We start from the raw sequence: 72089 nt of genomic DNA on the forward strand, positions 1-72089 counted from the left end.
CTGTTGGTCCAACGACTGTTCCGTGTGACCTCAGTTGGTGTGTCTGAACGAAACACATGTGATGCTTAAGCTGTAAAAGTAAAGTAACAAGAGTCGGCACTGTTAGGTAAAGTACGAGAGCCTGCTTATTGTAACCGACCCCTGTTTGGATAGGTGAGTCAGTGCAGCCAGAGTGGGCTATAGCCATGGTATTTGTGTAACCCTTTTATTTTCTGAAGCTGCTAGGCATTTGGCAAGCCGCATTTTTCTTACTTTAAAGGTGCAGGTCAAGATTATTTTTGATTGTTTTTTTTTATTCGCTCCGTATTATTTTGACTATACAAAGAGACTGTTCCAGATGTTTGAAATCCCTAAAATTCTGTAATTTGTACAGAGTTTAAAAAGAGCCAATAAAAGACCTCTAATAAAGCAACTCTTCACTCACCAACCGTATTGCATTCTTGTCCACCCCTAAGACCACCTTGGAATGTAATATAAGGGTATAATGTGTTATGATTAAGGTTATGATTATTTATGAGTGCTTATAAATATAATTATACATAGTTCTGAAAAGATTATGTCTTATGAGTGTGTTCATAATGCGTTATAAACATGGGATGCATCGCAAGTGTTACCGAAGGCTCTTGTCTTATAGGAATGCAACAAAAAGAAAAACAAATATCCCTGACTTCAATGGGGTGGGTAATCGATAGGGGGAAAAAAAAAACATTTTGGGGATGAACTATTCCTTTTAATGCTGTCTAAAAGCCTGTTGAGAAAACTGTAGCCCCGGGCCCATAATATAACTCTGTGTTGCTGTTTGAATGAGGCAGGTAGACATGAATAGAATTGCAAATGCCTTCTTTGAAAAAGGAGGGGGTCGAGGGCCAGCCCTCTAACAAATTACACATAAACAAATTGCCACAGGCCATTGGTTGACCCACTGCCAGTGTCTTTGAGAAGCGAGTGTGTGTGTGTGTGTGTGTGTGTGTGTGTGTGTGTGCAGTGTGCACGCACGTGAGAGCGCGAGATGGGGAAATAAGACTAGGAGGGGTGCATTCCTTTCTACATAATTCGTTTTCATTTGGGTCCCTTAGCAAGCAAGGATCACTTATGCAGACCCCCTCACTCCCGTTCTCTTCCTATTTCCTTCGTCATTCCTTCTCCCTCCTTTCTTCCTTGTTCCTTCTGATGCACAGCAGCCACTAGCGCATCAAATGTCAATTCTTTATGAGTCCATCACATAACCTATAGGAAAGACTGAATATATGCATGGTCCCAGGGGAGAAGATCACGAAGTTGCCAATAGAAAAAGAAGAAAAAGCTCTCTGCATGGATATACCAATGAACGTGGGAAGATGGAGAGAGAACACAACAACATAACATAAGCTCGGGGGCAAAAGTAAAACGAGAAAAGCCACTGACATTTCGCTGTAATTTTAGGAGGATTTAGCTTGGACCGTTGGCGTGATGATAAACCTGAGGGAAATGGATTAGCCAGCTCGTGTTGTGGCAGAAACACATAGATCTAGAAATGTTATTATTGTGTGAAATGGAATGACTTACTAGTTACTACTATTTGTAACGGCCTATTCATATAGTCCAGTTGTCGGTGAAGACGTGACCACCAAAACGGTGGTTAGTAAAAACAGAGATGTGTTGTGTGAGCGCTGAGCGGTGAGCACCGTGGTGTGACGTCATGTTGTAGTTTTCGGTGGTCACCTCTTCACCGAAAACTGCACTATGAATAGGCCTTTATAGTGGCTTGTTGTCACCTACTGCAGTGGTTCTCAAACTGTGGGTCCCCAGGTGACAGTGAAGTGACTATTTTAAACCTAAATAAAATCACACCCGAGTGAAGTGAGGGGTGCTCTTCATCATCATGACGTAACACGTCGATTTGCTCAGACACACATATGACGTGAATTCTCCATTCATTGTCAATGGGAAGTTAATCTTTGTGTATAGGCCAAAAATACCAATCTGCCTGTCCACATCAATTATCAATTAATTGTCAATGGGAATTGTGTAAGACGAAAATCTACACTATAGCCTGTAGAGAACTCTACTATTAACTTTGGGGCGATATATGGTGGCGTGACGTGTCACATGGCGTGACCATATATGGAGGTGAGACATGACATAACGTGTGACACGACTGACTGACGGGATATGCAGGTTTTCATAGTAAACCGCGAACTACTGCCGCAATAAAACCTGTCAAACATTGGCTAAATTGTCAAATAATAATTAGAAACATGCAAACATTGTGAAAATAGCAGATCTACAAGCCTCGCGCCTTGTGAGCTTGTAGATCTGCTATTTTCACAATGTTTATCTGTGGAACTGAAAATAATGCCTCAACTCAGACAAGTGCTTGTCAGGGTGGGGGTGGGGGGGGGTCCACAGGTTCAAATATGATTATTTTGGGAGGGTCACTGAGAACCATTGACCTACTGTACCTAAAGTTGGCTAGGATGACTGTGGTAGACGCACAAGGAGGGGCAGCTAAAGAATGACAGAATGGAGAAACATATAGAGGGAAACATACATGGAAAGCAAGGAAACTTCTATTCAGTCTTTATTTCCAAACGGCCTCATGGCAATTGATTGTGCTGGCAGCAGTAGCTGCGTGCAGTGTTTCTATAGGGAGTCAAATCCTATAGTATAGAGTTTAGTAGGTCAGCAGCAATATAAATCTATCTGTGGGGAAAGCCGATAGTGACAGCATATCCAAGCCATTGATAAAAACCACTCGGAGCACATGCAGGAAAATTACTATTTCCATTTAGAAGCTGCCTTCAATCACACCCCCCTAGAGAAGGTATATGGTTGAGATTAGACTGCCCTTTAAATGTCGATAGTTGAATTGACTTAGTTTCTACTTCAAGAATTTGGTGGCAACTTGCAAGACATAAAACACAGTACATACACATGCTATACAGTTAGATAACCTAATGGTGCATTTATATTATATATTATATATATTTATAGCGGCGCTTTACATAGATCATGCATTCACCCTTCACACACACACACACACACACACACACACACACACACACACACACACACACACACACACACACACACACACACACACACTCATACACTGGCTGAGGAAACCATGAAGGCACCAACCTGCTCATCGGGAGCAATTAGGGGTTCAGCATCTTGCGCAAGGACACTTCGACACGACACTAACTCTAGAGGAGCCCAGGATTGAACTGGGAACCAGAAGGTTCCCCAAGCGGCCGCTCTTACCACATGAGCCACTGCCACCTACTGTAGTAGAAGGTGGCAGAAGCTCTCCAGGATTTGTTGCGAACAAGGTCATAGGTCTGGACAACACTAACCAATTAAGGTGTTCAAGGCTGGACTGCTAGCAGCTAGAAGCACCCCTTCAACCTCTCCCTGAGGCCGAGGAAAGTGTGCCAACTCAGGAAGACATTGCATTGTTACCCAAGAAAGGTCACCCCATAGTGCATGCTTTCAGTGACAGTGATATTCTGACATCGCACTGCACGAACATTGAGAGACTGAATCCCTTGGTTATTGTGACTCCCTTGACTCCCTGCATGTTTGCGTATCAGCCAAAAATGATACGTATCATCCACCTGCTCCACAGAGTGAACACTCACCTGGAGAGGCCACACAACACTGTGAGAGTCTTGTTCTTTGAATTTCTCAGCGCCTTCATCAGCATCCAACAACGCCGGCTAGCTGAGAAGCTCTCAGTCGATGCAGGCTATATACTCTTGTGCAGCCCTCAGTAGGCTACGTCATCTGACAGGGCTACCTGTCAGATGTGCTGGTGAGCAATACTCTTCCTGTTCACCCTGCCTCTATACCTCTAACTTATATGCTTTAACTCTGGAATGTGGTAGCGGTAAGTAAGAAGTTCTCTATAGTGTTTTTTTTTAGCTCAAGAGTAGACCCAAAACAGACATTTTGCCCGGGACCTAAACTAGTGAAAATAGCAGATCTAAAGCTTCCAACGCATCACTTAATTTGCGCCACATTGTTGCGTAAAATTTTGTCACTCAACCTGGGATGTTTCTGGTCATTTATACATGGCCCCATTTGCCATTTGAACTGCCATGCTTTGCATGTCGCCATTACACAGAAAGTATATATCTCTGTTGACTGAATTTGACTGAAATGTCCTAATAACATCTGACCCAGGGCGCCTCGAGACGTCTCCAATGTGATAAGATGACCTTGCAGTCCAGTGGGACAATCGGACATGTGTGTGATAATAAATTGTTAGTATAATAATTCTGTCTTTGTTTATGATTCATGGCGTCTGTACAATATCATCTAACTACAGTATATGATAAACATTTCCCAATTTTCCCCATAAAACAGCCTGCTCAGAGAACACTTCATAGTACTCAAGAGAGTATCTTGTTGGAATAAACCATCCTTAACCTGAAAGACCAATCCTGGTCAGCGTCGTCTCCATTTTTGGCTGTGCGGTAACTTCAGTTCTTATTCGTAATATTTAAAATGTGATCTTGTATTATTTCACACCTTACATAGATTCTGTGGCCTATATTGTTCATTATATTCACTGCACGTTGACTGCACATCTGTCCATATTCTCACTGTGGAGACGGCTGACATTGTACACAGCAGTACATCCAGTGTTAATAGTACCAGATATGTACATATCCATTTATGGATGATAGATGTACAGTTTGACCAGGTTAAATACAAAAAACCCTATACCTATTCCATTTCTCCCCCTCTATTTCGAATTCCAAGTGCATTTTTGTCTTATATGTAACGCCAACTCCGCTATTCTAAAGCCCCCTCAGGTATTATAAACTATTTTCAGCAATGGTATGATACTTTTTTCGGTGGGTAGATTTTGTTGAGCTGGTGATTTTGAAAGTAGCTCTCAACTTCTCAAGTCTAAAAAGTGTGGGCACCCCTGCTATACACTGTAAGGAAATACCGGTAGTTCGTTATGCTAAACTGTTACCTGGTCAATGCAAATGCTACTTATTAGGTCTTATATTTATATTACTTTTTATTCTCTTTTTAGCCTGTCTATCCTATCTCCTGCCGACAGACAGACAGAGGCGGGTAGGCAGGGCCTTCAACATGCAAATGTGGCCTGAGTGGGCGGCGGCCAAGGGGAAGAGTCTGCAGCTCCCAAAACCCGCCCCCTGAAGCCAGTTGCTAAGCAACCACCCCGAGAGGGAGGAGGGAAGGGGGGAGAAGGAGGGGCGATGAATTCAACAACTGTTGCCTCTGTGATCACTCAGTGCATGCATAGACCGTAGTGTGCGAGCACTGTGTGTGAATGTGAGTCAACCGGCGAACCAGGGAGAGAGAGACACTGCAGTCACACCATAGCCTAAAGAAATCGTAGGCGCAGACGTCTCCGCTCTACTCTACGGAAAGTGGGCGGTCCCGAGAGGGGACGCACCCGGAAGCCTATTCAATGGCATGTAGTCTTCTATTTCTTGGTTGGCGAAGTGGGCGTGAGAGTGACAAGTGAGTGAGTGACAAGATGTTGACACAAAGGCGCATTCTAGTGTAGGCTATATGCTGCTGCGTTACAACATGGCTGTCAAGTTATGACTCTCTAGTCGAGTGGTTAATGTATATGCCTTTGGAATTGGCAACCCGGGTTCGCCTCCCTGCCGAGGCTACAATAGTTTTGTTTTCCGACGACTTGCGCGACGGCCAGTTTACATCTGATGCTCTCCTCCGCGTCAGATGTAAGCTGCCGACAAGCATAAAAATGAAGTGTGTCACCCGGCGGTGAGAAGGAGAAGGATATTTTTGATTTATTGATTTAAATATTTATTAACAGTTTGCAGAATTACAATACATTTCAAGCACAAACTCAATACAAATACTGTTAACTGTGAGTGAACGACCCAATTAAGCATTACACTTGTTTACAACAGGGTCCACATGGTTCAATTCATCAAAACATTTAGAGACGTATAAATAGACACTTCTATATAGTTAAAGAACAGAACAGGAATTCATCATAAAACAGTGTTCCCTGACCGGGGATCGAACCCGGGCCGCCGCGGTGAGAGCGCAGAATCCTAACCACTACACCACGGAGAATGAGGTTATTGATGATGAGAAGGGCTGTGGAGGGTGAAGTGAACGCGCTATTTTATAAATATAAAGTTATTTTCAATGTCATCATGGATCAGGGTTACAGTAAATGACAATGTAATTCAGCCAGGGGTGCCATGGATGAAAAGATTACAGGGGTGATCTGAAGCAAACATGAGAACCACTGCTTTACATTTCTTCAGACGATTTTTCAATGTTTTGTTAACAATTTGGAGTGGACAGAATGTTACTTCGATGTGCCCACTGCCCAGGGGGCGTTTGACTCCGTGAAAGAAGAAAACTACAAGTGAATACCCGCCCAGTGGATGGGCTGCGGCTGCATCTGTTCCATTGGCTAGTGCCTATCTCACTGCCGGGTGACACGCGCTTGTCGGCAGCTGTCTCTGCCGCAGAGGAGAGCGTCAGCTGTCGGCTGGCCGTTGAGCGGACGTCGTCGGCGGACGTGGAGCTTTTTCTCCATCCACCAGCTGTCTAAAAACCGCCGAGACGTCTGCGCCTACGATTTCTTTAGGCTCATGTCTGGCTGCAGCCAGAGAGAGAGAGAGAGAGGGAGGGAGTGAGTGTGTGTGAGTGAGTAAGCAAGCGTGTGTGCGTGCGTGCCAGAGCCTGTTCTAGTGTACGTGTGTGTGAGTGAGTGTGTGTGTATGTGCGCCCAGGCGGCTGCAGTCTCTGCCCGGTTGCAGTTGGGAAAACCCATCCCAGCCAGTGCAGCTGGTTACAGCGATACAAGCGGCTCTCCTCCGGCTAGACATTCTGTGTTGTGTTTGTGTTTCGGGACTACAATACCAAGCCTCGGGAGTCAGGACTTTACCCTTTGGACTATATCTATCCCTGGCTGACAGACACCTCCTCCTCCAGTGAACTGAACACCTGTATGTGGTGTTGTGCGAGCAGCGTGTGTTGTTCGCAGTGGACTTAGCCCTGGCGGACGGGGCAAGTGGATGACTTCAGCGAATGAGGGCTTGTCTGGCGGAGAGTGGAGGCAGGGGCACCATGGACCCCCCTCACTAGCACACAGGGTAAGAGAGACCACTGGCCGCCTGCTGCAGCCCGGGCCGGCTAAAAGGGGTCGGGGGAAGGGGGTGTCAGTGTCACATTGGGGGATTATAACGTGGAAAGAGATGGAGAAGTGAAAGAAGTAAGGAGAGAGAGAGAGGGGTCGAGGGATTGTGTGTGTGTGTGTGTGTGTGTGTGTGTGTTTAACCATTATATGACCCCAGCAAACCACACCACCAGGCTGGTGGGTGGTGTGTTAGCCCTGGTCCAGTGCTTCAGAGAGAGACTCGCTGTAAGCACTGGACCAGGGCTATAGTTGTGTGTCTGTGTGTGTGTGTGTGTGTGTGTGTGTGTGTGTGTGTGTGTGTGTGTGTGTGGTGAGACCACCAGAAACACCACACCGTGCCTTTTCTACTTTTTAGTGTTTCTGATGCTGTAATGTTGTCCCTTTTTCAATGTCTGTCTGTTGTCTCCTCTTCCTCGTCTCCTTGTCTAGCTGCGATTCTATCTTATGTATATAGTTGTGTGTTTCTCTGTGTGGCTGTGCTGCTGCTGCTGGTGCTGGTGGTGGCTACAGAGGGTTTCCATCTGACTTCGGCTCTCCATCTCTATTAGTGGGATTAATTGAGAGCTACCCCCTTGCATGAGGCCCGGAGCGGATGGGATAGACTAGACTAGAGTATAGTACAGTGGGGAGAGAACAGGAGACCGAAGGAGAAACAGATGGAGGAGGTATATTGGGATAAAACCCCAGGAAAGTGAGAAAGACAGACATGTAAGCCACGGCAACTCTCTGCTTCTTGGACCATGTGATGTCTGTAACTTCTTTGGTTCTGTGTCCAATGGCATTCTGCCTGGATGTTATGATCACAGCTAAACACTGGTAGGTTTCACATGCAAAGGAATACTGTTGGCGTGTTTGTAAAAGCACTGTGATAAAACCCTGAGAATAAACATGTTTCAGGAAGACCTTAACCCCCAAAACAGTGTGACCATTATATACCCAGTAAGATGCCCTAAGTAAGGGCGAGAAGACCTAAAGGGTGAGGTCGCGTGCAACACATCCGCCTGGGTGACGGGCAGACTGCTGGGCGAGCGCTGGCACTTTGGCATGGGGGGCTCAGAATGATCAACATAATGGTCAGGTCAGCTCCATATATGGAGATGATCCAGTCTTCTTCATGGTGTCCAGAGTTTGATGAGGTCAGTGTCGTGATGGAGACGGCCATATACGGTGGCGTGACGTGTCCAACTGACCAAATATGGACTGGCGTGACGTCACGAGGCGTGACCATATTACGGAGATGATGGGAGATGCAGGTTTTTCATAGTAAAAAATGATATTGGCATTTTAAATGTTTTTAGCATATAGCAATGCATTAATGCCATTGGCATAAATATTGAAGGAGTGATGTTTTTACTAGTTTATTGACAGTATTCTTCACCATATTTTAAAGAACGACAATAATGCACTTAAAATGATCTGGTTATTTCACGTCTGCTGTGCTGTCTAAAGAAGTGACGTTTTGAGTCGTGTCCACCAGTATCACAGTCCAGACTCTTGAGTTAACCGAGGACAGTGGCCTCTGACCAGATCATGTTACTTAATCCATTTTACTCATTGGCTTTGTTATTGGGTCATTAATACTACTTTAGTTTAAGCCCTCTGGGTTATTTACTTACTGTATAGTACAGATTTCGATGTATCCAATTCCAAAAACAGGATTCCGTTCATCTAAAACAGTGAAAACTGTGTGCTGAAATGCTGCCCCTTTTGTCTACCAGACAGCATACTGTATTTGTACCAGGACTAGAATAACTAGATTATCAGCGCTGAGCCCTGGATAAATGGCAGCTAATCTGCATCAGTCAGAGATGGGAACCTCTCCTGTACAGTCAGTGTGTGGGTTGGTTCTTTGACAGAGCGAGAAACCGGAAGACGGAGGGAGTGATAATAAGAAATCTAACATAAAATAACATACATTATGCCTATCCTCCTTGCATAATGTGTTCTCTTTGAATTACTTGACCGTTGCTGTGTACTCACTATAGACACAGCCAGGTTAAGTAAGAGAACAGAACAGTTTGTTTGTTTGTTTCTGTGTGTGCGCGTGCACGCACAGAATTACAGAAAAGAGTTACCACCTTCAAGTTTGTCATTGAAATTAAGAGATGTAGTATTTTGAAGGACCCTAAACAATAAACGTTGTTCATGTTTTACACAGTCAAACATCATGTAGGCTTTAATTTAGAGTATAAAAAGGTGACGAGGCGTTGGAGCTTTTGTCCAAGCCTTTCACGATAACGTCTGAAACACACAGCTGACGACCACCTGCGGAGGGTCTGCCCCTCTAATCCCCATTCAGTGGATGGCAGCTAGATAGAGGCCTGACAAAGTTAAGAAAAAGACAATGGACTTTCTGTAAAGAAAAGACAGGCGGATTCTTTTCAGTGGACAATTGTTTTCATTTTTCCTCACTGGCGTCATGGAGGACGGAACAGAACACACTGCAGCTCAGAGTGTGAGACGATGGCCTTTTTTATTCAGCCATATTACCGGCTATAGCGTCTGCTCATCTTATTTTCTCCTTGTTCTATTGTAATTTACCTAATGACAAGGGCAACAGTCACAGCAATGTGTGTTCAAATGTAACGTGTCTTCTAATTTTTAATTCTTACAAAACATTCCATATCACGGTGGTTCCTTCCCAGACCCAAAACTAGTGAAAATATGATTAAAAACAAAACTAAATGTAGGAAACCAATGTATTTACGATTTACCCATAATAATTGGTCTGTGACCCACACTGGGAAACAGTGCTTTATCAAATACAAGACTGCCGATTTGCGTGGCCAACACGGCACACACACATGTATGTTTTAATGATGAAAACGGAACTGTACAATTTGACCCAGCTGACGACTTTGGTTTGACTCTGTCATGCTAACATTGACTTTGTTCCTTGAATTGTTTTCATATGAGGGAGGAGTCTGTTGGCTGTTGTTTGAACAGGACTAGTTGTTGCTCAGCACTTGTTGCTCTGTGTGGGAACAGGGGCTTGACACCTCGAGGACAAACGGATGGATAATAAACACAAACACACACCAGGGTGTGTGTGCCATTGGTGTTGGGTGTGACATGTTCCCCACAATATCACACTTAGTTGATTCTGTATAGCTTAAGCTTGGGATTTAGTGAAATGTGAATGCATGCATAGGCTCGAGATGTACAGCACTTGAGTGAAGAAGTAGCTCCCACAAACATCCTTGTCTGTGTTTTACAAAGCAAATTCTAGTCTCACACGTGGGGCGGTGTTTACGGAAACTAGAATAACACACCGCGCCAGATGGATGGATGGATGGATAGATCGATCTGGTTGTCATCGCGGCATGATTCTATTCCGTGTATGATGGAAAAACAGAATAGCTGCAAATCCAGCAAGTTAAAGAAAGTTAACTTTTATTAAGCAATGAACAGTCGGATCTGCGTTTGCATTTATCACGGCCCCTGTAACAATGAACAATTGAACGTGCAGCATCGTAGCACTGTTTTTGTTGTTCAATCTGAGAAAAGGATTTAACATTTGTCTAAAAAGAATCAAACATAATATCATGACACTGGTATTGATGTTTTCTCGCACACAACATTCGCGCACACACGCAGTCGCGCACACACGCACACACACACACCCTTACACACACGACTGTATTGACGGATTGTTCTTGGACACCATACACTGTTGCCACTGTCCTCGAGTTTCCCTGTGTATGCACCCTTGTACACCATTATTAATTATGCTCCATTCATCTGTCACGTTGTGAGAGACCATGTCTGGGTGAATAAACATTTACTCTCAAACACACCCTGCGCGCGCGCACACACACACACACACACACACACACACACACACATATCTGCAATATGACCTTTTTAAACAAGGCGTGCATTTCAAGCTACACACACACACACACACACACACACACACACACACACACACACACACACACACACACACACACACACACACACACACACACACACGCGCACACAGTTCAGTTATTATTTCACCCTAGGGAGAGGCTATGCTACATGTGCTTCCACTCTCTACAGGTTTCATAGAGAATCCCTGTAGTTGGTCCCCAGGGTTCCTCTGCTGTCCTACATTGTCCATTGTTCAGGACAACATTCCTGGTAATCCAAGCAGTATAACTACCTGTTCCCCACAGGACTCAGGTGGAAATGTCCATTAACCACTTCAACCCTCTGTACTTGAGTTAGTAAACTGGACATGGGTTGCCTCTGTTCTTGGCCTTACAGTAATTGCGTATTTGTGTGACAAATAGCGAAAATAGACTACATATACAATCTCAGCAATTTTAGCTATTTTGTCCCCCCCCAAAATACTTTGGAAGATTTCCCAAAAATAGAGCTCAAATCAGCAAGCACCGATAGTGAATTCATGTTGTCATCAGCTGACTGAGATATTACATGCAAATGTAGTTTTATATGAATGTAGGAGGTCTAACTGAACATTTGTACTGTAACTGTACCCCAACGATACCCCAGGGTATGGAGCAGATGCAAGATTTGATACCTGGTGTGATTGAATCACACCTTGACGTGCAGCTGTCTATTCTTGTAAATATTGACTTTAACTGTCCAAGATCGTTGATTGAAATGGCACAATGAAAATTCTGTTTCAAGGAATCCCTTCAAGGAAGTATAGGAAAACATCAAAACAGTATTGATCGGTATCAACTATCAAGCTGAAGCACCCAACAGTTAACCTGACGCTGCCAGATGAGGGCGGTATTGCGGAAACATATTCCCCAACACAACACTCATCTGGGATCTCTGACGGAGTTGAGCCCTGAGTCAGATCTGCTTCGTACCGAACCAATCAGCGTGAGCTAAAGGCGGGATGCGGATGTGACGGTATATAGACACGTCGATATGATTGGTTGTGTTTGCACGCCCACACGGTGATAGACAGACGCTCCCATCCAATCATCTACCATGTATCTTGAAAAAAAGGAACAGCCCCGTCATCGAATTTGCTTCCGCGATCCCAGATCCAAATAAGCTGTGAAACAAATTTGTGTAGCAAGCTTTTTGGATCTGGCAGCGTCAGGTTACCCAACAGTGGCCATGTGCCAAAAGAAAACAAAAATGACATTCAATCTTTGTGACATTCGGCCAACATCTAATGAAGACACAGAGCTTGTGTGAAAATGTAACTTCTGTACAGTAAGAGAGAGTGGAAGTATCTATCTGCCAGTGGAGTGGCGAGGGTGTACCGTACGCGTATCAGCTCAGCTGTCAAAAACCAATGTGCTGACAGTATTTATACTGTGTGAAATTGTGGCCGGATTATGAGTCATTAGTTCCTCCTATGTGTGTCTGTCTGTGTGATTGTGTCGGGGTCAACTATTGCCACAGGAGGTGAATCATACACAAATACACGTACAAGCAGACAAGAGTGTATATATACTAAGAACCGTACATAAAATATAAATGCATGCACTTGAAAAGCGAGCGATTCGAGAAGAAAAATACAGTGCTGTGAAGCTAATGTTTTTTTGTTCAGCGGCTAAAGTATTTATGTATTTATTTTAGAGTGAAACACCACAGTGACCACACCTCTTGTCTGTACAGTAATTCGGTAAAACTAGGGGAAGCCCTATAGTGCCCAATATTACCATTCACTGACCAGCTCAGTGGCCTTGTGGTTTGAGTGTCCGCCCTGAAACTGGGAGGTCGGGGTTCGATCCCCGGCCGGGGTCCTGCAGTGCCTCCCTGCTTGACACTCAGCATTGAAGGGTTGGATTGGGGGGTCAAATCAACTAATCAAATGATTCCCGAGCGCGGCACGGCTGCAGCTCACCGCTCCTTGGCTGCGGCTCACCGCTCCTTGGCTGCGGCTCACCGCTCCTTGGCTGCAGCTCACCGCTCCTTGGCTGTGGCTCACCGCTCCAAGAGATGGGTCAAATGCGGAGAACAAATTTCACTGCGGTAACGTGTGTGACAAATCGTACGACTTTGACTTTGACTTTGATGTTGATGTATTGACAAACCCACTTATTGAACACATGTGTTGTATTTACTGATATCTCTCTTTTCATTTTTGTAAATCCTCTGATGGCCCCACGAGATCTTCTGAGGAACCAACTATGGCCCAAGCCGCACCAATGCAACTCCTTGCAAATCATTGGTATGGTTTGGGCCTAAGGCCCTAACGTACAGTAACTACACCAATAATTTGAGACGCAACGAAACCGATTTAGCGTTCGTCGCAGCGGTCTGATAGGTCCCATAGCACGTCGGCGCATGTAGTTACATTGCGTCGCAAGTGATTCAATTCAAAGGAGCTTTATTGGCATTTCCGTCCAAGGTGTGTGTGTGTGTGTGTGTGTGTTGTCTGCGCCTTCACGTCAAGTCGCAAAAACACTTGCCACGGAAACCCAGCGGTTTACGATTATGTCGCAAAAATCATTGCTGTGGAAACGGATGTTTGTTGCAGCTCGGCGCACGTCAGCACTTGTGTGTGATACTGATATGTCCAGTTATAGCATTCTGTCGCACGCAGAGTTGCATGTTGCAAGGAGTTGCATGTTGCAAGGAGTTGCATGGCGAATCATTGGTGCCGTTTGGGCCTTAGTGTGTTGACTACTCAATATAAAGAGATAACCCCACCACGGAGAGCACAGAGCAAAGCTCTATAGAATATAGATGGTGCATTAAAGCTGACTGGTCATTTTATAGTTGAACTTACAGTAGTTGTGGAGAGAGCACTTAAGCTCTCGAAGAAGAAATGAGACAGTGTGGGAGAGATCGAGAGAGCCGTTTTGACAAATGGTTGGAGGATGCTACCGCAGAGAAGCATTTCTTATCTGTGGAGTCCAGGCTGACATAAAATTATCTCACCCTTTTCTCTCTTTATCTCACATTCAATTCATTTCAAAGGAGCCCTCTCGCTCTCTCTCTCTGTCTCACTTTTCTCCATCATTCTCTTTAAGTAAACATTGTTTGTCTGTCTGTCTAGGTCTCTTTCTCCCTCTGTCTATGTGTCTCACTCACTCACTCACTCACTCGCTATCCCAACCCAGAGTTTTTGTATTTTCTGCTGAAATGCTATAAATCAAAGCTTCGTCCATTGAATCAGATTGTTTATTCCCTTGGCTATACGTACATATCTAGCAGCCCACCCATTGCATAGCTCTGTCTGCCTGTCTCTATTTACATCTCTGTCTGTCTCCAGCACTTTTGTGTAGCTGGGATGTTGAGGCTATAGGCAGTCCATTTGAGTATAAAAGCTCTGCTAGCAGCCCCTACACCGAGGCTGGACATTTTGGCAGAAGAACGGTACTATAAGGAATTTAACCCATTTAGTCTTCTAAGTCTTCTAAATCCTGACAGTTTTCTGAAATAGGCCTATATCACTCAATATTTCATGTCAAGGACCCCAAAGATGATCTGTAATTGGCCTCCGACCCCCATCTGAAAATATGTTGTTCCAGGGACCCCCCCCCCCCCAGAAGCAAAGATTTGAGTTAAAAACGTTCGTTCTGAAAAAATATATTCCAAATTTGAGGCACATTTTCACGATTCTTCAAAAATAGCAGACCTACAAGCTCGTAGTATAAGATCTACAAGCTCGCAATGAGCTTGTAGATCTGCTATTTTTCAATAGCTAAATTATAACGCCAAAAAATGGGTTAAGGAAAAGCTGTGGGCTCTCCAAAATCACTAGCTCATCTTATAATCCAGCCAATCGTTTTTGGAGAAATCTTGTTTGAGAGTAAAATGTGATCCGGTGGAAATTCTGTCCTAAGGGCGATGTTAGAGGAAAGGGGCATTGGGTCACCAACATCAGTAGCAGTCATCCTCTGGGGGCTATGAACTTGAAGCTGCATAGTCATTAAAACTGTCTCAGTGCGGCCTGGGCCGTGGCTCAGCGGTCCAGGCACCTTGGCTGGTAATCCAGTCTGGCAGTGTGCCGCGGGTTCGACTCCCGATCTCGACGGCCTTTACTGCATGTCTCCCCCCCCCCCCCCCCCCCCCCCATCTCTCTCCCCATTTCCTGTCAGCCTACTGTCTGTCCCTCCATAAAATATATAAAATAAAGGCGAAAGCCAAAAAAAAACAAAAAACAATGGCGCCTTAATTCTTTTTTAAAGGTAGAGTAAGTGATTTCACTCAAAAAACCATAGGTTTCGTTTTTGGCTGTGGGACCTAAGCCTTCGTCCAATCAGGATAGAGAGTCAAAAACGAAACCTAATGTTTTTTGACCCCCAGGGGTTAACTGGGGACAGGGAGGAACTCCTTATATGGTCAGCACACTCTATAGTAGAGAGGATTATCACAACAAAACAAAAAAATAAGTGATATTTGAATTAAGTGAAATCACTTACTCTACCTTTTAATAATAATTTAAAAATATATATATTCGGTTTTTTGGGTTTTTTCTTATTTTATTTTTTTTACTTCATCCATATTTAGAAAATTCCTCTAATCTGGTGTGCAGGTGCACATGCACATGCACATGCACATGCACATACACATGCACATGCACATGCACATGCACATGCACATTACATGCACAATATAATTACAATTTCTTTATTTTATTTATAATGGGCTTCGGAGGCAACAAGGGCCAAAACCGGTGGCGCTGAGTGAATTTTAACATCCAGCTAACGATTTGTGCGATATGAGGCGATACAAGTGTTTTCACAAACCCAAATTATGCAGCAAATTGTTACACCACACATACAGTACATAGCGTAACATTATAAATTGTAGGACATGCCACATTGTTTCACTTGAGGTGGTTTTCTCTCTTTGTTTTCTGTGCTTTTGCCATGGCTGCAGGGCAAGTTCAAAAAGCCTCTTCTCTTCTCCACTAACATGGATTGATGATGATGGCTTGAAATGCGTGGTCATCCACACATCATTCTCCACGCCGGGGCCAAAGGGGGCAAATTTAATGATTCGTTCAGCACAAAAAATGTATTGACCCACAGCACTCAGTCTGCACTGAGATGAAGAGAGAGAGAGGTGAAGTTCATCGTTTTAATGTTGGCCGTAAGAATATAGCTCAACTGGATGAAAGGAGTTTAACACTTGAAAAAGTGTGTGTGTGTGTGTGTGTGTGTGTGTGTGCGTGTGTGTGTGTGCGTGTGCAGGGTCACGGTAAGAAAGAAAGGTGAACAAACTACTGAGAATAGTTTGTTTGCCCTTCCAGACTGCGTGAATCTAGTTTGCGTCCGAGCATTGGGTGTGTACTTTTTCTTTTTTTTATCCCACACTTTTGCAACCCATTTTTTCACCCAGTGTCAATTATCTAACGTAATCCTCGGCGCTACACTTCCTCTGCCAACCTGGAGAGGGCAGCGGACTGACCTCATGCTTCCTTCTATGCATGAGGCGTCCAAGCTGCTTGTTTTCACCTGACAGGGGAGAGTTTCCCCAGCCGGACGTAGCGCGTGGAAGGAAGGAAGGAACACATACAAATAAATTACACAATCAACACAAAACACTTTATTTAGAAGTAGAACACACCCAAATTAAATCATATTACGACATACATGTTAAATCAATTATTCCATCAAAGCAAGACGGGCAGTGTCCGTAGGCCAATCAGAGGCAGGGGGGGGGGCAGACCATGCCTATGCTCTGACGCAAACTAGATTCACATTTTCAGACTGCCGGAGTCTTCAACACAACCTCTTATCTGCCATGGGTCTCAATATACTCTGAGCAGATGGCCGTTTAAAATTGAAATGGCTCCATCGTTGCTAGCTTCAGGCTGTTAGAATTGTCCAGCATCATTAAGAGGTTTCCCTGATAGAATGTTTATTATCGATATCTCCCTTTTGACTGATACCTGTCCATTTAAACTCTACACTGGGCCTGCCCCAAAGTTATTTGTTTAGCCGCGCCCGGCAGCCGGTGAAAGCTTGGAGTTCTCAACAGGCCTGAAAATGAAGGCCCGGCCCTACCTGTGCCCTCATCAAACCCCTGTACACGGGAACCCCTTTTGGTGTTTCAAGCATTCTGTTATACTTTAGCTTTGAAAAATAGCAGATCTACAAGCCCATAGCGCGCCACCGAGTGGCGCGCTATGAACTTGTAGGTCTGCTATTTTTGAAAAATCGTAAAAATGCGGCACAAATCTTTGAATAGTTCTATATTCTTTCAGAGCGAACATTTTTTTTCTGTGTCAGTTAAGACACTGCCACCGCTGACTGAAGACATGAAGACTCTTCTTCATAGTTATGATTTGCTTTGGCAATTGGTCAAGTTAGTGATATCATAATGTCATCTGAGTGTACGTGTACAACAACGTACAGACGGTATTGATTGAGTAATTGAGTTTCACCAGGTACATTTCTGCAACTTCCTTCTGCATTACTCACTATATTTGCGTTTCGGTTGGTTACACAACGTCCATCATTAACATAATAATCATGGTTTCATCCCTCACAGAACTTGTCTGTCACACTGTTGAAAGACAACAGACAGTACCATAGCGGCCAGTTGAAGGTGAGATTAGTGTTTCATTACCGTACGAAATATATTATTTTTAAAGATGCACTGCGAGGTTGTCGCTGCTGTCGCTTTGTGTGTGTGTGCGTGCGTGCGTGCGTGCACGTGCATGCCAAGCGTTTGTGTATTTTAGATTATTTGATGCATTTTAATCTAAAGGTTTCCTCCACCTTTCATGCAATCCATTTGTTTTATATTTTCCTAGAGTGAAGGTCCCCCGTGCTCGCGCACGCACAGTCGCACACCATTTCCCTCTTCTCCTGTTTTGTCTCCCCTCCTCTGTTCCTCTCTAGGCTGCAGTGGCTGAATTATAGATGTTTCACTCATCCTTCCACCCCGTTTGTTTGGCTCAATTTCTTTTTTGCCGTCTTCCCGTTCTGTTCCGTCTCTCTACCACACCTGATACACACACACACACACACACACACACGCACACGCACGTGTTTTGTTTGACATGTATATATCCAGAGACAGAATTTGCTGAGCACACATGCTCTCTTTCAGCGGCTAATGAGCTGTAAAGAAGAAAGACGGGCTTCTCTTCAAAACAATAAGGTTAATATAAAGCGGGGTCGGATGCAGAGGCTGCAGTCGATCGAAATTATTGTGTAGTAATTGCGAAGCCACTGCGACACTTATCTTGGTATTCTCCACTGACCGCTAATTTATAATGATAAACTTTTTAGATTTTTATTTTAAACGAGCACTTTGCAGTCTTGTTTTTATAATAATAATACTAATTGTTATTAATCAATGAACAGCTAACCTGTGTTCAACAGTCGTCTGGCTTGTCTCTAAGCAACATTGGAGCATTTGGAGAGTAGTCATTTCATTTACACACACACACACACACACACACACACACACACACACTGCCCTAGTTTGGGGCGAGGCATCGTATTAAAATCTTGGAGTGTTCATTTAACTCCCAAGTGTCAAACTGCGTTAAACTAACACTAAAGAGAGTTTGGAAAGACACGGAATGGTTTTCCCTGACTATATACTCATCCATTCCGTCTCTCCTCCTCTCCTCTCCACTCCATGCCCTGCCCTTGGTATCACCTGGGAGGGAGCGTATAAGGGAGGCAGAGAGGAGAGCAAGAAAAGGAGGTTAGAATCGGGGTCTTTTAACTAGGCCAGACCCTGTGGGCCGGGGACCTCTGTTGGGGCTTCATATATAAACCGCTGATGGGTTTTAAATTCTATTTAATCTATTAAAGATATGAATAAGGGATGTGTTTTCATTTTCACACCCTTAATAATGCTGTTGAGGCAGAAGAAACGGCGTTATAAAGGTTTTCAGATAAGGCAGGTTCAGTACAATTCATTATCATCAGAGCATAATGGATGGATCTTTTCATCATCACATCTTATGGGTGTAAGACTTGAAGTGGATTTGGTTGCCCACTAAACGTGTGCTCTAAAGACGGCTATGTCTGTCTCTCTTCAACAAACTGTGACTGTGACTGTGTGTGTGTGTGTGTGTGTGTGTGTGTGTGTGTGTGTGTGTGTGTGCGTGCGCACGCCTGCTTGTGCGTCGGGGGCTTAGAGTATATATACTCTAAGGTCGGGGGCTGCGGGTGGGCGAGAACGGGAACTTCCTGTATCTGTATCTGTTCGTTGATCACTTTACTCCCTAACAAGATATCTTGAAATCTAGATTTCCTTGGAAGTTACTGCCGCTCACTTAATGTGCTCCCTGGAGGATGATCCCCGTTAAACCATAATATTATTTGTTTTATTGTATAGCCTTTCCTCGTCTAGCACTAGCTCTGGTTCATAGGGTTAAGGATGAGATGTAGGCCTGGCGTCAAAAAAAAAAAAAAAAAAGTTCACTCTGAAAGAATATGTATTCAGAGATTTGTGCCGCATTTTTACGATTTTTCAAAAATAGCAGACCTACAAGCTCGTAGCGCGCCACTCTGTGGCTTGCTATGAGCTTGTAGATCTGCTATTTTTCAATAGCTAAAGTATAACATAATGCTTAGTTAAAACACCAAAAGGGGGACTCCCAAAAATAATATTTTAACTGGCATTACATTTTGTTTGACTTGATTGATCCCACACATCCACAGGTAAATATTACGATGGCCTATCTAGTCTACAAGCTCAGGTTTTTTGTCTCATTTAGTTTAGTGGCAGCTTTTGGGGGAAGTTCAGAAATGGAAATCAGTTGAGCTTTATACAAAACAAAAATGCCGTTTTATGTTGTGCCTTTATCCAAAGCGTGTGTTACAGTATGTATGTCACATTCTCCCAATTACTCACCAATGGTGGAGGCAAATGTGTATGGCTCTAACCTACTTATACAGTATCTGGAGCGATTATAGGCCGGGTTCAGTGTCTTGCTCAAAGACGCTATACGACACGCAGCCAAACAGTGCCAGTGATCAAACCTTTAATTGGGATTCCATGACAGCCTCCTGAGCATCTGCCGACCCTTCTATAGGTTTCTGTTGAGCCGTCTGTGTTTGTGGTCTAGCCCACAAGTCATCAACACAACACAATGTTGTGGCAGTTGTAGCTCCCAGTCATCCAGGACCCATGGTGGTTAGATCAAGTACACACACACACACACACACACACACAACACATACTCACATTATGCGTATGCAAGCATGGCGCACACACGTAAACACTAAACACACGCACGCACTCACGCACACACACACTCAATCATCATCACTCTGTTCCCTCTCTTGTTAGAGCGGCTCAGGAGTCACTGGCAGGGATCCAAATGAACTAATTCCTAATCCACACACACCCTCACGCGTCGCGCACACACCCTCAAGCAGGCGCGCACACACACACACACACACACACACACACACACACACAGAGAGAGAGAGAGCTGGGGGATGCCACCAAATTCCTGCCAACTGTCACTTTGCCGTTAACAGACTTCTTAGCAAAGCTTTATTATTAATGCAGGGCCTTAATGACAGTGCATGTACATCATGTGTCCTACAGTGTGACATTGTAGCATTCATACAGTATGGGGCAAACATAGCAGAGGCATGTATGCACGAGCGCACAACCTCATGCAGACAGCAACAACTGTTCTAGCATATCAAGCGAGGGAAAATCCCTGGATCTCTCCTTCCTTGCCATGAGATATTTTATGCACCATGCAATAGTTGTTATGTCTATTCTAGCTCATTTCTCGTGTACATGGAGCTGGAGTAGAGGTTACCGATGAAGGTGAACCCGAAATTCGGAGAGCCCCACGTAGCCTGCACCGGTTATCGTTTATGACTGATGTTTTGTCAAAAAATGGTTTGTCGAAAACCTTTTCTAATCAATTAGCGAAACTATGTTATTTCATCACTAAAGCCCTATTACACGCTGCGTTGTGAGCGGGAACAGACCCCCATTACCGAAACACCGCCATTCAGAAACCCGGTTAGGGTTTGGGTTCTGAATGGCGGTGTTTCTGAATGGCGGTGTGTAACCGTTGTGAGCTAACCATTTCAATATAAAAAAAAATGTAACGAGTCATCTTTGAGCAGGCCACCGTTGGACAGGTTAAGAAAATTGTGTCTGACCCCTCCCATGTACTATACCCTGAGTATTGGCTAATGCCGTCAGGTAGGAGGTACGAGGTCCATGCGTGCAAATATAATAGGTATACAAGTATTCCTTTGTCCCTCTGTCAATCACACTCCTTAACAGAGTCCTTGCAGAGGGCAGACAGGGAAGGGGTCGAAGGTTATGAGGTGATGTGCTTCCTCTTTTGCACTAGGTATGGTGGTGTGTGGGTTTGTAATGTTGTACGGGTCACTGTGTGCCTTTTGTTGTATTGTATTGTATCTGTATTCTGCAGGGCGGGTCCTTGGGGTCCAAGACAAATTTCTCCCTCGGGAGACAAAATAAAGAAACCTCGAACCTTGTACACTGTACAGTATGTTCAAGGTTCAAGGTTGTACTTTATTGTTGCCTACCGGGACGTAAGAGTAAATCTGTTTGGCTTCCTTCAGACAATGCAGCAGCAAAGATAACAACGGCAAGAACAACGATAGCAAAAAAGAGCAAACAAAGAAGAATTAAAGTATCTTAGTTAGTATCATCAGAATTCATCGTATGTAGCTTAAAGTGCAAATAACATGCATTTTAAAACTGCTTTTAATATTTTAATATCATATTGTCTGTGTCCCTCAAAGTTATTTCTAATGGTTTGAGCCTCAATCACCACTCTGATATAACCAGGCCTTGTCATCTCTTTCTGGACTTTGAAAGCTGTGCTGCATATGCAGATTATTTAATATTTGAGTCGTTATAATACTGATGCTAGATAAAACCAGGCTTGTTTCCATTCCATGCCAGCTTGGAAAATCAACAATGGCGGACATTGTAAACGAAGTGGAAATGCAAATTTGGAACTGGAAGGCTGAAGAAGAGGAGGAATTATACAAAGTAGGGTGACATTGATGACATCACGATGAGGCCAAAATCAGTTGAGCTGTTCCTATGAGAGCAATTTCCATTAAAACACCTGTATGATATGAAAGCCTGATTGTTCAACATTGGTTATTTGTGGTGATAGAAAAGGCTTGGGAGCCCCAAAAACACAAAAGAAATTGAAAAAAGTTAAATTTTGATCAACGAGGGATCATCTTAGAGAGGTTTTCGCTTCTCTGTCCTGTATATCAATATATCAGTCAGGCTCTCGTCGAGAGGGGAAACGGCTCCTTTTGTTCTTCACACTGTGACTGTCATTTAATTTGTAGGCCAGGGAACACAGAGGTACGAGGCAGGAGACCCCCTGGCTGTCCCTGGCCTGTAGAATGCTAAACAGACCTTTCTGCTCGGATTTGTTCTCTTTGGCTCTCTGCCCCCCCAGACCCATGTTGGCTTGTTTTTAGTAACACTGGGCCTCAGTGTGTTGAAAGGGTAATTATCTCGTGTGTGTGTGTGTGTGTGTGTTCGTGTGTGTGTTCGTGTGTGTGTGTGTGTGTGTGTGTGTGTTCGTTCACTGGGAGATATAACAGTAGTTGTTTATCCAGTATAGAAATTGAGATAGGCATATGATGAATTGAGGACCGAGTTTGAACCCCATTTGTTTGTGTATATCTGTACACGATACAGTTTATTGCTCAAACTTTTATTGTTGGACTACTGTCTCGAATACCTTCTTGCATAAGTTACTTATACTTAATTGATCCCCGGCCCGGGTGAAAATTGTTCTCTGCTTATTATAGTTTTGACCCTTCCTTCCTATACACATTGTACAACCTGGAGTCCTTTTAACGGGTCCATTTCTAACTTTCTATCATGGTGTGCTGCAGGCTCTATAGGAGACGAGCCGCGTAGAAGAGGGTCTGTCTCGAGAATGAAGCAAAGAATATCACTGTCACTCATGCAGATGCAAGGATGTCTCTGTGTCTCTGTAGTGTGACTCTGGAGTGGAGTGGAGTCCTACGGGTCAATACTTTACAGCGTGGCTCTCATCTGTTGGCTGTCTAGAAGAGGGTCTAGTCTAGTTTCTAGGCACCTATAGGGCCCTATTTTCGCAGGTGCCTTAAACCCTATCCCTAACGTTCTATGCCTTTTTTACTATATAAAAAAAAAAAAAACATTTTTAAATGCTTCCAATAGCAAGTTTACATCGACACGTTGTGAGCTTGTAGATCGGCTATTTGAACTACCGTATTTAAAAATGTTTTTCAAATGGTAAAAGTAAAAGAAGTTTAGGGATAAGGGGTAAGGCACCGGCAAAAATAGGGCCCCAATAGATGGGCTCCAATGTAGAGAGAACAGAGTTCGAGTCCCGATCCCGACTGCCTTTGCTGCGTGTAGCTCCCCCTTTCCTTCCCCCCTCTCTCCCTCCCTCTCCCCCATCCCCTCCTTCCCTCTCACACGTCGTGCTGTTTGTCGGTCACGTTCTCTTTAGATTAGACCAGATTAGAGAAGAGTCAAAATGAATGGAGAGTGACGTATGACCTTTTTTTGACTACGTGACCTTTCACCTCTTGCCCCCCCCCCCCCCCCCCCCCCCCCCCTTTCAGACACCCTTAAGAACATTCCCACACAAAGGTTTTACTTGGAGGGAAATTACCCCCTTCAATACAATTCACATCTTTACATTGATGTTGGATGTAAAAGCATACACAACCTTTATGCAATATTTGTTGTGTGCTATGTTTTTAACCCCTGCTATGTATTTAACCCCCAACAAACGGCATCAGTTTTGAGAGAGTCGACGGTTGTCTTGAAAGGGTGCGTCATTGTGTTACATAACCTGCTAAGCCCATGAAACTCTGTGAAAACGGGGGAAAGAAAGAAACGTAAACTTCAGAATTTGAGTCACAAGGTTTTCACTAACGTAACAGTGAGTGAAAGGCAAAGAGGCAGTTGATTCACACAGAATCTCAGATCTCAGTAATTGCTACATTCTCAAAGGCAAAAGCATGTACTGTACAACTTCAAATCAGGGGTTTGTGGTGGACGTTTCGGATCGAAATTCAACGGCCAAAATGTGTGGGCAATAATATGAATGAACATAACGGGTCTGTAACTCTGAGAGTGTTATGGAGGTAATAAATAAAACGTTTGAGAACCACTAGTGCCACTGGACTCCTAATGTGCCATAGTGTTGTAGTAAATCAGTGTACACACACTGTACATATTCTGAAGAAAACCTGGAGACAGACATTCAGTAATTGTGTCTTCTGATCAAACTATAAACATTTTAATTGTGTGTGTGAGAAAAAAAAAAAAGAGAAAATCTAAAATTTGCGACAGACAAGGTCAAGTCCTCAGTCAGGGTTTATTTAAATCCAAAGAGTGTACACACCCTTCTGAGTTTAATTAACACGAGAGCACGGGGGTTCGATCCCCGGCCGGGTCATCGTACCAAAGAAATGGGACCCAATGGGACTCCCTGCTAATCAACTAATCAAATAAGCGCGGCACGGCTGCAGCTCACCGCTCCTTGGCTGCGGCTCGCTCGCCGCTCCAAGAGAGATGGGTCAAATGCGGAGAACAATTTCCACTGCGGTAGTAACGTGTGTGACAAATCGTACGACTTTGACTTTGACTCTCTCTCTCTCTGTCTCTCTCTCTCTTCCCATATAGCGTGATAAGGAGGCGGCGCAGGCTTGTTCGGTCATCATGTGCACGCGGGCCGGCGTTCCCGACACCGGCGTTCCCGGGTGCCGGCTGTTCCCGGGAGAAGAGGAGGGGGTTGTGGCAGAGGACGGGAGGGAGAGGGAGTCGGACCGGGACAGCGCGGTGGAGAGCACCCACGGGTCAGACTCCTCTGGGGGGGAGGGGCTGGCCAGACCCGGGGACAAGGTGGACGACGTGCTGGGGGAGCTTTTCTTCTCTGGAGACAAGTAAGTATAGTTCTGACTTCTTAGTGCGTGTGTGTGTGTGCGCGTGTGTGTGTGCATGCGTGTGTGTGTGTGTATGTGTGATTTTACACACTTTAAAGGAGAATTCCATACTAAAAGGCTGTCTTACCTTTCTTTGTAGTTGTTACGTCCCCACCAAAGAGGTCCAGGTGTTATTTTGTGCAAAAGCTCCTTATTGGCTATTTCCCCTACCATAACCCCTACATGAATTGCATTGAATTGAATGGGGCTATGGGGTGTTGTGCTAATTTGCTTATTTCCATTGCTCAAAATTATAATTTCTTTATATCCTCTCTTAATAATGTAAATAAAATATCCCAAGTGGCACACTTTACTACTTCTTTCGATGGAAATAAGCGAACTAGCATAACACCCCATAGCCCCATTCAATTCCCATTCAATGCAATGCAATTCATTGAGGGCTTATGGTAGGGAAAATAGCCAATAAGGAGTTTTTGCACAAAAAAAACACCTGGACCTCTTTGGTGGGGACGTAACAACTACAAAGAAAGGTAAGAAAGATAAGAAAGCATTCTAGTATGTTGCCGAAGGACGCGTTACAAAACGCATACATCCACCTGCAAACCGAAGACAATGAGCACCAGGAAGACGGCATCAGTTAAAAGATTATCTGTATTTAGACTATCTTAGTACACTCATATCATATATATAATTCAAATATAATATATGAATTAGAATACCACGGGTTGCTTAATAAGTGATTTTACAGACCTGTTTTGCCTTGAAGAAAAGCAGGTGTAAGCTTATGATATCCCCCTATAGCCAGAACCTGATTGTGTGGGGCCCCGGCCCCGGGGGGGGGGGAGGTTTCACGTGTGCGTGGACCGCACATGGGCACGGACTTTGTGGTTATAGATACAGTATACTGACATTTAATGGGTGACTACTTAGCGCTGCTGGTGGGGACCTACCGTGCTCCTATAGTGCTCGGATCCGGTGTACAGTATTGCCCCGCCTATATAGTGTTTCCTGCACTCAGCGTTTCTGCTGCCCTTTTCATTTCACGCATTTTAGCGAACTTAAAAGCTAAACGAGTCCCATAACGAGGTCTACTGGATAATGCAACGTCCGTGCTCTTCAAATGCTCCCCGCAATTACATTGTGGAATTTATCCAAAGCCTAGCTAATTTGTGCAGATATTGCAGGTGATCATTTCTGGGGGCGGGAACCCCTTTTGGTCTTTTAAGCATTGTTATAATTTAGCTATTGAAAAATAGCAGATCTACAAGCTCTACAATAGCAAATCTTCAAGCTCACGCTATGAGCTTGTAGGTCTGCTATTTTTGAAAAATCGTGAAAATATTTATTTCAGAAAACTCGAGGATTTAGAAGATTTAAAAAAACAGGGCGCCGCCATCTTTGTTTACCTAACCTCACGTGGAACGCACAACCGTAGATTGTAAGGGAAGCAAAAGGGTTCACACGCACACTAAGCTAGCTTAAGCCCAACACACACCGGGTGCGCAGCGACGCGGCACAGGAGTTGCCGCGCGGTAACGCCTGGAAAATAGAACTGGTTTCTATCGGAGCGTCAGGCGAGGCGTCAGCGCACGTCGGACGCCGCCGGTGTGCGATAGGTTCATTGAAAATAACGGAGGCAGCTGTTTTGACGCGCGGCGTTCTCAGACGGTGTGTGAAGCCCTTTAGCCACTTCTAGGGCTGTAATACTGTAAAAACACCTGCGATTAGTTAGCCTGGGTTCCAGCCTGATTCGCTGCGTTCCGCGGATCTGAAAAAGTGACATTCTCAGATCCGCGGAACGATAATCTTTAAAGTTTTCAGAATGATTTTAGAAGGCATTTGTAGTCTTCTTAATTGGTTAATAAATTGGTTATTGATTGATTACATCCCTAGAGTGGACGATGTTGGTAGAAGAATGACCTCACTCTTCTGCTTCCCTGCAGGTGTGGACACACCAACATCTCGGTGACCTCTGACCTATCGACACGTTCCTCTGCCTCCCTGAGCGAGGAGCAGTTTGAGGACTACGGAGCCGGAGAGGAACCCGACTATGTCATTCCCAGCAGCCCCTTCCCCGACGACGAGACTCGCACCAACGGACATTCCGATCTGGGCTCCTCCGTCCCCTCCAGGTGAGAGAGAGAGAGAGTCTGAGGCAGTTGTGTGCGTGCGTGTGTGTGTCGTGCTCCCCATTGTCTCCACCACAGATATAGCATACAGGTCAAATAAAACCCATAGATGACGGTTGCGTCTCGACAACATAACCGCAACGTTCCGCAAAGTCAAAACTGGTTTTCCTTTTTTTTTCTTGATCCTAGAAGCACGCACCAACCTAGGTTTTTAACCCAACTTTTATCTCCATTGAGCACATTGAGGTTGATCTCTCGTTTCTCTTTGCAGTGTAAGATACACTGCATACTGTGTATTACAGTAATGGTTACTTACTTACTTATGCCTATCGCTCCTTTTTATGGAGCATAGGCCGTCGACTACAGTTCGCCAGAGTCCTCTATCCTGGGCCTTCTTTTCCAGCTGTTTCCATGTCAGTCCACACTGTTTGATGTCAGTCTCAAGGTCCCTGCGCCAGGTGTTCTTCGGCCTCCCTCTCTTTCACAGTAATGGTAGATCACATTAAAGGCATTTTGACCAGAGAAGCGTGCGTGTGCACCAAAAATAGCCGATCACACGTTGTGAGCTTGTTGATTGGCAATATTGCACCCACAAACAAATAACCTGAAACTCGATGAACCTAACCCTAAACTGCGTCGTAGAGTCACTGGCCAATCAAGGAACACATTCATATTCAGCATCAAGCCTATGTTGTGGGGTAACTATTAACTCTGCTATCCTAATAGACTGGCGTCACTGTTGCATACAAAATGCTAATTGAGGACATCTGACTTGTGGTATTTTCCTCATAAAATACGTTTTGAATAGGTTAAATTATTCCAATAATAACTAGAGGGACTTTCCCAAGAGAGAAGAAGAGTTATTACCAAAGATTCAAGATAGGTTTGGAAAAAAATGTAAAAGGTATTTCAATTCAATTCAAATAAGCTTTATTGGCATGAGATGTTTACACTGCTAAAGCAAGTGTCAAAATATAATAAAAACAGTTTTAAGTAAAGGGAGAAAGTATGTACAGTTGGGAGGTTGTACAGCATCGTGTTACGTTAGCTACAGTATGTCACATTGCATTGTTAATTTGTTATACTAGACCTGTACGTGCCCGTCGGCCACCGGCCTACTTGGGAACGATGCAACTTGGGAACCTAATAATATCCGTTGTCAAGGCACCCGTTTTGACTGCCTGTTGGTAATGGTGTCCCACATGGAGATCTGTGTCAAACGAGACGTGTGTTGCTGTGTCGGCTATGTAACGATGGCTTGTTGTCAGCCTCCATGCATTTGACCCAGCAAATGTGTTCTGTAACTGAGTTAGAGTGAGGGCAAACTGCCTGAAAAAGTGGACTTGGCAATCAATTAGGCCAGGGGGTTCCCACTGAGGGGATTCCCAGAGCAGCCTCAAAATTGACTGAGCCTCAATTGGCTGAGGTAGAGTCTGGCAATTGCACAGGTGAGGGGATTCCCACTGGCAGAGCCCATGGCCAGAGCCTTTTGTGGTGGTTCTGGAGAACCGTGGGTCCGACCAACTCGATACCGGGCACGGCACACACCCTGTGGGGTTGACTGTGGACCGTGTGTGTCTGTGGGGCACGCAGACAGACAGAGACATGGCGCATTTATAGTAGGATACATGTTGATTAGCAGCATTTTTTTCTCAAAACTATTTAAAAAATCACACCGATGTGAAGTGAGGGGCACTCTTATCATCAAACATCATCTCATTCTGGCCAATCATAATTTGCGTCCTCACTTCTGTCTTCAATGTTTGTGTTTACACAGATCCTCAAAGCTGGACATAGGAGTGGCTAGCAGCGCATCTCAAAATAGCCTCAGATTTAAAAGGTTTAAAGGTAGCATAGCAGTTCTGTTTGAAATAGGACTACCGGTACTAGAAGTCTACTCTGTACAAATGGATAATCCAATGCACTGTAAACGAAATATTTTAATACGCCAACGCGTGTCAGCTTGTGCCTGCTTCAGGGTGTAGTGACACAGAGAAATAAACAGAGTAATTATGGTTGCAATCACAACAGGTTTGCACAGGTGAGTACACGTTTTTTTCTGGCCCTCAAGGGGCATCACACAATGAATTATGAAGTACAATAACAAGGCCAACATCATTTGTAGCTATGTTTTTAATAAATATCTTTAAATATATTTAGTCCAAAGTCATAAAAATATTATAAATTGTATTTAATGCATGTCTTAATGGCTTAAATAACCCAATAACAAAAATAACTATGAAACATTTATATTTCACATGGTTGATTAAAGGAATTAAGTTTCAAGTTTTCATCTGGTACTATAATTAATGGAATGCAGTAGAATTCTAATTCCTCAAAGATCTTACAAACTACACGTGCCAGACAAGCAGTAGTGTCCCTTAAAGCAGAGGTTCCCAACCACTCTACCACTCCATGACAGGTTTTCTTATTCAAGGTTCAAGGTTTCTTTATTTTGTCTCCCCAAGGGAGAAATTTGTCTTGGACAAGGACCCGCCCTGCAGCATACAGATACAATACAATACAATACATGAAAACAAAGGCACACAGTGACCCGTACTACATTACAAAACCACACACCAACATACCTACCTAGTGCAAAAGAGGAAGAACGTCACCTCATAACCTTTGACCCCTACCCTGTCTGCCCTCTGCAAGGACTCTGTTAAGGAGTGTGATTGACAGAGGCTGTAATGGGGCACGTAGCCAGATCATTATACTGCAAGTCGGCACCAGTTATATGATCTTATAACAGTTTTTCAGTCACAATCTGCATTCTAAACTAATGGAGCTGTTAATAGCATGCTCACAATTATGTAAACACTACTATACAAAAGGCACAGGCACTGATTGGCAGCACTGAAATGACTTCTTCTGCATGAGTGCCATTGTATAATTCCCTTTGCTTGGTTTTCTGTGTAACAGTGTTGCAACATTTTTACTTGTATTTAGTCATAGTCTTTTGAATAAAATGTAATTTAGTTTTAGTCATATTTTAGTCATCTGAAATGTTTAAGTTTTAGTCTAGTTTTAGTCGACTAAAATTGTGTTGACAAAAATGTAGTAATGGCCCATTTTACACCTGGTTGCATGCTGAAAATAGCCAATCTACAAGCTACTGCACATACCATTCGATCCACAAGCTTGTAGATCCGCTATCTTCAGAGTGCAGCACCCGAGCGCTCCACTAGTCCCTCCTGGACATTTTATTTAGTCATATTTTAGTCACCATAGCTTAGTTGTTACTTTGTTTGCGTCTGTGATAAAAGGTAGTCGGCGAAGATTTTTCGTGTTGGTTTTGGTCAACAAAATCAACATAATATACTGTACATGGGCTCTGTGCACACATAATAACTCTTCCTACTTCCAGGCCGCTTCCCTACTTCCTTCACAGGTTTTACCGATGATACTAATTAAGGCTCTGTTTCATTTAGTGTGCAGTTATCCTCAAACTTTCCTCAAACTTAATTTCAAGGACCCCCCATCACTCAGAGTGTACAAATGGAACCCACTCAAGGTCACTTTGAGACACACTGGTGTAACAGAGTGTTTCCAGTGAGCCAACACACGCAACACGCACACTAGCACTAGCAGTACCCTGACTCTGTTTGACCAGAATGGAACAGAGCCTTCATTAGTATCGGTGGTAACACATGTGAAGGAAATACTAGGGAAGGGGCCCAAAGTTCTTTCCAAAATGGCGTGTGTGCATAGAGCCTTGTTGTTGAAATGTGCCACACAATAAAACCTTGCCTTGCCTTGCAGTGCGGGCCAGACCCCCCGTAAGGTGCGTCAGCTGTGCAGCGGTGAGCAGATGGATGTCTACTGTTCACAGTGCTGCAAAAAGGTCAACCTTTTAAATGACCTTGAGGCGCGTCTCAAAAACCTCAAAGCCAACAGGTAGAGATACACACACACACACACACACACACACACACACACACACACACACACACACAGTACATACAATATTTGTACACGTACACGTACACGTACACGTACACGTACACGTACACGTACACGTGCACACACACATGCAGACTGACGGTTATATAAGGGACTTTTACAATAGCTTTCCTCATCAACCTTTTTATAAGAAGGAGTAGAGGGAGTCTATTTTTAGATTTTACATCATCCTGACCCTGTGTGAACATTCATAGCTGTTCTACACGCGCGTGCACTGCACTGCACACACACACACACACACACACGCACACGCACACGCACACGCACACACACACACACGCACGCACACAATCAATTCCTGTAGTACGTGAGGGCTCTTAAGAGGTCATGACATCATTGATCCATTGTGATTTATATTAGGTTTATTCACCCACTGGATCGGGCCACCAGGGTCGCTAATGTGTTTTTATTGGAGATGTAACGTCGTAGCGAGACCAGTTCTTCCTTCGGGATACCAATTCCGACATGCAAGACTGTACCTAGATGAACTTCAAGGTGCAAAGACATTTCGTCACGTCTATTTGATCCATCCTTAGTCCAACCCGCTATGTCTCCTGTATTTATATGTTCAATGCCCACAGCATCCTAATTAGTTTTTCTTTAAAAATGCCATCCCATTAATAAATGCAGCTACAAGTTAGTAAAAAAATAATAATGCAAATAGTACAGTAATGGCATAAAACCGTCATGCAACGTCAACTGAAGCATTACAAGTCTCACTGTGAATTAAATCATATGATAAATGATGTGGTATATCAGACTGGCATACTCACAGATACCGATCATTTTAGGCAGTATTGGCAGCGAGTTTAGATCGAATTTGGACTTGAACGTTGAGTCTGACAACATGTCTTTGCACCTTTTTGAAGTTCATCTAGTTCTAGTCCTTCATGTCCAGCCCTCCAATCTCACTCTGAATAGAGGTCTTGGGAAACTCGCTCGCTCATTGGAAACGGTGGACAGCGTGAGTGAGCATCTCAATCACTTGGGTGTGGTTAAACTGTGATTATACCACAGGTCGTTTCGAGGAAGCAATCTGATTGGTTGAAACGGCCTTCTAGCCGTGGATCAAACCAGCGCCATTCACCACCTAATCAAAACAAAGAATTCAGCTGCTCTGTTTTCCCAGAGCGCTAGCAAACTCGGTGGCTAGGCTAGCTAGTTTCTTGGGACATTTGTGGTCTTAATGGACTACATCTGTCCATTAAAAAAATCAAAGAAAATCTGCCATTTTCTTAGTTTTAAGGGTAACTGTTGTATAATTGCAATATTACACGAGAGGGTGTGGTTTAACGTGATTATTGCCACGACAGTGATGCGGTAAGGAACGAGACGAAGTCGAGTTCCGCAAGCATCACTGAAGTGAACTCGTGGTAATATAGAAGAGCGTTAAGGCCAAATTATACTTACCATGTCCGTCCGGCTGTCCGCGTATAGCCTCGTCTTACGACGTGCATTTCATCACGTCATATGATATCTATTTTTTCCATCCCCCAAAACTGCTATGCCTCCTGTATGAAATATGTTATTAATTAATGTATAGTAATGTTAAATATATAATGTATAAATTATATATGTTAGCAATGTGGCTGTGATAAAGACTTTTGTTTTTGTTTTTCAGCCCCAATAGGAAAATCTCCAGCACAGCCTTTGGAAGGTACGTCACTTTCGTGTGTGTGTGTGTGTGTGTGTGTGTGTGTGTGTGTGTGTGTGTGTGTGTGTGTGTGTGTGTGTGTGTGTGTGTGTGTGTGTGTGTGTGTGTGTGTGTGTGTGTGTGTGTGTGTGTGTGTGTGTGTGTGTGTGTGTGTGTGTGTGTGTGTGTGTGTGTGTGTGTGTGTGTGCGTGCGTGCGTGTGCTTAAATGAAGGTTATCCATATATGCTGATGCTTCACTTTTCCAAAATGTAGGCTGTAACATCTTTGCCACAGGCTATGGGATGAATGTAGGCTGTTTTAATAGCATCTTTGCCACTTTTGGAGCTCGCCCCTTATGGAGGCTATGGGACCCGTAGTCATGGCTGCAGTCCCATAACCTGGATGGACACTGCTGTGGCGTTATTGGTTGTAGGTTGCTTTTGTCAGGGTGACATCATTATGACCAGTCATTGACCGGCATCCCCGGGTATGGAATGGTTATAGTTAATTAGTAACAATTACTAACAAAGCTAATTAGAAGAAACTGGAGAACTATTTGTCTTTGACAGCGAGGTCAGTAAGTACTTTATGACTGTGTCGTATGGAGAGGTCCTTTGGTATTCTTTGCAGTGATGCTTCTCAGCTGGCGACCATATAAGCGCCACAGCCATACTGTATCTGCAAATTAGCCATGTGTGAGCTCTCCTTAAATTAAATCTGAAATGCCAGTGTGAGTGCATTGCAGGTTGGTGCAGTACACGGTAAAACCCACGGCGTTAATGTATCCATTTGTAACTCAGAGTGTACACACATGCAACCAAATCTATTTGGTTATATCTGTACGCTCCGTGTTAAAGTAACACTGAGGGTTTTACGGCGTAGTCACAGTAACGGTGGACCCAATGTAGGTCTTTGTCCCATTTCCCCCCCCCTTCCCTTCCCGGTGAGTTATGGTGGTCTGCCAGACAGTCCTGATCTATGAATGCTATATGAGGGTTTGTTAAACTGTGCCCAACCCTCTTCTGTCCTTTCTCTTCCCTATACAGCCAGCCCTTTATTGTTTTCTGTTTTAAAACAATCCTCCTCCTCCTCCTCCTTTTTTGACTTTTCTTTTCTTCTCGTCACATCATGTCCCCTTTCTTTGTCTCCTTTCTTCTTCTCACCTCTCCTGTCTTTATCAGCAATCTTGGTAATTGAATGGACGCTTGCTGCTGCTGTGAAGTCATTCCATTAGGTAGAGAAGGGTAGCTATAGTGACACTGTGTGTGTGTGTGTGTGTGTGTGTGTGTGTGTGTGTGTGTGTGTTTGTATGAGTATGTTTTCCAGTCATGCTATTGCTAGTAAGTTTGTCTATAATGCAGGATGTATGGGATCAAAACCAATTTGGGTGTGTCCTGGCCTGGGTGAATGTGTGTGTGTGTGTGTGTGTGTGTGTGTGTGTGTGTGTGTGTGTGTGTGAGTGTGTGTGTGTGTGTGTGTGTGTGTGTGTGCGCGCGTGCGTGCGTCTGCAAAACGCACACACATTTTACTGTAATAGCTGCCTCCAACTCCTCTGCTAGGCAAAGCTCATGGACATACAGTCCTACACTTCCCTGCTATGCTGCGGCAGTCTGTGCAGGATGCCCTCTATCTCTCTGTCTTTATACACACAGGCACGCACGCACACACACACAGACACGCAGGACCAGCTGCATCTCACCTGGCCCTGTTCCTCTCTCTAAGGTTGTGTGTGTGTGTGTGTGTGTGTGTGTGTGTATGTGTATACGTTTGTTCGAGCAGGCAGCTGCTCCAGAATAGCAACTTAAGCAGCAGCAACGGCAGCACAGAGGACCTGTTCAGAGACAGCATCGACTCCTGTGACATCGACATCAACGAGAAGGTACGCATTTTTCGGTGCGCACGTGTGTGTGTGTGACTGTGTTGTTTTTATGCACGTGTTTTGTGTGTGTGCTTGCTTGTCATTGAACATTATGTTCTGCACCTCATCTTTTGGCTAGCAGCACTATAGGGCAGACGCTCGTATGGGAAGTGCGACGCGTGCATGGCTGCAGCTTTTGCTCCAAAGTTCTGTGTCATTTCGATCACTCGAATATAGGTCATTGACCGTCCACCGTATACGATGTGTTCAGATACTGCAGGTGTTTCTCAATCTTTTCTAGTGTAATATCGAAAGCCAGCCCACCCATCTGACCACTTGTAGTCAGGTGGGTGTGTCACGTACGTATAGCCTGACACGTTTCAGCCCTCTCCGTCATAGTTATATAGTTATATATATATATAAGCTAGAGAGCAGACAGCCCCGCCCCCACTATTCATTTCAATGGCAGTTGCTCAGTGGCGTTTGAAGGGACCCGGAAAGAATGCGAGTGATTCAGGGGCGGGAGCCAGCCAGGCTATGTGTGTCGCGATGCATTTCCAAAGCATGTTTATACTTTAACTAATTTACGCCAGAGTAAATAAAGAAATAATTCGGCCCCTGCCAGCGATAAAACCTTAACCTTTCAAGTAGTCACAGAATATGTTATATCTCCAGGACGATAACCTATAACCAGAGACCCTCGTTTCTCTGTTTATCGTCTGGGCCAAAAATGGAGAGGAAAACACGGAAGCCTGCACGTGATTTCCTGCCAGACTGTTTCACTGTGAGTCAAATGGTGACTTGTATGTTAGCAAAGAGCGCCGTCCAGCGTAAACGCTGAACACACCAAAACTCGTCCTTGGTGGTATGGGCCTTGGATGGGCGGTCGTCAAAACTCATCCTTGGTGGTATGGGCCTTGGATGGACGGTCGTCAAAACACGTCCTTGGCAGTCAATATGATCAATAATTGCTTGTGTTCTGATCAGTGTGAATGTGAAAGGTACACTCATATTCTACTAGTCTAAACACTGACTGTACTCTCTCTCTCTCTCTCTCTCTCTCTCTCAATATCTCTCTCTCTCTCTGTCTTCGTGTCTCCATCTCTCTCTCTCTTCCTCCCTGCTGTCTCTTTGTCTCTCTGTCTTCGTGTCTCCATCTCTCTCTCTCTCTCTCTCTCTGTCTCTGTCTCTCTCTGTATTCGTGTCTCCATCTCTCTCTCTGTCTTCGTGTCTCCGTCTCTCTATCTCGCTCTCTCTGTCTCTCTCTGTATTCGTGTCTCCGTCTCTCTCTCTCTCCCTCCCTGCTCTCTCTGTCTTCGTGTCTCCATCTCTCTCTCTCTTCCTCCCTGCTGTCTCTTTGTCTCTCTGTCTTCGTGTCTCCATCTCTCTCTCTCTCTCTCTGTCTCTGTCTCTCTCTGTATTCGTGTCTCCATCTCTCTCTCTCTGTCTTCGTGTCTCCGTCTCTCTCTCTGTCTCTCTCTGTATTCGTGTCTCCGTCTCTCTCTCTCTCCCTCCCTGCTCTCTCTGTCTTCGTGTCTCCATCTCTCTCTCTGTCTTTGTGTCTCCATCTCTCGCTCTGTCTTCGTGTCTCCATCTCTCTCTCTGTCTTCATGTCTCCATCTCTCTCTCTGTCTTTGTGTCTCCATCTCTCCCTCTGTCTTCGTGTCTCCATCTCTCTCTCTCCCTCCCTGCTGTCTCTTTGCCAGGTGAGCTTCTTGGAGCGGAAAGTAGCGGAGTTGGAGAGTGACAGTTTAGTGAACGGTGAACTGAAGTCCAGGCTAAAGCAGGAGAACACACACCTCGTGCACAGGTACTGTCCAACAAGAGAACACACGCACACGTGCGTGACAAATCTCATTTGTCTTGTAGTCTCATGATTAAAAAAAAAGAAAAATACACTACACTACCAAACCTTTACAGAAAAGACAATACAATACAATACAATACAGTACAATACAATACAATACAATACAACATAAAGGGAAAGAAAGAGAAAAATAAATTAAGAACCTGGGTAACCCATTGTCCCCCATTATTATCTAGCATTAGCATTATATCTAGATTTCTTTCTTGTAATTATAACATGATATCTCGGAATTCAGTTCTTCTTTCTTGTAAATCCGACTTCATATCGCATGTCATAATGATTCTAATTTCTACGAGTGTTTGAATGAATCGTCTATGTTACAGCAGCACTTGTGGAAGTCCCCCTGTTATGAATCTATATCTGTCTGCAGTGTGTTAATAATGTATAGCGACTGCGGAAGCTTGTGGTTTCTCAACTGTTCCTATACACATTATGGAATACATACTGTAGAGAGCTAAACAATGCATCTCCTGCTGTCTGTCTGACACATTTTCCTAACGGTTCCTTTTGTACATTCGAGGTACTAAATAGGCGTTACTGCTGCAGTACGTCTCATTGAGAGCAAAACATTTTAATCCATTTTGGGGGCGGGGACCCCTTTTGGTGTTAGCATTATGCTATGCTTTAGCTATTGAAAAAGAGCAGATCTACAAGCTCGTAGCGCGCCACCGAGTGGCGCGCTACGAGCTTGTAGGTCTGCTATTTTTGAAAAATCAAAGAACGACTGACATAGAAACATAGCTTTTTCAGAAAACTGTCAGGATGTAGAAGACATTCATAGAATCCGATCTCAGGTCAAAATCTGTCTATTTGTTTGGGAAACGGTTCTCTGTGGTATGTGACGTATCCTTCTCCGTGTCCTTCTCCTCAGAGTGCACGAGCTGGAGGAGCTGCTCAAAGACCAGGAGTCCCGTTCGGAGCAGAGCATGGGCGAGGAGCTGAGACGCCACCGAGAGGCTTACAGCAAGATGGAGAGGGACAAGAACACACAGATAGAGCTGCTCACCAACCGGTGAGAAACGCACGCACACGCACGCACGCACGCACGCACACACACACACACACACACACACACACACACACACACACACACACACCAAAAATACTCATTATGCAGAATCGCACGAGTTTTCAAATATGTAAATTGTATAACAATCTTTTGAAAATAGCTGTTCGGCTATTTTCAAGTGGCTTAAATATGTATAGGGTTGAAGTGGTTAATGCTAGTCTATGTTTTGTAATAATATAATAATCTAAATCTACAAAGTAACTGTAATAAATAATAGTAGTAGTGGAGTAAATGTATAATATTTGCCTCTGAGATTGTATTGCGGAGTAGAAGGAAAAGTGCTGAAAACTGGAAATACCTAAAAAATTGTACTTCCCTATACTTGAGTAAATGTATGTACTTTGTTACTTTACACCACTAGTATATAGATAACGATCAACAGGCGGGGGGGTTGAACGGCGGTGACCTTCCAGTTCTCCCTGCCTATACACTGAAACATGGCTTCCTGTGTCTCTATTCTCCCTGCCTATACACTGAAACATGGCTTCCTGTGTCCCTATTGTCCCTGCCTACACTGAAACATGGCTTCCTGTGTCTCTAATTCTCCCTGCCTACACTGAAACATGGCTTCCTGTGTCTCTATTGTCCCTGCCTACACTGAAACATGGCTTCCTGTGTCTCTATTCTCCCTGCCTATACACTGAAACATGGCTTCCTGTGTCTCTGTTCTCCCTGCCTACACTGAAACATGGCTTCCTGTGTCTCTAGTCTATTCTCCCTGCCTACACTGAAACATGGCTTCCTGTGTCTCTATTCTATTCTCCCTGCCTACACTGAAACATGGCTTCCTGTGTCTCTAGTCTATTCTCCCTGCCTACACTGAAACATGGCTTCCTGTGTCTCTATTCTATTCTCCCTGCCTACACTGAAACATGGCTTCCTGTGTCTCTAGTCTATTCTCCCTGCCTAGACTGAAACATGGCTTCCTGTGTTTCTATTCTCCCTGCCTATACACTGAAACATGGCTTCCTGTGTCTCTATTCTCCCTGCCTATACACTGAAACATGGCTTCCTGTGTCTCTATTGTCCCTGCCTACACTGAAACATGGCTTCCTGTGTCTCTGTTCTCCCTGCCTACACTGAAACATGGCTTCCTGTGTCTCTAGTCTATTCTCCCTGCCTAGACTGAAACATGGCTTCCTGTGTCTCTATTCTCCCTGCCTATACACTGAAACATGGCTTCCTGTGTCTGTGTAGACTTCAGCAGGTGGAGGACGACAACAGTGACATGTCCATGAACATGTGCCGGCTCAAGCAACAGACGGAAAAACTGGACGAGGTAAAGCCTGATTATATAAGCAACCGCTTTGGTTGCTCTATTCCTGTGTTACTGCCACTACCGTCGTACCCTACTGGTGAGTGAGGAGCCCCCATCGGGAAGATGACGGGCGCTAAAAATATATTTTTATGGCATCGTGACTACGAGCTGTGCGGCCTCTTTCCTTTCTCAGTCAAAAGCTACAACACTATAAAAACATTGTCCATATTTTTGGCTTTTTTTTTCAGCTATATTTTTAAATAGGAAAAAGGGTTGAAAACCCACTGCGACTGAAGCGTGTGAAGCCTTTTAAATGCCGACGTCTTGCAATACCATAGATTATGGTATAGACAGCTTCAATAATCCTCAGCGGTGCTGCCCGGGGGGCCTCGGTGTAGTCACTCTGCCATAGCGGCTCACGGATACTGGACAACTCACCCCGGTGCTTGCCCGTTTTTCCTCCCTGAGTTTTCCCCAGTAGCATAATATGCTTATAGCATATTATGCTATTGGCTGTTTGTATTCTTTTTGGAAAAATATAAAAAGATACTCCTGTGGAAAGGCTATATTATTTTACTTATATTGACCCTATAAGCAATTTAGTATTATGTAAGGTTTTGCCCACTCAAATGGTACCTCGTCAAATAATCTCCACGTAGCCAACTTCACTGTAGTAGCTTTGCTGTCGTGAAAGTCCAGCCGTTCCGGGAGGAAAACGGAAAAGGGGTGAGTTGTCTTGTTACCGCGGCTCACTATGCTCTTATCGCGTCGACTTTCTCTAACACAGACGGTGTCTGTCTTGTTTTCCATATTAACACGCTGTCAACAGAGTCTTGTTAGTCCAGTGATTTTGTCCCTGATAGTCAAAATAATTCTCAGGAATAAATGAGTGTGTACTGAACAAGCATACAGTGTACACACACACACACACACACACACGGAGGAGGAAAGAGAGATGGAGAAGCGTGAAAAGCAAATTAACTAATGAGTTGTGTGAAAGGGAGAGGGAGGGAGGGAGGTTGGAGAGAGGAAGTGGTGCTTTAGAGCAGGTGTGAGATCTGGGTTGAGTTGTGAACAACACTTCTATTCTCAGTCTGTACAGTATATATACAGTATGTAGGGCGGCAGCTATCACTTTCTATCACACACTGTACAGTGTGACATTTGGTTTTATGGCACGAAATGGAAATGTGTTCAGTAACATGACTGTATATATGTGTGCATGTACGTGTTCATTTGTGTCTGTCTGTGTGTGTGTGTGTGTGTGTGTGTGTGTGTGTGTGTGTGTGTGTGTGTGTGTGAGCATGGACAGTATACATTTGTATGTGTGTGCATGAATTTTAGCACAAGATGTACTGTATAGATTAGGTTATGCATATTAAAGCATATCAAGGATTTATTGTCACATGCATGACACTAGAGCAGCATGATGGCAAGCAGTGAAATTCTTGTGTTTAACCCCTTTTGGTGTTGGCATTATGCTATGCTTTAGCTGTTGAAAAATAGCAGATCTACAAGCTCATAGCGCGCCACTCATAGCACGCCACCGAGTGGCGCGCTACGAGCTTGTAGGTCTGATATTTTTGAAAAATCGAAGAACGACTGACATAGAAACATAGCCTTTTCAGAAAACTGTTAGGATTTAGAAGGCATTTGTAGAATCGTTCCCAGGTCAAAATGGGTTAAGTATATTCAATATATATTGCAGGTAAATTTTGACCTTTTTTTTGACCCAAACATTAAACCTCTCTTTGAGGCAGCACACTGCAAAGTAACAAGCAGCAGTGACACCAGTGTCGAGTGCAAGAAGACCTTAAAAGAAGAAAGGGGCCACACTGCTCTTAGCCACAAGGCAAACGGGATTTTACAACGTTTGGACAGACAAAGGTCTTTATCTGTTGTTGTTTATCATTAAAATACTGTTTGCATTGTGTCAAAGTGCAGTTTGTCCTCTTTCTTCTTTTGAATCATAAAAAATGTTCTCTTGTTATTTTGACAAACAAACAGAATGGAGGGGGGAGGGGGGAGTTACACAACCCTGTCTAACTTCACTCGTGGAGGCAAGCGGTGTGAAAATAAACAGCGGTGAAATGAGTGTTTGTCTGTCTGTTGTCTGTCAGGAGAAACAGAGGATGACGGACAAGCTGGAGGACACCAGTCTGCGTCTGAAGGACGAGATGGACCTCTACAGGAAGATGATGGACAAGCTGAGGCAAAACAGGCAGCAGTTCCAGAAGGAGAAGGAGGCCATGCAGGAGGTGAGGCGACACACTACACCCCCCCCCCCCCCACACACACACACACACACACACACACACACACACACACACACACACACACACACACACGCATACACATTAATGCATTTATGTGTACACCACCCTACACACACTCAACTTCTTTCTCACAAGCGCTCCTTCTATCTTATCTCTTTCTCACTCTCTCTCTGTGTCTCTCTTCTACAGTATGTCTCTCTCTCTATTTCTATCACCTTCAGACTATACCCTCACTGCAGACTCATGGACTGAGTCCAGATACTGTACAAGCACACACACACACACACACACACACACACACACACACACACACACACACACACACACACCACACACACACACTATTATGTCTGCACCACACCACTCCAACCGAAACAATGCTGCACTGACCTTACATAACTACTCTACCTTTCCCTGTGTGTGTGTGTGTGTGTGTGTGTGTGTGCGCGTGCAGGTGATCGAGGACCTGCGTCGGGAGCTGGAGCACCTCCAGCTGTTCAAGCTGGAGACGGAGAGGCCCGGCCGCGGCCGCAGCTCCTCGTCCAGCCTGTCCGACATCACCTACAGGACCAGGGAGATGGAGCTGGAGCACGAGGTGAAGAGACTCAAACAGGTATACGGCTATACATGAATGGCTTCTTAAGAAATTCTGTTCCTTAATTAAGTCCAGGTGGCCCACTCTTTCTGTAACCCAGAAGGAGGAAAAACGGGGTGTTCCACAAATATAAGTAATTTTCTAGTATACCGTAAATCCGGGAAAAATAAGCATGTCCCTAATCTGCCACTGATGATAATGGTTCCCATTTAACAGGTGTGTCGTCATGACGGGGTCACGGGGGGAAAATGCAGCTGCAGCTAATACAATTAATATGAATGCTTTGGAATATTGACGGTGTTAAGGAACCCTGGCTAATATGACAAATATGCCTTAAAACATTATACTTAATAACATTAAAACTACAACTAAAACTTCAACTAAAATAAAACAATAAATAAAATAAAATCACACCCGTGTGAACCGAGTGGTGCAACTCCCCTCTTCCCCCCCCCCCCCCCTCCTCTCTCTCTCTCTCTCTCTCTCATTAGCAGGCAACAGTGCAGCACTGTCTGTTTCTGCATGGCACAACAGCGCCCTCTACTATTCAAAGATTTGTGCCGCATTTTCATGATTTTCCAAAAACAATAGCAGACCTACAAGCTCGTAGCTCGCCACTCGTTGGCGCTTTGAGCTTGTTAGATCTGGTATTTTGCAGTAGCTAAAGTATAACATAATGCTTAGTTAAAAACACCCGTCCAGAATGGGTTAAATGAAACGCACCGTCTGAGACGTATACACATAGTCATGTCGAAGAAGAGGGGCCATGCGTGCTCAGGGGTCCACCACCACCACCACAGAATCTATAGGAGTGTCTACACAAACACAACTGGCTACAACTGTAGCCATATTAGACATAGAAAGGTATAGACGCCTCCTTCGTGGCTCTGGGGCGTCTGTATATCTCACAGGGAGGGCGAGCTTTCCGCATTGCATCACAGAGTGGACGTTCGGTAGGCCAATCAGAGGCAGGTGGGGGGCGTGTGTGAATGGACATAAATGCGTTAGAAGGCTCGGCTGTATGATGTTTTTTTATACAGCTAGATTCCGATAAGTCTCTTGAGTGGCCTTCCGCACTTCCGAACCCCTTTTGGTGTTAGCATTATGTTATGCTTTGGCTATTGAAAAATGAAAGAACCACTGAAATAGAAACATAGCTTTTTTCAGAAAACTGTCAGGATGTAGAAGACATTTATAGAATCTGATCTCAGGTCAAAATGGGCACTTCCGCCCTCCCGTGCGATACAGGTCACTCCAATGAACTGTAGCGGCTAATGAGGCTTCTAGATTTTTATATCTAATCTATGTTTGTCGCTGCGCTAGCGGCTCCTACGGGCTGGGCATTTTACTTTTTACTTTTTACAAAAGTAAAATGTTTTTGGTCAAAACTAGCTTTATTCAACGGCCCATCACGAACCGACGATCACGGTTACAAAATAGATGTTCCGGGTGAAAGAAAATACAATCAGCATCCGTTTACTTCTGGTTGGCGTCTAGGGGGACCCTGTGGGTTTTCAAAATAAGGGTCTTCACCAGGGACGTGCACACATAGATATCAAAGGGGGCTTCAGCCCCTGCCCTTTTACCCGTAAAACAACTGCAGAGGTGCCAAGTCTGCCAACAAGATGGAATCTAAAGTTATAATATTGACTTTCATAAAGCCATGGTTTCAAATGAATATATCCTGGAGAATAATTATAAAAATATTAAAAGAAAAAGAAAAAGAAAAAATGGTTTAAATGTCTGAATGTCATACTTTGTTCATTTGGAATAGAATAGCTTAACAACGGCCATATTTAAACATGTTAGAATAGTCGCACATTTTTTGTGTAATGATTATCAAGTGATTTGAATTATGGTGAAATTAAACTGCTCCTCATTTGGATGGGGACCTCCTCAAGAACCCCTGAGATTCCCCAGACTGCTTTCGAACCATATAAATGAATAGTACTGAAAGACATAGGGATGTTTGTGTTAGTTATAAATTATAATTGTGCTGTACATTGTACGTTATTGAGGTGAGTGTATTGATATGCTCCCATCAAATAGCATGAGGCTTATTAGCTGAGCCGTTATCAACATACAAGGTCATTTAAATCGCAAAATAGAATTTCTACTTCACACTACCATTACTGTATCTGTACCATTTAAGCCTACACTGAGAAGCTTTACAAAAACGCATACGTAGGGTCACCAGGGTGACATTGTCTCAAGATAAATGGCTGCCAAGAGTCAAGGTCCCAAAGGCATTTAAATGTGTTGCTCTTGTTTCCAGTTCCCACTAAGTGAACAGACCTTGTAAAGTAAACATTAGAGATAAGAGATCAGAAGAGCATGGTTTTAAGATGTCTTATAAAAAGTAAACCGTGATGTTTTACATTGAACAGACTGAAGCCATCATTGACTGGGAACTAAGTAGTTGCAGGTCTCTCTCTTCTCTTAATAGAATATCCACCTGTCTCTTGCATTCTCTCTCTCTCTGTCTGTCTTTCCTTTTTCTTCCAATGTTCCATTATCTTTTACTAATTTAATTTCTACAGGTTCCACATTTAGAACTGTCCTTATTTGAAATGACACGCATAACACGTTTCAGACAAACGTGTTATGCTGCCTACAGTACATATCTCGAGTGCCATGTGACATCAAGCAAGTGAAGGCTGAACTCATGACCTTAAACACATAATCTTTGTATTTATGTGTGTGTCCAGCGATTTGCATCCCAGGACTTTCTCCCTCCCGAATTCCAGCATCTGGTGCTGGCTGGGGCACGGTTCCGTCCTGGTCCAATGGTAAAATCTGTTGTTTCGTGTGAACTTTGACTTCCTGATTTAATAACCACTAACCATAACACAGTAGAGAGTGAACTTGCCCCCCAGAGGTTGATTTGGGGGTCAGTTTTGTTCAGGCTGGGTAAAGTGGGCAGGAGAGCTGATCCCTTGTCAGTGCCCATGGGCAACTTCATTGTGGAGCAATCATAACACCCGTGGTGAAAACGCACATAGAGAGCCACATCCAATAATACAGGTGTTTGTGACATAACACCACATAACCCCCTGTTCTGTCATGTGGGTTGTTGCCCAAATAGTTGTTTGTGTCGGTGTGTTTGCCAAGAGCAGTGTGTTGTTGTTGACTTGCTGTGTGCGGCTTGATAGTTTTCAGACGCTACAGTACTAACCGAGCGTGGATGCAGAGGAGTTTGGCAGGAGCAAAGGGAGTAACCATTCTAAAACATCATCGCTTTGGGCAGCCTCTAGATGGCACTGTAGAGGTGATGCTAACTGCTTCACCCCCCCCCCCCCCCCCCCCCTCCTTTTTTCTCCATCTCTTCTTCTCACTCTAGGAGAATCAGAAGTTGAGGGAACAGAACGACGAGTTGAACGGTCAGATCCTCAGCCTGAGTCTTTTTGAAGCCAAGAACCTGTTTGCCACACAGACTAAGGCCCAGTCTCTGGCTGCTGAGATAGACAACGCCTCCAGAGACCAGGTAAAACCCTAGGCTATAGTATATACTGCCTAAAGGTGATAAATATATCGCTATCATTAAATAAATTAAAATATTCTGTATTTTGCACGTCAGCACCAGACAAAATCTTAGGTCTAAGCATTTATTCTGATATTGAATCGGCAACAATATAAACATAATGTTTCAAATGGGGGGTGGGGGAGAGATTGAATGGGAGTGGCAAGCAGTAAAGGTCGTCAGGTTCAGGAAGCGAACCCGCAACTCGCTATAAGCCTGCCTTAGAGCCTGTATGTGGTATGCGCCTTAACAACTAGGCCCAATAAAATGTATGTATTTGCCACTCACTCATACAAGTATGCATTGAAAAGGTGGTGTGATAAGCTCTGCAGACTTCAAACAACATTGATGGAAGTACGTCATACAAGAACCATGTAAAATCAGATCAATCTGATGCATTACACTCTCTCTCCCTAGTTAATGGATGCCCTGAAGGAGCAGGAAGAAATCAATTTCCGTCTGCGGCAGTACATGGACAAGATCATCCTGAACATCCTGGACCACAACCCCTCCATCCTGGAGATCAAGAACTGACAGTCGCACAACTAGCATGGAAATCATTCTATGGTGCTTAGAATGAGGCTCATGTCTAGTTGTCTGAGCAGAAACTGAAAACCCCATTTTGAAGGGGAAAGGGAGTTTGAATGCAGCACTGGAACACTGGACCAGATACAGGCAATTAGTGGACAGACATCGCCCTCTCCTGTTGAGGGGTGAAAATGCGCTTTTCTTGCAGTATTCATTTTTACTGGAATTTCTGTACTAAACTAAAGAGAGTTTCTCAGTTACTCACAGACTGTCATACTACTGTGACTCTTCGACATTATTTGTGCTTTCTTTCTCTTCTGCCATCATGGTTTCTTGCGGTCACTGGAGTCATTTTTATTTCATCTCACGAGTCACGACACTGGAGAACAATATTCCTGGGTATATACGGTACTCATGTTGAAATAGTACAGAATAAGAATACTGCCGTATGATGTTGTTTCCTGAGGTGTTCCGATATGTCCGGAGAGATGCTGTAGGAAAACCTCACGGTGCACATGCAAGCCGGCATGCTGAATATGCACAAAGCCGGACAGATGGGAATCTGACACGGCCTGCCTTTTGTTTTGTTTTTCATTTCAGTTGTGGAAAAAGGCCTAATGTGGATTGATTTAGAAATAATGCATGTCGATTGAAGTATAGTAAAAAAGGTACGTGTTTATCACAAATGAACTAAGACATTTGTGATAAGGAGGAGAGGGGAAAATAATACCTTCTCACCATGATGAATTAGAGGTTGAATAAGAGTGGTAATGATTAAGATGGTCTTGCCTGCTGATGAGGAGGGGGGGTCGGATGCTTTGCCACAAAGGTCAAGGAGATAAGTGTCTTGATGAGGGTGTTCGGAGGAGGATTTGCCATGACGGCCAAGGAGAGAAGTGTCATGAAGTCAAAGAAAGTTAATTGAAGGTCAATGACGTCTTCCAGGATCTTTCAGGAGCATTTGCATTGTCAATCAATTCAACAGTGTGTTGTTTTGACACGCACGCACGCACGCACGTACACACACACACACACACACACACACACACACACACACACACAGAGTGGCTTGATGTTGGTGGGTCAGAGAAAAGAGGAAGTGTAAAATGTCACTTTATAGAGCGGAAGCTGCGAGTATGTACTGCTTCTGTGGACGCAAAATCCTGATAAAGAGTGAGCTTTTGATAGTACACTGTATGTGCAGTAGCAATAGACAATAATGATGCACAGAAATGTAATGAATGTAAAGAATGTGTTGTGGATTTCCATTGGCGTGGATTGGACAACTGAAAAACCAGTTAAATATGGTTTGCTGCATAACCCCCTTCAGTGTACTGTATACTGTATGTCTCAAAGAAATCAACGGAAATAATTATACTTGATTGACCTAAAACTCAATATTCAGTGAGGTACCACAAGTGCGTTAGTATACACGACTCACACAAGACAAGACTGGAATAGAACACTGAATCAATCGAAGCTTATAGGTTGTGGTTTGTGCCCCAGTGGCTCGCATAATAATACTGTAAATAACATGAATGTATCACTCAGCAATTCACTTTCTGTGAAGTCTCAAAGGCTGTTTTTGTGTATGAACTGCTTTGGTTTGTCATGGTATGTTCTAATACATGTGTGTGTATTGGCAAGGTGGGGGAAAACATTCTGCTGTATTACACAATTGCTCTAAACTTGAGTTTTGCTTCATTGCACAAAAAGATGTTAGTTTCATTCTGCATGGTTTGGTTCATCTTTTCTCCTGTCTGTGCCTTTTTGAAGACACATTTTTTTCAAGATGATGTTGCTATAACTTGACTAAGTTCTTGGTGGTGCATTAAAGTCTGTCTGAATTATTTTCATGACTTGTAAATGTTGTACATATAGTGATGATTTGTATTCATGTGCCATTCGCCACTCTTTTTCAGATACTATGACATTTTATACTGTTTTGTCAAGGAAGACGTGATAGTTTAGCTGTACTAATAGTAAAACTTAAACAGGCATAGCACAATGCTTTAAAGCAGATTAGTGAAGTATTTAATCAAGTAACGATTCATCTTTGAATGCAAAGTAATATTTCTTGTTTTGTTGTTCATTTGGAGCTTAGTTTAAGTCCTTGATTTCCGGGTCGTTTGAGATGGGATTTCTTGGGTATGATTGTCTGTCTGTCTTCCTCCTAACTTACAGAAAAGAATAAATGGTGCATTATGAGCAATATTAAATGTGTTACCAATGGTCTCCTCACTGACTCATGGTCAGATTAAAACATAAACAAATACATATATATTCATCACATATGCATGTCTTTGGCCATCTTTTAGTCATTCAGCCGATTCAGAGGGAACAATATTTAGCTGCATTTGCTCTGTCACAAGGTCACTGTTACAATATGTTCAGTTTTTGGCTACTGATCCATACCAAACATGTCACATAACTTATGATTCATATGTTCCCATGATTGTGCTGTCAAGCCTATGGCATATATGAAAACGTGTAATATGCAACACAAGTTTCTACAATATGTAGTGTTGTGTTTCTCTTACTAGAAACATAAGATCTAAGATTACCTGTTGCAGATTTGAGAATTGAAAATCCACCTCAAATGTTTTGTCTTATTCTGGGCGTTTGGCGCCCTCTGCCGTGCTTGAACCACCATTCGGCTCCCTCACACGCATGTCAGTAATTTCTGTACAGTTACAAGTCAGCGTCCTGGAGGTAAGGAGGTGAGTACAGGTCAATGAGGAGGAACGATATTTGTTTAATTCGCCTGATTTCAGATGAATATGAACCCCTCCCACCAAACTAATCCGTAAAAGTGTGTGTATAGGATCGTTGGTGTTGTGAAACGCGACAAAGTAATCATTATCAGTCATTGGTTTTCATATTGACAGCCTGGCCAATTCACGTAATTGAGGTTAGCTTGCTCGCTACAGAAATCCACTTTTTAACACACAGAAAAGGTTACATTCGTTTGCACTTTGACAAAATGAACCTACCTGCGTTTACTCAGTTACTGTGTGCTGTTCTGAGTCCTTAAACTTCATTTTAATGATTGGGGCTGTGTTGGAAAGGATAAAGCAGCCGCGGTCAGGCGGCCTACATCAAACAAAGGCTCCAGTATTTCTTTGTAGCCACTTGTCCCAATACAACGACAAGGCGCTATAGCTACCAAGAAACGCTTTACAACGAAACTAAATTAGTTTGGTTACAGTTAACTGCAAGAATGTTAAGTTAAATTAAGCAGAAACAAGTTTCAGAAACAGTTTAATGAAACTAGATTCATTGTGTGCGTTACTTTAAATAACGACATCCCCCATTTTCCACCTATCTTCATAAGGTTGGTGCTCACATAAAAATGAATGTTCAAAAATATATCACATATCCTCCTACAACTACAAGGCAATTGAACTTCAAATGCCATGTTAATCATGTTCGACTCATTGAAAACACTAGCCCCGCAAGCAGAACCCGAATGTAGTAAAGTTTCTGACACTTTTAAGACTTTACTGCATTGGGTCCTGCTTCACGTGGGGCTGTCGCCAGTTACGCACAAACAAATACAATGTAAACACTCCATGAGACGGACTTCTGCGCGCTTTTACCATGGTTATTCATGTATTGACTTACGAATGTGCGAACTATAAGTACCTTACATACCATACCGACACATCTCCTGTGTCGCGGAAGCCGTTAAGTATTTTTAATCCATGATTGATTAAAAATGTCGCTTCTTCCTACCTTGTTTATTGACACCTCATTGTACCGCCTATCTGGCTAGCTAGTGGTGCTACAGCTATGACGGAGCAGATCAGAGGAAGGGACATAGCCCGCAAAGCCAACCGCACATCGAGAGGCGGTACAATAAACGGTAAATAAACAAGAAGAAATCAAAGCGACATTTTTAATCAAACATGGATTAAAAATACTTAACGGCTTCCGCGACACAGGAGATTTTATCAGAGGTATGTAAGGTACTTATAGTTCGCACATCCGTAAACAAACACAATAAAAAGCGTCCTAATTCCGCGCCGATGGACTAAACGATGAGTTTGTGTATATCCGCGTCCCAACAATCGCATTGAAAAATCTTAGCTTGACCAGGAACCCTACGGGTCAGCCCGGTTCGGTTCGGATTGGGCTGACCCAGGGGGTTCCGAGAGGGGCTATGAAAACACTATCCCTGGTTGAGATTCTTGGGGGCTGTCATTGCTATTAAAAAAAGTGGGTTAAATATAAAATACCCATTTAAGACCCTCTAATGCAGGTTGTTTAAAACCTATTTATTATTTGGTTCATTGAGTCTTTTTTTCCTTTACCCATTCAAGGTTACATCAAATTCCCCAAACCTTACTGACTCCAGGGTGCACAATATCTCACTCTGCCCACAACATCATGGGCCGGAGAAGAAAGTGGTATTGGAACCAGAATGGCCACATTAAACCAAATGGCACAGTCAATGGTGAGACATCAGCTGCAGATTTGGTTAATGGAGTCTGTGTCAATGGAGCTTCTCCAGTTGCTGCCAGTGAACATGCTGCCGGACAAGAGTGCTGGGTCAACCATGGGTATGAGATGGGTAAAAAACCAGCAACACCCCCATCGACAGCCACTGTGGTCAATGGGAATGGAACGTCACCTCTCAGCTCTGAAGGGGATAGCACCAGTTCAGACACGGCTGCTTTGTCTAACTGTTCAACTTCCTCTGATCCGGTGACACCAATGACAACTGACCCAGCTAGACCAAATAAGAGATGGCGCAACAAGTACAGGTTTAAGAAGATGTGGGTCCCTATACTATTTATTTATTAAGAAATGCACCACAGAAATCACAGAGGCAGGCATAGTTATGTTAGTTGCGAAAATACACACAGTCACTATCTATATAACCCATTAAGACCTGAGGCTAATTCTACAAATCGTCTCTATCAGTGTCAGGTGGAAATCTCATTATGTCCCAAACTGTTACTTTTTTTCAGGATTCAAGTTAAAAAGTTTTGATTTTTTTTTATGTAGATCTGCTTTTGATGCTAATGTGTGATGCTGTAGTGATCAAGTATAGGGCATTAATTTATGGAAAAACACAAAAAGTCTGAATATGGAGATAAGAGGTTTCTGCCCGACTCAGACGGCAACAAAATGCCTTCTAAATGAGAGTTCTGTAAAATGTAAGATGCTTTCCCAGTTCCCAACGGTTTTAATGGCGAGCACCATTTTTGGCTGATTGTATTGCTTGGTAGAAGAATGTTGTGAAATGTATAATTCAGTGGTAAAACATGAGTTCCTAACTTTTGTAGAAATAAGGTTTTGGAAAACCCAGCCGTCCACGCGGCACCACGGTCGAATGGTATTCAAGAGGTCGCAGAAACAATCTACTGCCACCATCAATATGGTAAGTCAAATATAGTCAAATCGTTTATATACTTTTTTCCAAAATATTGTAATAATTCACTGACGTCAAGTACCAAAATCTTTATGTAGATCGTAACGAGAACAAGAAGTTACAGTGTTTGAATGTCATCAACAGGGAATGGAACGTCATATTCGGACAAAGCTGCATGGTCTTATGGTTGGGATTGGGGTTCTGAGTCTGACCTGGTGGCAACAAGGAGAAATAAATGGAGAGACAGATTGAACAACAGGTGTAGGAAGAAGTATGTCGTGTGTGTGTGTGTGTGTGTGTGTGTGTGTGTGTGTGTGTGTGTGCGTGTGCGTGCGTGTGCGTGTGTGTGTGTGTGTGTGTGTGTGTGTGTGTGTGTGTGTGTGTGTGTGTGTGTGTGTGTGTGTGTGTGTGTGTGTGTGTGATTGTATGAATTTTAAAACAAAACTAACAAATTCCATTCCAAATAAAACATATATAATTAGGAAATGATAATAGCCGATCTACAAGCTCCCGGGCAAACGTCTAATCTACATTTTGGGAATCACTGCCCTAGAGTGTGTCCATTTATTTAAAAATAATTGTACCACTTAAATCACAGAGGAATAGTTCAATGGAACACAGAAAACAACAATATTTTGATAAATATTCAAATTATATTTTTTAAATTGAATATATACTATATTTAATAAATACCGGTACCCTTTTTTGCGGTTTTCAAATCAAATGTTTTATGGTCATGATTCACCATAATTAATATATATATATTTTCAGAAAATCTTATGGGGAAAAATGAATGGGCTTTCTATCTGTGGGCTGGGAACCACAAAATGCTGACTATAATAATGGTAGACATGTGAAAAATGAATTACAAGACTCTGGTTTCCTTACCTTTTTAATAGGAATAAGGTTTTGGAACCGGAATACCCAGCGGCCTTCCCCGTCCCCATAGCCCCGCGGTTAGAAGAGGAGGAGGACTGGTCGGATGAGATTGAAGAATTCACAAGAACCGTCTACGAGAGCCTCCCCTATGGTAAAACCAAACATATACACCTTCTTACAAAAGATATGAATTCACTGATGTCAAGTATGAAAATATTTAAGGAAGTGATTCAATTTGTACAATCGCAAGCGACTTTCATTATAACATGCTGCAGGATATTCTGTAATATTTCACGACTACCACTCGTTACGTTATTGGATATACTAGACCGGTGCCCGGCTGTAGAGCACAGAATCGGTAACGATGGAAGTCGGAGATCCATGCCCCACCCAGCTATGCAATACCCGTTGTACTCGTGTCAGAGTACCCGTTCCACCCATCTGCATGTGTCCCTTTTATGCCCATAATTATATGGAGATTTCTGTCTCTCTGTGTCCCTTTATTTCTATATATGGAGTTCTGTGTCAAGCATGCCCAAATATGAAGTGTTGTGGATGTCAGAACAGGCCAGCTCCATATGTTATATGCCCAAATATGGAGTCTGTGGAGCCTGGGCAGGGGCCCTGTCCAGAGCCCGGGCAGAGGCCTTTTGTGGCGTGGGTCCTATCGACTCGACACCGGGCCCTGCACTCCCTGCGGGGGTGTGAAATGCGTGTGGTTTTGAGTGAAATGCGTGTTTGAAGTCGGTGGGGCGAACGGTTCTGGAGTTACGTGCATTGCAGCCGTAATGGGACACAACTAGCCATTGGAATGATCTTTTTGAGTCGGTCATACAAAACTTCAGAATACTCTATGCATACAAAACAAAATGTCACTCCATGAAGGAAAAGGCCTGAGTAACGGAGCTTCTGTGACTGCAGTGCAGTCTGTTGTGTTGTCAGTATATTTTGTGTTGGTAAATGGTGAAATAAATAAATACATAGGCTATACTGTAAATGTAAATTTAAACATCTACCGACAATGATATTGTGTTACAAATGCCGGTGGCTTTGTTTGGTTCTGTGTATAACGTAGTATATACAAATTATATACAGAAAATGGTGTGTTAAGATTTGTGTTCAATTTCTCTCTCAGTGGTATGTAAAAGGACTTAAAAAGGCTTACATTTAAATTTCTGATACCTGCAGATACCTGATTTTTGAGTGATGTTAAGTTGGCTGCCTCAGAGATTATTATAATAGATTAGACATATGGGTTGAAACGGTAAAGGCCAAAATTATATGATCATTCATATCAGGAACAGAGAAATGTAAAATAAGGTGCATTATTGCTTCCGGGCAGGGTTTGCCTTTGCACACATGCTTTTTTTCCTATTGGTCTGACTCTTGACAGAGTGTGGGTTTACTCTTCTACCCTGGATTTGAACCCGGCTTATGCTGACATTTTTACCATTGAGCTAATAGAGCTGGCCTGCTTGCTCAGGGGATAAATGTAATCTTGACCATCGGGTCAAAATCCGTGTCAGAGATCCTGTGTCTATGTGAGACATGACCTTTGACACGATTTAAAATGTCTCCATAGAAGAGCAGGGAGACAAAATACAACCGCGCCAATTGTAAACGTTATATTGTATTACTGATATTGGACAAGATTACATTTAATTCATTAAAGAAAGTAAGAAACGTTACATAGTGCCACTGTAACGGTTCTAGCAAATACTGTGTTTACTCAATAGTTTCTCTTCCATTTATGCCTGCGTTGGTTTGAACCTTACTTGCAGTCAGTGAGCAAAATGTTATTTGCACGACTTTCAAGTTCAGCTTTCTGAGCGTACCGTCTCAAATCTTCACAATGCGTGACTGTGTGTGTCCTCAGGTCCAGAAGACATCCTGACGTCCGAGCTACAGGGTCTGAGAGTCTACCAGAACACCTCTCCCAACCCCGGAGGACTGGACAACTATACCCCGGCCTCACACCACCGCAGGCCGCTCAGGTGGACTTGCGTCTCCATCAGTCGCGCTGCTGAGCCAGAGCAGTTTGCCGACGCGTAAGGCGAGTAAGGAATGGTAATCGACAGTAGGTGTGGCATTTTATCATTTTAGTCAGCATTCCTATGCATCCACCATTTAGGTCATTGTCAAGTTGCTGTGGGCATGTGCCCAAATGACACTACTGTAGATATGCCTGATTTATACTTGGACACTTCCTGTCTCGTACCAAAAAAATTATAGATAGACAATCTTACATTGTGAGCTGGTAGATTGGTTGTTTTACAAAGTTTAAGGTCCTAGGTACTCTAATTTTGCGACAGAAGTTTAATCAATCAAGTGATGTTCATGTTGGGTTGTAAGTGGGGCTTTCTTGCTGTGATTCCAGTCCTAATATTGTATATCATCTTTATTAGTTGCAATTTATTTTCTGTCTCCATTCACATAGCATAGAAATGAATGTTAAAAAAGGAAGGGTAAAAAAGATTCTGTTAGTTTTTGGGAAAGTGAAATGGCACTTGTTATATTATACTGAAAAAAGATCCAGTTTGCTGTTTATGTCAGGAATTGCTAGACTTACTCCATGCCCAGATAACTAAACAACCAAAGGTTCTACCAATTTTCTACATCACTTTCGAAATTAGGGTTGTGTGGTGTAATATTGATTGAACTGTTGCATCATCCCCATATTGGCCCTGGGACAGTATTAGTTGGGTAGTAGTGAAGGTTTTGAGGTCTTCATATTACGTTTCATTTTAGATTTTATATTCAAGATTTTATATTAATTTGTTGTAACTTTGCAAGGTCTTATTAATTAGTCACTGAATTGTGAGCTCAGAGGATGATTTTATTTGGCCTCTTTCCAACATTGACTGTTGCTTATGTGATGTATTTGATGTTGTGTTTGATAACCCAAAAGTTTTCTTTATATCGTACTCAATGCAAGAACTTGAATATTATCATCTGAAGGCTGCTTGAGTAATCCCCTCTGCCTTTTCCCATGTTGTTACGTAGTTGATTGTAAATTATTTAAAAATAACAGTGTGTTCATATAACTTCATATTAATTTTCTCTTGTTAAAAAAAAAAAGCTATGATGTCACTATACGTTTAAAACAAATATGTTTGGATCCCCATGAAGGTAATGGTTCTTTCTCATCAAACCTGTTCAGAATTGATGGTGAAAGATGAAAAAACTAAACCCATGGCCCGTTTCCATGTTACATGCATTAGTTGATTGTAAATTATATAACTGTGTGTTCATATAACTTCATATTAATTTTCTCCATTGATCTATTCTACAGTATGTAAAAAGAAAGGCTATGATGTTACTAGGTACCGTTATAAGTTTAAAAACCAATATTTTTGGATACCCATGAAGGTAAATGGTTCTTTCTCATCAAACCTGTTCAGAATTGATGGTGAAAGATGAAAAAACTAAACCCATGGCCCTTTTCCATGTTGATTGTAAATTATTAAAAAATAACTGTTTTCATAACTTAATGTTAATTTTCGCCTTTTATCTACAATGTCAACTGTGTTGTTTAAAAGCTATGATGTAACTAGGTTATACATTTAGAACAGTTATGTTTGGATACACCCATGAAGGTGTGATGATTCCCTCATCAAACGTGTTCAGAACTGAAGGGTTGGTTGTACTGCAGTTCTTTACTTTTCATTTTCTCAGCCAAAAATAAACCATACGTTTCAACAAATGTACCACTTAGTATTGAAGCTTTGTATGCACTACTGGTATTTGCATTACAACGATTTAACCAAACCCCATAACGTTTCTCCATTCCCATCACAAAATGCAATTTTAAAACACACTTTTGCAATTTTGATTCAATACTTTATTTGACAAACACATTTGGGCTCAACGGAAAACAATAGCTTCTGGGGAATTGTTTCCAGAGTTGGAAAACGGAATGGGGGTTGGAGGGGCGCGGGGTAGAGGGAGGTTGTAGGCAGTGTATGCCATCATCTTTCTATGGGAGAGGCGACTACTTCTTCCCCCTTTGACGTCCTGAAAGATGGATTTTCACAATATGAGGCAAGTCTTGGTAATCAAAATGGATAGTAGAATTCCATCACTCACATACATGCTTGTTCATTGTACACCATAACTATCACTGAATCAAACTAGCAATTGATATAGTGACACTCATACCTGTGAGACTATACAGTCTCATGTTATGTTATTTTTTTCTCACAGTTGAAAGTAACCAGTCACATGCTGGCTGCCAACCTCCCCTCACAGATGCAAATCTGTACTGCACAGTAGTCAACTGTGGCCTAACTATGGCTGGTGCTGCCTCATCGTCTTCTGTTACTTCAGTAATGTGGACATATATGAAAAACAGGTAGGATATGTGGTTAATAGGTTATACATTATTTTATTTCACTGCTACAAACTCAGGACACAAAGAATCCATTGACATTGTTAATCAGTTTATTTTGTTTCCTTTAATAGAATTGAAATGCTACTACATGCTGTTGGCAGCACATCCTGAGGAGCAGTATTTACACCTGAACAAGACATCATCAGCCAGAGACTTGGGCTATCAAGCTGGACATGAGGTAGGCTACTTAGTATTAAGCATCAATCATGCACAATAATAAAACTCAAGATGAACTAGTTGGATGGACTCTTAGATTAACCAGTTGTCGCAGGGATTTACGTTACTTTCAGAATGTTGACAACAATGTCGCAGGAGTCAGGACTTGCATTTAAGCAATTGACATAATATTTAATTGAGGCGTTATTAAATCCAAACGTGCTGACAGTTTTTGACCACTAGGTGGGAGTGTTACTTCAAGCATTATATTCCACCTCTGTGCCGAGTTATTTCCAGACACCTCTGGGAGTTCATTGGGTTCACTCCCAAGGACTCAGAAGATGTGTGAATTTACTTGCATGCCCCCCCCCCCCCGCCCTCCTGGAGTTTCATTTAGAGAACCATTTATGTTTCTCAACTAAAGGCCAGCTGTTTCCAAGCTGGGTAATAATGAAACCTAATTAATGTCCACAGATGTCGTGTCAATACTATAGATAGATGGCGGTCATAATCATCAGCTCTTATATACTGCACTTGCAATGTTAAACAGAACTTTTGAGTATTTCAGTGTGACATTGATTATTAAATTAAATCAAATTAATGAAGGTAATGCGGCAGCTTTTCATGTTGTCCCCGTCTAATATGAGAGCTCATGATTTTTATTCATCCGAGGGCAAATGTGAGCTGAAGAGGGGTCCGTGATAGATAGGCTACCTGCAGCACTGCCTCACCACACACCCAACTAGTATGAGTATTGTGAAGCACTTTGTCGATCAATTCAATTGAAGGCAATGAAAGAAATCAATTGTATTCTGAGTTGTGAATATTGGGAGTAATTTTAGAAATTAAGGATTGGCTGAATGTGATCAAACTTGGTTAGTTTTTTATGCTTATTTTGTTATTTTACAAACAGCCTAATTTGGTAATTTGGGCTGAACGATATTGGACAAATTTGACATTGCAATATTAATATTTATGTATTTGAAATCTATTATTGCAATATAAAAAACAAGAGTTGAACTCTAAATGCAGAATGTGTGTCTGCATATGCAAGACCAGTTACCAAAAAGTTGTTAAATCATTGTGAGATTTATTAGACAGACTTTCATGTTTTACTTCCAGATTAGTCATGAAAAATACAAAGTGCTACTACTCTATTTTATATCAAGAAGTAAAAGGTTTTTGTACAATGTGATGACTGACCCAATGTTGCCATAGCTACGTTGACTTGACTCAGTGTTATAGCTTTAGATTAGACTCAATTTGGACAAGTACCATATTTGATTTTTGGCAGAATTCACCTACTGTATGCTGTGTGTTGCATCAACCGTGACCGTGTTATTTTGAGAGATGATGTGGCTGTCTGGCTGATCATATATGTTTTTAGTTTCTTTTATCCGGCTCACCGATTTAATACAGTACTACCTGGTTTTTTTCCCCACTGTACCTCTCTGCCAGTACCACATCCTGTTTTGGACACACTTCTATAGTTGTTCTGTTGACCCCCAGTTTAAATGTCATATTCAGCACAACCATGACCAACTGGTAATGTACAGTTGTCAGTAACTCTGCGAGCAATCATGACAGACGCTTTGCATAAATATTTAATCACAATTAAGCCCACCAGTTGACATTGTAAACAAGGACCTCACACACTTGTGTATCCTATAATTCGAGTTTGAATCTAGGACCAGATGCATTTCTGAGAACCGAGACCTTTTTAGTTCCTTTGAGATCCATATTTGTCCTTTTGTGAATCACCATGGCCAACCGTGGCAATGGCCTTTTCATCTCTGTTCTCTAATCTATCATTCACACGTCTGATTGATCTGGCAACTTAATGGTTTGTTAGACTATATAGCACAGGAAAAGACCTGAGAAAGAGACGGGTATAGAGGACTGTGGTTGGCTCACCCCGGTCACAGAAAACAAGAACAAAGAGTGTGAGACTGCCTCTCACAACGAGGAAGATGATGAAATGATAAATGATGAACTCAGCCAGTGGTTCTGGATGATTACTAAGCTGAAAGGCTTTACATAGAGGGCACAGAGGGCATCTGCGTGGGGTTTGTTAAACCTCCACCTTTCCATAGTTCAAAAGGTGTGGTTGCTGACGTGGGTGTATGTACCGTGGGGGGGGGAGGTGGCATGTAATAATGTAATAATCAGTATGCTGTCAATTCAACAGCTTCCCCCCACCCCCCCTCGTCGCTATTCCAGTAATCTCCTGCAGAGCATGATACGTTTACACCCAGTTTAGACAGCTAGGCTCCACATTTCTTTCTCTGTGAATCACTCCCAATTATATCCTTTTCATCCTCCGTTCGGTTTGTCCGGTCGTTTGGCCTTAATCCCCCATGATGGGATCTGGTAATGGTATGTGTTGGCTAGTACAGGAAGCAGCTCGCGGTTAACTATAACCACAACCATTGCCAAAGCTTGGAGAGAACGGGTAAACGGGGATGTGTCCACTGTCGAGAATTGGTAAAAGATGGTTATAGCTCCGCCGGACTTTGGAACTCGGGGTCAGATCTACAACAACGTTGGGATTTGTTTTGAATTAACCCATTCTGACCTCAGATCAGATTCATACGAGGTTTCCACTGGACACACACTGGTCTGATCAACCCATTCTGACCTGAGATCAGATTCTAAAAATGTCAGTCGTTCTTCGATTTTTCAAAAATAGCAGACCTACAAGCTCGTATCGCGCCACTCGGTGGCGCGATATGAGCTTGTAGATCTGCTATTTTTCAATAGCTAAAGCATAACATGATGCCAACACCAAAATGGGTGCCCGGTCAGAATGGGTTAATTCGGCAAATATAAGGTGAAATGCTCCCTGGCGGCACACATTTAAATTACATTCGTCTCATTCTCTCAATGGTGGGCTGCTTTTAATGCCTGGTCCCGACTTGTTAATCTCCACTGAAGAACACAAGTTGTAGTAATCTTAACTTGGCTATTCAAAAATAGCAGATGATATACAAGCTCACAGCGCGCGTCACTTCTATTTTTGAACATTTTTGAAAAAGCTTGAAAGTTTGAGAACTACTGGCTTATAGAAGGCATTTGTAGAATCGGGACCATCGGCCTCAGGTCTTAATAGGTTTAAAAATCTTTAAAAAGAAAAACTTTGCGGATTTCTTGGTTTCCTTCCTTTGTCCCACTGTACAGGTCCCAGTAGGACGACTGCCAGGGTAGAGGGCTTTGGGTGACAGGTCGCTAAAACACTGTGGTAATAATAGCTGGCAGAGCAACTCTGCAATAGCTTAATGGCCTAACGTACTCCTTCTTAACCTCGCGATCACACAAAATGTGTCACAACACACGCCATTGGACTTGGCCTGGTTCAAAAATTCAACTCTAGACTTGGAGCGAGAGCCGGGACTTTAGCTTTGAGAGCACAACTCCAGTGGTGGTCAGTGGGTGTTTTTTGGCGGGTGTTCTGGAAGAAAGGTTTACCACATCTGGTGAACAAAGGAAAGGGGGCAGATTTGAGCTGAGTCAGTGTGATTGGGCTCTGTGGGCAAAGCCCTGCGTCATTAACAGCCCTGAACTCCTAATTTCACATCCTGTGTGTCGGTGCAAGGCAATATGATTATGCCCATAATATGATATAGGTCTTAACATGGCTGGAAGTAATGATAGTAAAGGCATGTATCCATTAGTTTTAAGGGGGATTGCTACTGTGACGTGAACACAGTGGCAGGTCGTAGACCGTTGTGCCTGAAAATGAGAGCAGTTTGTATATGTCCTACTTACTGTATCCGTGATAGGCCTATACTATTATTGTTTCATAGAGAATTATTAGGGGAGATGGAGAAGTTTACTGTGATAGTGTTAGTAAGGACAGTATATACTGTATAGAAAGGGATAGACGGGCCCAATTGGCTAGTACTGCTCCATGGTCCTCGGAAGTGATTATTAATTCACAAAAGTGTCACAGTTGTCGTAGACTTGATTTGGAACTTGGTCAAGAAATATGTAACTGATTTCCCACACCCTATAGGTGGGGTTGGTAAAAGGGCCTTTCTGTGTGGAGTTTGGATGTTCTGCCTGTATCGCCCTGAGGTACCCTCAGAAAAAAACATCCCTGCACTGCCTCCCCCTGGTCAGCCGCAGCGCCTGATGGAGGTGAAAGGAACTGGTTGGAATAACGTGTTCCTTCCACGCGCTACGTCCTACTGGGGGAAACTTCCCCCTGTCGGGTGATAAGGAGCTCACTCCTCCTCATGCATTGAAGGAATGAGCTCAGTTCGGGGCTCTCCCCGGGTTGGCAGATGGAGAGTAGCGCTCAAGATTACATCTTGGGCAATTGGCACCGGGTGGACTAAAAAGGGTTAAAAAAAATATATATATATATATACCGCTGATTGGCCGAGTGTTATAATGAGATTAGCTACGGACATAATGACACAAAGACAGGAGTGAAAGCATGAATCTCCTGGTGGAGATCAAAATCTAATACAAATATAAAATACATCTTAGCTTCTAATCTAATTAAGGACACCAGTTGCGTCTGTTCCGTCCCCACTAAACAAGATGGTTTTTTTTTTTCTTCATCAGGTCACAGAGTGTGTCCTACACTCATTGTGGTGTTGTAGGGCTGAAGGATTCTCATGCAATTTGTCCCTGCTGGCAGTACCCCTCCAGGCCCAGAAGGGGGCAGTGTTTATCAGACTACTGTCCTCTGGCCTGTTGGGATGCAGGGTGCATTATTGTCTGGCTGCTCTTGTATACACTGGCCTGTGACGACCTGCTTGTCTGGGCACTCTATACCTATACCTGTCTGCCTTTTGCCTATACATGTGCACTCACTGATGGGGTAACCTGTGCCCATGCCTGCCCACCATCTCTACCCTGTTTGGCTGCTGGTCTGCCTCTGACTGCCTTTCGTCCTCTTCTTGCAAGCTCTCTCTCTCTCTCTCTCTCTCTCCTGGTTTCCTGTATGTCGGTCTATCTGCTTAGCAGGTTGTGAGTGTACTGTACTGTATGCGTACCTTCCCGTCTGTCAGTAAGGCTGCCTATACCTTGTTGCCTGTCAAATAATCCGTCTCCCATGGCTGTCTGTCTGGCTGTATGGCAGCCCCACAGCTGGAAGTGTCTGGGTTAAGGTGCTGGATAACAAGCACCCTGCAGACTCGCCACACACACACACACACACACACACACACAGGAAAGGAGGGAGGAAGAGAGAGAGAGAGAGAGAGGCAGAGGAACAGGAGGACGTGATGGATGAAAGAAGTGATAAATGGAGAGAGGAGGGGACAACAAGGCAATGGAGAGGAAATGGAGAAGAAAGAGAATAACGGGGGATGTAAACAACAAGCGTGGAACACATGGAGAGAGAATGGCACAGTTAACGGAGGCAGGGGGGAGCCAGACAGGAGGGGGGGTTGGGGGGGGGGGGGGGGTGAAGCTGGCGAGACAGGAAGAGCGAGGGAGGGCGAGATAGGTGGGGAGGCAGGTAGTATATAGAGGGATGGAGAGTGGGAGGTGGAGAGTGGAAGGAACGAGGGAGGTGCTGATGGTGGTGGTGGTGATGGTGAGAGGAATAAAGAACAGCAGAGTGGGGGGTTTGACGACGGGGGGAGATGAGGCACAATGCTTATTAAGAGGCTCACGCTGCGGCTGTCGCGTTATTGAATTAACCACACAGACGTATACTGTTAGTCTGAGCAGCAAAGCTGTGGCTTTGACAGAGAGAGAGAGAGAGAGAGAGAGAGAGACACACATCTACAGTATACATGTACACCTCTCTCTCTCTTTTGCTGCTTATAGCGTCTGGGTTTCTTCTCTGTGTGTTGTCTCTCTTCGCATACAGTCAGTAATTGTGACGACTGACTTGCAGATGAAACCTGTCCTGTGTTGTCCAAGTGCTGTTTAATTTTTTTTGTATAATCTACCTGTATAATGTGTGGCAATCTTATACATTCTGTATCTTGTCTATGGTCAAATGCAGCTGTGCCTTGATGGACCGTGGTTTAAAACAGTTGTAGTATGCCATCGTGTTGTATGTGAAGCCGCTATAGGCACGATGGCTTATTATTAAGTCTAAATATTGTCCATAATCTTTTATTAGTTGCTTCTGTGCTCTGTGAGCGAGTAATGGGATGTAGCGATTCCATCCATCGAGCAAGAAACGGAACGTGTGTGTGTGTGTGTGTGTGTGTGTGTGTGTGTGTGTGTGTGTGTGTGTGTGTGTGTGTCTGTGTGTGTGTCTGTGTGTGTGTGTGTGTGTGTGTGTGTGTGTGTGTGTGTGTGTGTGTGTGCGCGCGCGCGCATGCGCACGTGTGTGTGTGCGCGCATATATATATATACAAAGAGTAACACATAGGCCTACTGGCTAGTGGCGTGTTTATAATGAAGATTCTAAAATGCATTCTAAGTCCTTGCCTAGGTCCTTGCCGACTGTACGCATTTTTTGGGGAAAAACGACAGAAAAGTGCAGCTAAAAGTCTGAAAAACAGCCTGTGTGCAGATACTTTAACACTGAAAAGATTGCAAAAGGGAACGCATGGCAAATACAACCCGTTTGTTACTTATCCTTGAGCCAGGCTGAATTGAGTCCCAATCCCCCAGCAGCACTTGCCAGATGTTAACGGAGTGAACAGGCCATTCTTGTGGTGACACACTTAATCTTTGATGATCTTCTGGGTCTTTACCCTACTTCTATGGCCCATAGTCAATTAGTCATGCAGGACCTTTTATCTACACCCATATTAATAGACTATATGGGTGTAGATGACATGACTTCAACTTGTTGCCCAGTTCTGGCGATGCGCTGCGCGGTCTCAGCCACCCTCTTGTTGAGCGCATGGATTAAAGTTATCTCAGTTGGCCCCAACGACTGAATTGTCATTTGGAATCATATCGCCGTGCACCGGACATAGCTGATCTACAAGCTATTTTGGGCTTGTGGCCAAGAAATGCATGCAGAGAGGAACTGTATTTCGCACTATGCAATAGCAATAGTTTATCACTGACGTCGCAGTGTACTGTACAGTGGAGTCAGACTACTGATTTCTATACAAATAGCAGGCGGTCTTTTATAGTAAGATAAGACGGTCAGTTTACACAATTCAGCCAACATTCCCTATGGTTTCCCCACACAAGGACTGATTGCTCATAACACCGGTTGCTCTAACATACTATTTGCTGAGCTCGGCACTCTTTTGTGTGTGTGTGTGTGTGTGTGTGTGTGTGTGTGTGTGTGTGTGTGTGTGTGTGTGTGTGTGTGTGTGTGTGTGTGTGTGTGTGTGTGTGTGTGTGTGTGTGTGTGTGTGTGTGTGTGTGTGTGTGTGTGTGTGTGTGTGTGTGTGTGTGTGTGTGTGTGTGTGTGTGTGTGTGTGTGTGTGTGTGTGTGTGTGTGTGTGTGTGTGTGTGTGTGTGTGTGTGTGTGTGTGTGTGTGTGTGTGTGTGTGTGTGTGTGTGTGTGTGTGTGTGTGTGTGTGTGTGTGTGTGTGTGTGTGTGTGTGTGTGTGTGTGTGTGTGTGTGTGTGTGTGTGTGTGTGTGTGTGTGTGTGTGTGTGTGTGTGTGTGTGTGTGTGTGTGTGTGTGTGTGTGTGTGTGTGTGTGTGTGTGTGTGTGTGTGTGTGTGTGTGTGTGTGTGTGTGTGTGTGTGTGTGTGTGTGTGTGTGTGTGTGTGTGTGTGTGTGTGTGTGTGTGTGTGTGTGTGTGTGTGTGTGTGTGTGTGTGTGTGTGTGTGTGTGTGTGTGTGTGTGTGTGTGTGTGTGTGTGTGTGTGTGTGTGTGTGTGTGTGTGTGTGTGTGTGTGTGTGTGTGTGTGTGTGTGTGTGTGTGTGTGTGTGTGTGTGTGTGTGTGTGTGTGTGTGTGTGTGTGTGTGTGTGTGTGTGTGTGTGTGTGTGTGTGTGTGTGTGTGTGTGTGTGTGTGTGGGCGGGGTGGGGGGCGAGGCGGTTGTATTAGCCTTTTTCTGTGTCTTTGATCAGCACAGGGCTGCACCCAGAATCCTCATTCCCTACATTGCTCTGTGGAGAGATAAGAGGGGCACAAGCCAGCTCCCACGCCCAGCGTTATACAGTCTGCACGTTGCATGTTACGCACGCACGCACACACACACACGCACGTGCGCGTGCGTGTTCTCACACAATATACTATACAGATATATCACCTTGGAATGTACCCTTTTTAAGATAAATGACTTTGACTGCTCTCTCTCTCTCTCTCTCCCTCCCTCACACACCAATGTGTGTAAAAAATTACAGGTCTGCGTGTCTTTCTTTCTTCTTTCAGGTTCTTTAGCCATCGTGTCATCCATTCAGACAAAAACTTCCCCTCCTCTTTTCCTCCCTCCCTCTGTCTAGTCCGGTGCGCTTACTTTTCCATGCCTTTGTAGCTGTGGTCAGCGAGGCCATCTTATGCAGCTGTAGCTACAGCCCTAACTAAAGTTTCCATAGGGAGGGGGGGGGGGGGGGGGAAGGCCCATCATCGGACAGCACATAACAATGGAATGTGACCTGGGAGCTGTCACAGCCGATACAGATATCTCTGGCCTCGTGTATTTTTCGGCAGTCTATAGTGGCAGCAGGTGGGGGGGGGGGATTTCAGCTGTTTTATCGTTCACTACCGTAATGGGTAATTGTCCTGCGATACATGACAGACCCATGGTATAATGCAGTCAGTTGTCATAGGAAGCTGACGGCTGCCTGTAGCCTTTATAGCCGTCCCAGGTTTTTTTTTTTCACTGAAAGCGATGTCTCGGGTTCTCTCTCACAGGGACTGAGGGAAATGTTTCTTGACACCTAGACTAAACCCGAACTGTAGGTAATGGCATTTTATAATGTCAGTGGAGTTGAATGGTGGCAGAGTGCCGTTAGTGGTGTATAAATCCGGCTGTGCCAGTTTAACACACTGTGGATCGCGATTATCAGAAGACAAGAAGGGAAAACAATAATTGAAAGAGTTCTTTTCCTTCACTGAAAAAGATTAAATAGGGCTGTATTTTACGTGTCTTAAGTACCAGGTCTTATTACTTATAACTTAAGACCTGGAGGCGTGATCATGATGCCATTTGGCTATTCCGAGTGGCCAAAGAGCATTGACCACGCCTCCAGGTCTTAAGTTAAGTAATAAGACCTGGTACTTAAGACACGCAAAATACAGCCCACTAATAGTGTCTCCACAGATTTCCAGCTACATGTACAGATTGGCTATAACTTAAGTGACACTGAATCTCAGAATCAGTCGGGCACAAGTACATAATACCAGAAAAGAAAGACACGATCAAACCAGACAAACAGATATCCAGTCCTCCTGTACTTAGAAATATAAATCCCATTCACTTAGTTCACATCTGTGTTTTGCCTGTGTGGCCCCAATGGCAGACCAACCATCCTGAAGATGATATACACTATATTAACATAGAACGGAGTCATCGTCTAGAGGTGATTTCTTCTCTCTTTTTTTTTTTTTTTTTTTTAAAGCACAGTACGAGCACAGAATGTGCATCTGGCGGAACGGCTACACCTCCGCGCTGGTGGCATCGCAGACTTGGCACGGGACGCCGAGTGGCACAGCAGGACCGTGGCAGGCATGACGAGCGGCGGCGGGGACGGGGACGTGCGCGCCGTATTCAGGACAAGCAAGGTCGCCGGCAGGCGCTTGATTGAGCGCTCGTAGGTGTGGGTGACCTCCTTCGCTTCTCCTCGGCAACAAAGGAGAGGAGAGGAGAGGGGAGAGAGACTACTACTATACAGGTTGTCCCACTTTCTGTCTTCTCTCTCTCTCTCTCTCTCTTTCTCTCTCTTGTCTCTGTACTCTGCGCTGCATCTCTGTCTTGCGTTCCTCATCCTCTCTTGTGCCCACACTATACCACACAGTACAATATGATACAATATGGTATAACTATTAATACATACCGTGTTAAAAGATCACAGATGTATCATCATTTTTGAGTGGTGCAACCACTCCCAAGGAACAGCAATGTCCGTGTGTGTGTGTGTGTGTGTGTGTGTGTGTGTTCGCCTATGTGTTGGTTAATGAGCATCATATAATGAGTACCAGTAGGGGAGCTGTTTGCCAGAAACAGAGAGAGAGAGACAGTGCTGCACTGTTGCAGCAGAGAGAGAGAGAGAGAAAGAGGAGGAGGAGGAGGGGGGAGAGGGGAGTTGCACCACTCGGTTCACACAGGTGTGATTTTTTTTAATCATAATGGCACACTTTAAATCAGCCTAGATATTTGTAATTTGTAAAATGCTGTATTCCTACAAAAGCATGTTGATCAGTGTGCCACTGTGCCTGCCAGTGACTACACATCCTGCACCGCCCTCACTCAGTGGTACGAAACTACCATCCAAGTGACTGGAGCTCGCATGATTTAGATGAATCTCAAATGCGTCAAAGCGGCACCCTGTTATATATAAGACCTACATTATACTATAATGTATGACTTTATCTAATATCTGAGACACATTACCTTTGTCTTAATTGGGCCAGCTGGGCTTACAGGACCTCGATTAGCAAATGTAGCATACGTCAATGATTACGCTGCAGCACCATGACAGGCTATAAGACGTCAAGTCCTGTTTGTCAATTGTCACCAGGGTTTTGATTGTTTTTGCGTATCTCTCTCACACTTGCGTGCACGCACGCACGCACACACACACACACACACACACACACACACACACACACACACACACACACACAGAGTCACATACCAAAGGTGTAAATTAGTTTGTGATTCTTTAGGAACTGGTTCAGTGCATCGCGACATCTTTTGATTTCATTAAATTGACACATAATAATACATGTCAATGCAGGATTCTTATTAAGAAGTGGAATAGAAAGTACACAGCAAGCTTCAATCTTGGTCCACATCGACAAAGTCACCGTACGTACAGTCACCAGTTTATACCTGTACACCCTCCTGTCAGGGTGTGTCCTTGACTCCTTGTCCTAATCGAAGTGGACCTTTGAGTCACTGGTCGGCCTCCCTCCAACAAAGCCAACGTCCCACCCCATCACTGTAGGGATGGGACGTTGTAGAGTGATTTGGGCGACTATGGCCTAGGGAATAGGGATATCTCAAAATCTAACTGGCAGACTTGCTAAAGTATTCATGCTCCTTGGTAAGATGATCCCTACTGATTTTGGGGACCTAATTGCCTTTCTCCTAGCACCACTGTAAGAGCAGAATTCGAAATCTAATGGCCAGCTTTAGATTAAATGTAAGATTACATCCTACTCATGTCGGTGACCCCATGGCCTTAAAGGGACATTTCACTGGAAGAACTCAAATGTTAATAGTATTTGTAGTAGATAACAGGAGCACAATTGGAAATTTGCACCCTATGGCCAGACAAATAATGTAGTCTGTGTGTTTGACTGGATTGCTGAGTTCCTACGATGACCATGATGCCTTGGTGCACTGCCCCACCTTGCTGAGAGGGCTGTCTTACTGAGACAACATATAGTTCAGGAAGGAAGTGAGACCAGTGCCTGTGATGATGTCACAGGCACTGTGAAATACTAAAATATCTAAAACAACATTACACACAACAATCCCAGGAAAGTGTTCTAAATCTTCTAAACGCTGTTAACATAATGTTGTTGTTTTTTTATAATTTTTTGCAAAAGGGTGAAGTGGCCCCTTAATGCTTTCGCCCACACTCCACAAGGGAATTGAATTGGACTTAACTGAGAAAATGTGTTATTTCCTCCCAAGATAATATGACATCATCTGCTCTGGGTGCTGTTGATTTGCTCAGTTTGCTCATGGGAGAATTTTTCCAAGGCTTGTCTTTTTTTTATATATATATTTTTAAAATAGCCAATAGAGAGCTCAAAATTATTTCCCAAATCTTTCAAATCGGTCACACATTTTGCAAGTTGAATTGTCGCCCGTAGTTTACTCCTTGTAGGAATTCAATGCGAGCCAAGGTGAGAATAAAACATAAGCTTCATAGTGGCAAAGCAAGTTCAATAATGGTGAACTCGTCCTCAACAAATCACAAAGAATTGCTGTATGTGGTGGTTGAGCCCTCTTGGCTGGCATTGGCTGTAGTTTTCCTATAGTGAGCCAAGATCATGGAGGACTCCTCCATGATCTTGGAGGAGGAGGAGGAGACCATATCTCAGGAGGAGACCATATCTGGCAAAGCGATGTCTGTGTGCGTTGCATTTCTGCACTGCTTACATTCACCGTGACAAGATGCAAATGCTGTCTTGGCGGACAGTGGGATGCCTGGGTACAGTACGTGCGACCCACTTGGCCTTTCTGCTAGTCTGGAAAATGCCAAGTCTGTCACTGTCACCACGTGCAGCCCACCATGTGTGTTGGGACGAGTTGGGCCTCTAGTCTGTTACCTTACAGATATAGGTCTGGCTCCAACTCATTACTTAATACTCGGCATCAATACTGCTACTCTGTCTCTATTTGTCCAAGAATCTCTCTCTCTCTCTCTCTCTCTCTCTCTCTCTCTCTCTCTCTCTCTCTCTAAACCTTGCGGTTACCATCCAGCCACTCTCTACCCCAGCTGAGCCACCGCCGGCCCATTTTATGACCTATATGGTTCTAGAGTTATAAGGCGAAATGTAAAGTGAGCTGTTATAGCGCCACCATGAGGCCGACTGATAGTAATTATGTATTGCATTAATTTTAATCATTATTATTATGAACCTCCCCTCCAAGTGTTGTAACTGTAGCTTCCGACCGTTTCTGGGAGTTAAAAGACTTTTTGCATTTTCCGCTGTAAGTGGATGGGGATTTTTAATTCACTAATAAATTAATTAATTTGTTAAATTTAAAAAAGGGCTTTGTTAAGAAAGACCTCTGCAATATTCTGGTCAATGCCTGTGTGAAAAGTTGGAGCGATTGGTGTGTGTGTGTGTGTGTGTGTGTGTGTGTGTGCGTGTGCGTGCGTGCGCGCGCATGAGAGGGAGAGTTGGCAGTGACTCCTCTGCAGTGCATCCTGCCAGGGGTCCATCGGGGGCACTCACTGTAAACGGATATTTGGGGACATCAGCGACTCCCAGGCTCACACCACAAACAAACATTCACACTTGTACTTGTGCAGACGCTCGTGACGTTCCTCTCACACGTCGTATTTGTTCAGCAGGAGTTTTCAATCTGTCACCTTTTTTCTGTCATTCTATCTATCTATCTATCTATCTATCTCTCTATCTCTCTATCTCTCTGATTTCCTGTCTAGAACAGTTCGTTGAGATGTGGGGACATGAGAACCTCTTGTGTAGCATTGAGCAAGAATCACTGGTTTTTATCTCTTTAAGAAAAATGAAACCCCCCAAAAACATGGGTTTTTATATTATTGTGAGTACCCAAAGCATGACATTTATAGAAATGTCCTGAATAATATGTGAGTGTGTGTGTGTGTCTCTCTCTCTCTCTCTCTCTCTTTGCCCCCTCTCCTCTGTCTCACCTCTGTGTTTTGTTTCTCCCACCTCCCTTTATGAAGTAGCCTTAATAGCCTACAGTACAGTAGCCTTATAGCCTACAGTACAGTAGCCTTATAGCCTACCTACAGTACAGTAGCCTTGTGCGTGCTTTTATCGTTTCCAGGAAGTGAGTATAAAACTAGTCTTGAGTTTCCCTCCCCTCCACTCGAAGCTTCCACGTGGAGAAAATAGACTCAGTTGTCGCCCTTGTCCAAATTTGTCCCCGCGTTGAACTGAAAAACAAACAGTGGCGCCTGGCCTGCCTGGCCCGGGAAAACGTGAGAAAGTGTGAAACTGTTTGGAGGGCTAAAGTTGGGAAATTATGGCTCCCACTTCAAAGCCTGGTGCCTTTTGAACGGTGTCTGCTTTTCACCATTCACTTTCTCCTAGATGTCATTTATCTATCTCCAGCCAGACCGGCAAGCAATAAGTCTGTCATCGTGATTTAAGCTCTCTCTTACATCACGGCTCGCTATTATATACATCATTTTAGACTCCGCGTTATAAATTGTCACCCCGTGCTTTGGCTGGAGCTCCGGCGGCAATCAGTCAAATCCTCTTTTGTTGCTTTCAAGGAATAGATTATCTTTTTTAATATATATTTAAGAAAACGTAACTTCACCTTTAAAGAACGAATATAACCCTGTTCTAATTTAAACTGTGTTGATTCCTAGAAGGAGGCCGAATGCTTGGTAGTTTTCCTGGAAACTACCAATCATCTGACGACATGGTTCAGTTTCCCTTCGGAAAAGCACCTCTCTCCACATCAGACTACACAACCACATTAGCACTGCCTGGCAAAGCATGGTGCCAGGAATTATAGGCGTTGTTCAATCAAATTACATATATTATAGACAGATTACATATCTTAAGAGCCCTGGCATCGTATTATTACACTGGGGCCTTGCCTTCATGCTGTGTAGCTTTTAATTGAGAATCGGTCATTTTTTTTATGCTCGTACATCCACCCATCCTCCTCCGCTATACGTCACAGCAGCACAGTGCTCTCCTGGCCTTGTGGCCTCTTGACATGCTCCGTCAGTCATACTCTCACCTTTCAAATTATTTCTAAAGGTAAGGCTCAACGGGTGGACAGGAGACTTCGTTGTCTTTCATGGTGCTGCACATGGCTTGTCATAACCCCGTTTTTCTCCCCTCTCGTCTTTTTCTCATGTGTTCTTTGTCAAGCAGCCAAGTAAAGAAATGCCTTCGACATGAATTCCACAGCAATCACTTTTAAACTCCACACACACACACACACACACACACACACACACACACACACACACACACACACACACACAAGACAGCTCTCTACCATTTCTATTAGCTCTTTCAGCGCACCATGCAAACTAACTAAGCAGCCCTTTGGCACAGCTCCCTCATGTGTCTTCCATAGCCTCTTTGCTGTGTTTCAGGAAGGCCTGTACGTTGCCAGCAGGCCTGAAACAATAGAGCGCCGTTTGCTCAGCTTGTTGCCTGTTGCTGCTCAGCGCGAGTCTTCGCCCGCGAGAGCTTAAGGGGAACTCCGGTCGGTCATGCCTCCTCCTCCCTCCTCAACCTCCCCCTTCTCTCTCTCTGTCTCTCTCTCTCTCTCTCTCTGATGACTCAGAGAAATGTGCTTGGCTCTGCTCTCCTAGTCTCCACTGCCAGAGCCCCAAAACCGAGGCCTGATGAAAATGGAGTGAAATTGACAGGAGATTCCTTTATGAGAATCTGGCGGGATTAAGGCCTTAAGCTTTTTCAGATGCACCGAGTTCAATAAGTACAGAACGTATTAGAAGAGATGTGTGTAGCCGCAGCCAGACTGGCCTTAGTGGGTTCGTGCTCCCGCAACGTTTCGCATGTAAGTTTATGTGCTGTGTGTGTGTGTTGCCGTCTCGCTGGACGGGCGCCAGGTGAACTGCTGTCGAGTGTTGTTGAGAACATTTGCAACAGGGGATTAAAGTGTACATGTTCTTTATATCAACTGATGGCTTATTGTATTGTAGGGCTGCCAATCTCTCTGGGTGTCCCACCATTCGATTTGATTTTTCCGATTCTCGGGGGGGGGGCACGATTCGATTCAAAATCGTAGTAACTTGAAAATGACTGGAGACATTTCAGGTTACTGTGATTTTAGGGTAAGCTTACGTACATTTCATAACACAAACGCCATGTAGTGAAAACTCCTGTAACTGTAAGCAGAAAAAAATATATAT

The 72089-nt window shown here is 43.7% G+C and overlaps 1 protein-coding gene across 1 annotated transcript; it reads left to right on the forward strand.

Annotated features, from left to right (window-relative positions):
- The first annotated feature begins 6647 nt into the window (after window positions 1–6647).
- rab11fip4b (RAB11 family interacting protein 4 (class II) b) lies at window positions 6648–47522 on the forward strand. The gene is made up of 13 exons (XM_080759799.1): window positions 6648–7106; window positions 24707–24966; window positions 26910–27098; window positions 30861–30995; window positions 32683–32718; window positions 34475–34574; window positions 36260–36363; window positions 37292–37432; window positions 38687–38768; window positions 40868–41005; window positions 41478–41636; window positions 44959–45102; window positions 45556–47522. Exons 1-13 carry the CDS (start codon window positions 7029–7031, stop codon window positions 45670–45672), a joined length of 1683 nt encoding a protein of 560 aa, XP_080615925.1. The 5' UTR covers window positions 6648–7028; the 3' UTR covers window positions 45673–47522.
- The last annotated feature ends 24567 nt before the right edge of the window (window positions 47523–72089 follow it).

The sequence above is a fragment of the Protomyctophum bolini genome (genome assembly GCF_963924005.1).
Source record: "Protomyctophum bolini genome assembly, chromosome: 3".
NCBI classification, from domain to species: Eukaryota; Metazoa; Chordata; class Actinopteri; order Myctophiformes; family Myctophidae; genus Protomyctophum; species Protomyctophum bolini.

Excerpts from the sequence above, each read along its gene's own strand:
- rab11fip4b (XM_080759799.1), top strand. The coding sequence starts at position 7,029 with ATGACTTCAGCGAATGAGGGCTTGTCTGGCGGAGAGTGGAGGCAGGGG. Across the intron at positions 30,996-32,682 it reads AAAAACCTCAAAGCCAACAG|CCCCAATAGGAAAATCTCCA; the intron begins GTAGAGATACAC and ends TTTGTTTTTCAG. Across the intron at positions 32,719-34,474 it reads TCCAGCACAGCCTTTGGAAG|GCAGCTGCTCCAGAATAGCA; the intron begins GTACGTCACTTT and ends TTGTTCGAGCAG.